Below are 72,089 nucleotides of genomic sequence, written 5' to 3' on the forward strand. Positions count from 1 at the left end.
TGTACAGGTTTTCGAAGTCTCTGTATCCAATTTGGAATTTAAAATGTCTTCAATGTTTATATCATTCAAAACATCTTTTGTGTATAGTACTTTGTTTTGCAGTGCACCTTTGCGCAATCATACCCAAATGGATTGGATTACTTGATTAATGAGGACCTTAATTGATTTGAAAAATAGGTAGGGTATATTTTGTGAAAAGTTGAGGGATTTATGTGTTAATTCCCATTTTGCAATGTCTTGATATGTTAGTCGAGGATTTCAAATATGTCTTTCTGAGACAAAGAAAAGCATAGGGAAATTTAATTCTTCACTATATTTGTCTTGAAATAGTCCCAATGGTCTATTGTTCTCGCAAGGGGCTACATAGTTGTCAGTTTTGTAATCTATGACCTGTTCAGCTATAACGATGTTGTGTATCAGACTATCTATATAAGTGTCATCAGTGTCATCTGGATAGGATTGTTGGCCGTTCTCTTCTTCTTCTATATTTTATTGTGAACACAGGATTTCTTCCAAATGTTGTGTCCATTGTTGGTTGATTTGTACATTGTTAGATTTGTAAAGTGGTTTTTGAATAAGTGTATGTAACGCTCGCATAAGAATAGTTGGCCTAACTTTTCCAACCAAGAATGTGCTTTTATATTGTAGTTTTTTTATAATTCCAAGTATTATCGATGATTTGTTGTTAATAAATCTTGGTAAGATATGTTGTATTTTACTTGTCTCAACCATGACATTTACAATGCTACCATGCATTTCGTACTAGCCACCGTGTGTTAATTCTCTTATTTGAGTGAATTCTATTCTTGGAGCAACTAATCATTCTTCAATGTCATTAAGGATTACCACGTTTAGCAACTCTGTGTTTCACTGTATTTGATGAGGGACAAAGTACTTTGGGATGCTATTTAGTTTTATGGCTACCTTGCATTCTCTGCAAATACGTCGTTTCTTTTGTTCGAAAGGGATATTATGTTGTCTTTTGGTCATTATCTAGGCATGTGTGATTTCCTTCGCATATGTTGTTTATTTTTTAAACAGCAGACGCTCACAGGATAAGCATTTGTATTTTGAAGTATCTTGAATTGTGGTAATATATTTTTCTACAAACTTTGAAGGAGTTCCAAATGCTTTTGAGTATTTTCGTAATGTTATACATTCATCTATTATGCATGCACATTTTTGTTTATGTGTTGTCATTGTTAGTTATTGTGAGGGATGGTAGCCTGGTTGACTGAGGCACTATTTCACCACCATCATCCACCTCATCATCTACGCCACCTCTCTCTGAGTATTTCTATTACAAAATGAAAAGCTTGTAATCTTTATGCAATCTCCTACATTCAATGTTTGACAAAGTCAGCATAGTAAACCTTGCCTATTGTGAGAGTATTACAATTGCCCCCCTCTCTATTAGTTAAATCTAATTTCAAAGGTTTGGGATAATTGACATTTTGTAAGGCCCAGGTTCCATATTTATTCGATACTCTTCCTTCGAATATCCCAGTCTTAATAGATTAATCTACTTCGAGAATGAGTAAAGGCCTCTCACTAGGAGAGTACTCACTTTCGATGCTCAATTCATCTGAACACTCTATGGTCCAAGTGTGGTAAGGCCTATCTTCTTGTGGAGATTCTAACTTCACTCGTTTGTCTTCTTTAGAATCTACTTCATCATCCAATCTTTTCATAGAGCTCTTGTCGACAGTCACAACAGCAAAACTTGATGATTCCCCATCAGATTCCATAGGGACTATTGCATCGTCCTTGGTGTAGTACCTACTTGAATATGAAATATTCACATTTATTGTAATTTCAGTATCTTACGCTAATTCGAAAGTTGCACATAGTGATATTAATGTAGTTGCTATATTAAATACTATGTAGATTATGAATTCAAAATATGTAATCAAAACTTTATATTTTTAAATCCCATTTAGTATCCATAAACGTAGGAAATTATTAATTTATTTGATTATATAACTTTCAAACTATATATTCATATCATAAAGTGTAGATGTAACATATAATTTGACAAAATACAAAAGTATTTGTTAGTACAAATTATGAAATATACATTCAGATCATATTCTTTTTAACATCTATGTAACAATGAGACTTGTCTATGTACATACGCTACTCTTATGTGTGTGCTTATAAACTCAGAAAACCCTAAAGCTCTAGCATTCTCATAATACCAAGGTTTGATTACAATCTTCTCTCCTCTTTTTCTGCACTTTAGCTTCTTCTTCTTTCTAACTGGAATCAACTTCAACTTTGAAGGTTCATTAGTAGCAATGATTTTGTGCGGAATTTCTGCACGCCATGTTAAAATCCTATTAAGCAAGCCAAAGTTGTAATGAAAGTTTTTTTTCTCTAAATTCTTTCTACAGTAGACAAATACAAACATAGTCCACGAAATCTTATAATTGAATTCAAATATGATATAATACTTTAAAAAATCCACAACAGAAACTTCTACAATTGAATGTTATACAAAAATTACACGTAATTCATACTTATGTATATACAAAGAATGCAAAATTACAAATCTCCTATTAGCTAATACTACTACTACTTCAATAGAAATCAATTCTAGTATAAGCCCTCATGATTCTTTCTTACAAAGTACAAAATAATAATGCATTTATTGAAATACCTAAGGCTATATAGTTTGGTTTATAAATTGACAATCTGAAATATTTTTCAATTGTTAATTTCACATATTTATACTAGCATACTAGGGTTTGCTTTTTCATTAGAATTTCATATCTTATTGGAGAACACTAATAATAAATGAGCTTGTAATAAATTACATTCACCATGCCGAGCAGCAACAGCTGTAGGCGAAAACAGAGGGTACAGACATGTACAACGTCTACTTGCTGTCAATACGAAAGAAAACTTTGTTTGTACCCTCTGTTTTTGCCTACATGTGTTCCATTATAGTTTGTATACTTTGTATTAAAAAACTTTGTATACTTTGTATTAAAAAAATTTGTATCCTTTGTATTAAAAAACTTTGTATACTTTGTATTAAAAAAATTTGCTTGTATATTAAAAAACTTTGTATACTGATCGACCTTGAGCATCAAAAAGATTCGGCAATTTGAACGCGACAGATGCAACGTTGCGATACTTTCGAATTTCACTTTGAAGGTTCCGTATGAAGGATTTGTGTGTGTCCGTGTGAGCACGCATGTATGCCGTGAGTAAACTTCTAGAGTCGTTCAAAAGGATGCATTCATGATTCCAATGTTTCATTTCGACAGTAGAAGGGGCAAATAGGAGACTAGGTGTTAAAAGAAAGCACTAAATACCGTATGTTGAATTCAGCCACGGGGTCCTTTTGGTTTTCAAGCTGAGCAGGCAGAAAATTAGATCAAACCATTCCACTATGATGGAGATTAGTGACACTTTTGACCAGCTTTTTGGGATGATCATAGACATAAATACGACCATTAGCCATTATGGAAAGTAATTGAGCCAACGAGCTGAGAACAAATAGGATGTGCAAGCCAAAACAGAACCAAATGCTTTGACAGACACGGGATCGCGGCTTTATTCCAAATCAGAAGCTAAATAAAGCTCATAGGTCACTAGGATATTAAACGGAGAAGGGATATGACTATTAATGTGAGTAGCCGAATGATTAGCATGCTACAAGCCACGCTACCCACCGTCGTTGCGACCTGCGCGATCATTCTAAGCACCCTATATCAAATTTTTGCAGTTACCCGATGATTGCATCCAGCGACTATAAACCAAAATCCATATACAACAAGATACTCCGTAGAAATCAGAATCTTCAAAGCATCATGGAGACAATTAACACAGTAAACAACGAATCACCTTCCACACATTCAGCCATGTCCATTTCACAAGCACTTCCCATCAACTTGAGATCCCTCAAATCCTCAGGCACGAGAGTACAACACTGCAGACACTTCAAAACTTCAGGCACAGAAGCACAACACTGAAGGTACTGGATATCGCCACACAAATACCGTGCACCCTTTTATAGACGAGCTCCCATGACCAAAAACCACAAATAACATCTACTTTAACAGTCCAAACTTCTACCAAGTTTTGCAACCGACTTCACTCACTCGTATTCATGCAACCGACTCCACTCACTCCTCACACATCACATGACGTCACAACTAACTGGAAGGCCCTTTTAATTTGCCCTTGGGAATCGACAAGCAACAATAGTATGTTGCATGTCCTATTCCCTCAAACCCGTTCGAATAGCTGCTTCGACTGTTTCAACCCATATGTGTAGTCGGACGACTTGCACAACCATAAAATCTCCAAAATCCCACTCTCACAAAACGGGTGGAAGGACAATTAGGGCGAAGTAGTGCCACCCCTTCATTAGAGGCAAAGCTGGTTTCACAAAAAGGGAGAGATGAAGCTAAGAATGGGAGAGTGACGAGATCTGCAACGTGGAAGCTTGAAGAAAGACAAAATGGAGGAGTCACCACGACCAAAGGAGTCGAACAAAAGGCTAAAGCCTTAACCAACTAATATCAATCGTAAATCTAAAACTCAACCCTGACCATGCTACTAACCCTAACCTAACCCTAGTGTTTCCACTAACCGCATGACTAACCACAACCTAACCCCAGTGGTTCCACTAACTTGGTCAAATTGACCAACAACAAAGAAAAACGCCCTTTTCCCAACCCAAGGCTCAAAAAATCACTCTTCCCTAAGACCCTTGTAGGTCCAAAAAGAAGAAAACAATTACATCTTTAGCAATTTAGCTAAAGTAGCAAACTCAATGTACCTTGGACAATTCAGATATCATGCGGGATTGACATATCATGCGGGATTGACTTCCAGTGAAAAATCAAGATGTTGCGATACCTCCACACTTGTTGAATGACCACTAACCCTACCCCCATGTTTGTCGAGGCGGCATGAATGGAGGATCCAATGACTTTTGAGAAAGCTAAAGGTCCTTCACTTTGAAAGTGCCACGTGAGCGATTGCACAATCCTTCGGAATCTCGCGAATCATGAAAGAATCATTCATTTTGAATATTCAGTTGGATTTGAATATACAGGTGAATCTTCGTCAGATTCTTCATCCTCGTTTAGATCCCGCTAGCAATCTTCGTCCTCTTCATCATCAATCAAAACTGTGAATTCGTTCCATCTCGCATATCTCTGGAGTCAGGCAATCGATTTGTAGCACCGGCTGTGAATTCGATTGCAGCGATTTGCATATCGCTTGAATCACCCAATCGATTGGTAGCCGCAATCTTATTGCACATCGCTGCAAATCCATCCATCGCTGATTCAATTTTCACGTAATCGCGGCATCATCTTCTTCATCTTGCCTCTGCTATCGTGCGAATTCGTCAATCCAAATCCGTGCTTCTCCCAGCATCAGAGCATCGGCGAGACCATGATGGCCGCATTGCCACCAGCGGAGCAAGAAACTGCGGAAGGAAGACAAGCGCACGTAGCCCTAAAGAAATCCCCACACCCTTCAGAAGAGTCCCCTTCCACTGCCCGAGCCTCCGGAAACTCCTTAGAATCGTCTTCCTTCTCGTCCAATCGAAGCAATGCCTCCCCAAGAAAGCCTGCATTGGACGGAGATTCCCTCCCCAGAAAGCGGGGAAACAAAATAGCCTTTTTCAATCCTCCTTCTGCATTCCATCCGGACATCCATGCCCCCTCTCTCATCCGCGTGCAACGCGCACTCCTTTGTCACAAGAGAGAAACGCAACTGAATCGACCCGAGCGTGTTGGCGCTTGTAGATCCAATTTCCGCGATCAGCAGGGAAGGTTTATTTTGGAGGGGAGCTCGGGAGGACACTATGCTGGGGATCTACTGGGGGGGTTACCTCATGGCCGCGGGCAGCACCATATACCGTTCCCTAGTCCGGACAAAATGCATATGTTGTATGATGGGGAGTGGAAGTATGGCGACAAATCTGGCGTAGGCTCTATTTTCTACACAAACGGCGAGGTACGACGGTTGACATTTCGCTCTCAGCCAAAGTCAGAAAACACTCGATAGAAGAGGAATCTTATCCCACGACATGCCAATTGTGCTCTTTTGTTAAGCGTACCCATGAAACTGCACAATCGCGGACTGCAGAATGAAAGAAAGTACAATTTATGAATGCTTGATCATGAGTTATCCGTATGTACCTATTCACGTTACAGCTTGTCTAGAAGGACGAAGATATTAGCTGCAATCGTGGAATTTGCTTTAATTTAAGTCGTTTTTTTGCACAACAGGAATATAGAGGTGAGCTCAGACAGAATCAGCGATGGGGCTGTGGCTGGATGAGATACAAGGATGGTTCATTCTATGCTGGAGATTGGCTGAGAGGCCGTCGACATGGACTTGGGATACGTGTGAGTTCTTCTCTCAGTTTGCCATCTGTCAGTGACATCATCTCCATGAGAACCCTTCGTCCGTACACATAGCGAAATGGAAAATGGTAGAGACTTGAAACATATTGAAATAGAGCGGCTGCATGACTAGAACAACGCTGGTGGTTTTACTAGAATACAAAAAGCTGAGCCCTAATAACTTCACCCATTGCGTTGCATACAAGGCATGGTGAGATACGCTTTATCAGTAGTTTCGGTGTCTTAAGCATACATTCTTAGGAGACCGATGAAGCCTGAATTCTAATGGAGTTGGTGTTTGGCCGATGATTCGGGGTGCAATTGTCTTAGCTATCTGGATCACATGGAGCCAAGAATGATTTGCCATCATAGCGAGGGAACATACCGGATTCTGGCAAGAGCCAAGATGCTCATTCACGCTTCAAGAAAACATTGTTGTTGAGGGACTGCGTTCCCTCTCTATTTTACCTTTCCCTCATTTTGTTTAGAGGTCCCTTCAATATAAGCCGGCATCTATTAAAAAAGAAAAAAGAAAAAAGGCATGGTGTTAGTCTTGAAATGGCTAGTGGAGAGAGAGACCGAAAGAAAAAACTGTGTGTATTAAGTTTTGTAGAAGGCCCAAATTACCTCTGAGACCAAGACTGGAACATATCATGAGATCATCACCCCTCAATGGGAACTAGAGAGGTACTACTGCACCCCTAAGGTCTAAAAAGATCGTATCATTTAACACTCACATGGTATGGCAAGACAACATACTAGAACCATACATAGCTCTAGACGGATTGTCTTTAGGTGAAATAAGTTGAACTTTAAACCCTCTGACGATTGCTCTTCCATCTCTATAGACAGCCCATTTCCCTGCTTGTCTAGTTTCTTTGACTCTTTCCAGCTCCATTGGTTTACACTTCAGTTGGATCATTGATAACCAGATCTTTGTACCTCTCAATTCCTTGGCCTATTTAAGGAACTCAATCTTCCCCTTCCGAGAGAGAGAGAGAGAGAGAGAGAGAGAGAGACTAATACACCGCTGCACTTACACTTCAACTCCTTACTTTTTCAAGAAGTTATCTTGCTGCTAGAAATTTTCAGGGGATTGAAGACCTGGTAATGCTATGAAGATGTACTTTAACAAATGTTCATGCTTACATCCGTATGATGGGATTTCCAGATGATGGGATTTTAAGCTAACATGGAAGCTGGAGCTAGATGGGAGAAGGACAGTTTGGGAAATATTCAAGGAGTTGCCCTTGCCAGCGTGTCACACTATCTCTCTGTTTAATGAGGGATAGTTATAGTTGTATTGTTTGAGCTCTTGGTGCTTGCCAAGGCCACGAGTAATAGCATAACCCCCGTCTTCTGCTATGCATTAGTTATGCACATGTGGCAGGCCCACTTTCTCCATGAATATCCCTTCTGGTTTTTCTTATTTATTACGTGTGCCCATGCTTATTGTTACAAATGTAAGTTTTTTCGTGGTTATTTACACACACTGGGAGGTGATCTTCAGCAATTCCAATGCATTGGTCTTCTTTAATTTTTTAATGATCACTCTCCATGTTTTTCACCATGTGTATACGCCATCTTTGCTATGGTGGTGGCACTATTTGTTGATCAAGGCAGCGGCCTGCCTGGGAATTTTTTGTATGGTGTTATTATGCTGTTGATTTCGGGCAAGCACCAATGCTGGGGATAAATCCTTTTTGGATTTTATTTTTGGGCTGTGAAGTCCTATGTTTAGGCCCAGCCCCACTAGCTGGGAACGGACCCAGCTGTAGGGCCTTTTATAGGGCAGAGTCTGGTGGGCCAGGAGTAGACCGGTCGGCTCTTTTTGGTTGGCTGCCCATTGGTGGAGACGCATCAGAAGAGTATGCTTATATGACTTCCCAAGCTTCACCCAGATTCTTCTATCTTCACAGCTTGCCTTGTGGGTAAGCAACATCAGGAGCCCTTTTCACAAATCCATAAGAGGCGCATAGCACCCTCAGAGCTGGTTCACTCCAACTTGTGTGGGAGCATGTCCACAAGATCCGTTGATGGTTGGCTGTCTTTTCTCACATTAATAGATGAATATAGTCGAAAGATGTGGGTATAATTTCTAAATGAGGAATCAGAATTTTCGGGAAGTTCAAAGACTGTTTAGTAGATGTGGGGTGAGAGAGCACACAACGATTGAAGACTCTTTGCACTAATAGAGGTGGAGAGTATGCTTGTAAGGAGTTTGTAGCATTCTCTGCAAGCAAAGGGGGTTCAAGAGGCAGATGACATTTGCTCAGTTGCTCTCACTCCTTAATAAACTGGAGTAGCAAGAGCAGAGTCCTTATGGAGATGGCAATAAGCATAGAATGAAGAGAGAGCACTTGATAGAGTTACACAAAAGGAGGCATATTCAGGTCAAAATCCTTCTTTGAGCATTTTCATGTTTTTGGTTCTAAAGCCCATGTCAGATCACAGATCAGAAAAGAAAGAAGCTAGATTCAAGTCCAAAGTATCCCCAGTTTTCTATTGTGTACTTGTATTTCATTGTTATCTTCCGTTGCATATCATCTTCTTTCAGAGAGTATATATAATATAAAAACTATTCCAAAACTTTCCAGTGTTTCTAAAAGCCCACGTTTAAAACGTGCTTCAGAGTTTCTAGGAATACCAGGCCTCTCCACATTGATGTCTAAGTCTTCCCAGGATAAAGTTTGTTAATTCTTGTAGCAGCCACTTGACTGGCATCCTGCTTTTGCAAATAACCTCACAAGCATCCTAAAGCCTGGATAAGCTCCTTTGGGAGTCAACAGACTCCTATGAAAAGGTGGACTTGTTGATAAGAAATTTTATAGCAATAAGGAAGGAAATCAGGTGCCTTAGGATGCCATCAGTAGATCTACCTAACATGCCACAGCTATCTTTGGGCTCTGAAATAGGGCCAGTAAAGTCTTGGCCAGTTCTGGTCATAAAGGATCCCTCCTATACCATCTGGCCAGTTCTCGGCCAGTTCAGTTCTTGGCCAAAAGTATCCCTCCTCTACCTTCTGTGTTAAGAAAACAGTTGTTGTAATCCACTTGAAGAACATAATTGGAGTTTCTCAATGACTCACATGTTATTTTCATTGTCTTATGACCCAAGGACTGATGATTGATAAAATATGTTTTGCAGTTAACTTGACATCATTATCTTATTATTAAACTCGTTTAAGTATCAATCGTTGCTTCTCAGGACTGATGATGGGTTTTAATAAATTTGGTAGTTTACCATTGACTTTTTGGTCTGATGAACACCATCTTGTTTGAGATGTGTCATAAGGAACTTTCATATCTGTAAGCCTATAATTTTGGTCACAATGTAGATGATATTTTTTTTCATATTGAGGCAAGTTTCTTCTCCCTGCCTACTGATTTTTGTTATGTTTACAACAGTATTATAGTAATGGGAACTGGTACTATGGATCATTTTGTAAGGATTCACAGGATGGATGGGGGATCTTTTATTGGCCGTTTATGGGGCGCAAGTTTGAAGGAGAATGGGTGGTGAACCAGCCTTACAGTGGTTACTATTCACAAATTGATACAGAGGATTCCAAGATGCTTGGGATGAGACTTATTGAATACTGTCCTGAATCTATTGCATACCTTTTGCTCAAAAATTTTCCAAGGGAAGAAAAACAGGTCAGTATATCGTGATAAAGGCCTACCAGTTCCTGAGCTAATACGAAGCCTAATAAATGCATCTATGGAGGGATAAATGATTAAATATACCACCGAATTACAGATCGTAAGTTACTGTAGGCTGTACAAGAAATCCTTTTGTGTGTTATGCCAACAAGCTAACTGTAATACAAGAATATTTTAATGGGTTCTGGATAAAACATTATTGGGGGGGGAAATCCCAAGCATTTTAGGTTACCCTACATAACCATGAGCACCTAATAAGATCTTGGCAGCTTGTGTTTCAAATAATTGTCAACCAAGTGGATTGATACTGGAGACCTGTACTGAAATAGAAGGCTATCCAAAAAGCTAAACTCCAAGAGGTAAGGCAGGAGGATGTGAGGAAGAGGAAGGGGAAATAAATGGAGGTGATGCAATCGAAAAGTACAGCTAATGGTGGGATGTTTTATTCCTCTAGCAAAAGCAATATTAAATACAAGGAGCGGACCTTGGGGTTGCCAAACCATAACCTATACATGTGCAATGTGGGATAAATCCCCAATTGCCAATGAGATCAATAAAGCCATCTATGATACAATCCCGCACATAATGATAGTGATTTTCTGTGTGTTTCATGCGAGCATGAAATACGGATTGTTTCCAATAGCAATGCGGATGACCATAACCTTTGTCTTATCTATATTCACCTGCATCTCCAAGTGTTTGCAAAAATCTCTTAGTGCATCCAAATGTGCTTGCAGACTCTCCTTATTCTCTCATCCACTCTTCTAACTCATCAATAAAAAGACCAAAGAGTGTCGGTGAGAGGGGGCAGCATTGTTTAACTCCTATGTCACTCCTTATTACAGCTTTTCCCTTGGAGCATGACCCATCCACTGTGAATCCATGGAAGAAGCAATGAGGCACAAATGTAAATCTTTATTCCAAGAGTGGTTACATATATAGGCAACTGCCTCCATGTAGGTAGATCACAGATCCACAATCATCTCCCTGATTATCTCAATCAATCACCTCCTATGGTCACTCACTCATCACACCGACCTAACACACCTAACTAGAACCTTGTAGCACACCTACACTCACACACTTATTGCATAGGACTCCAAGCCCATAGGCACACACACACACACATCAATTTTGCCCCTTCATTCCCCCCCACAAATTGATGACCTCATCCCTCAGCAGTAGTACATGGGATGCTCCATGGCTTGCCCACCATCATGTGGCAACACTCATGGCCCCAACCTATGACTCACTCTTTAGGATTCTTGGTTTACAACTAGGAGATGGACATTGACTATGTATGTAAAGCCCAATGAGTCCAACAGGAAAAATCTCAAAAGACTAACAATCTTTTAAGGATGGACTATTCATGGCAGAGAACCATTATTGACCTCACACACACATAACTTAGAAAACATATGGATCCTTACCCTTGTCAGATTTGACCTGGGTGTTGTAAGCAGTGAGAGCTTTGATATTCTCTGGTTCTTCTTCTTCTTCAGTTTCTGCTTCCTCAACAAGATTGGTTGAGCATCTCTTCTTGGCATAACATTCCTTTTCAAAGTGTCTAGGTTTGCCACAAAAGTTACATTTCATTTTGCTATTTCCCTTGAAGTTGCTTAAGTTGCTTCTAGCCAAATATGCCCCTTCTTTGTAATCACTTCTTTGTTTGATCTTTCTCTCCTCCTCCAAGAGCGATGCTTCAATTTCTACCAGACTTATCTCTGGAATATTGGTGAGTGTGGTTACAATAGTGCCATATTCTTCAGTGAGACTTCTAAGTAAGATGGCAATTACAATTTCTTCATCAAGATTAAACTTGATGCCAGATAACTGTGTCAAAATGCTCTTCATTGAATTTAGATGTGAAGAGATGGACTCCCCTCTATCCAATTTGAAGTCAAAGAACTTGATAAGCAAGCTAAACTTAGAGCATCTTCCCTGTGCTTTAAACACATGCTCAAAATGAGTCCATGTAGCATGAGCTGTAAAGGAATCACTCAAACCAAGAGCAATTATAGCAAGTCCTTTAATATTCCCTTTTTCATGAGAATAAATTTTGTTTGCCAAGTGTGGGACCCCTCTCCTTGAAACTTATCTATTTTCAATTTGGAAGCCATTTTGGGAAGGTCTTACCAAATTACTGGTAGTGTCTAATCCCTTTACAAAAGGTCAATCTTTTTGAAAAAAAATTCACCTTCACCATAGAGACGCAAATTGCAAGATAAGAATTCTGAAAATCCTAATTGTTTGGCATATTCATCACCAATTGTTCCTTCCCACAAATAGCAACCCCTTCACTTAAGGCCATCCTTAAGACATCTTGGAGAAAGGTCGACCAGCTCTTCTTTACCTTGTACTTTGTCTTTGTAGTCTTCTTGGAACTTGAAAAAGAAGATTGAGGAGAGTTTGGCATTTTATCAAGAAATCAACATCAACTGAACTTCAAAGAGCATTCTCTAATCTGAAAAAGAAATCTCTAAATCTCTGATTTGAATTCTAACTCCTCAAGCATCAACTTAGCATTTAGTGTAGCATATATTTTCAAAAAAATAGTCAAGAAATGCTTGCAGAAACAGAGTAACCTTGGAGGATTGCTACCTCACACCACAAGGCTTCAACCAGAGGGCATTTACTGTGCAATTAATGATCCTTGGGAGTAGAACACTCAATGCAAGTCTTAGACCAAAAGAGCTTCACACCTCCATGGGCAGCAACATCTTCTCCACCTCCAAAAACATGTCTCCTTGAAAAACCCGACTGGCTTTTCTGTAGTTTCTCCTCATTCCTTCGTCCATTTTATCTCAAAATTTACCAACCAGCAGGTAGCCCATAAGGTCGCCTAAGTGCACCTCAAACCACTTTTGAAATGGTGGCTCCAGTAGGATGTATCATCAGAAATGGCGCAGGATAGGGCGAGTGTAAGCACGGGATGTAGAGGCCATAATATTTCAATTCCTCTCAGGTGGAAGGGAGCCCTAACTAGGGGAATCTACACCTGAAAGGGTTGGAGTAATGGTGGCTTGTAGGAGGAGAATGAGCTTAAGGAAATTCATAGAAGGAAGGAAGAAGTTTTTTTTCACATGATACCAAAGCTTGCTGAAGATTCTAGTGCCTTTGACATCCAAAGAAGAAGAGAGAATCTTGAGGGGATGATCTTCAAAGGCACTAGAATCTTCAACAAGCTATGATACCACATGTGAATCCATGGAAGAAGCAATGAGACACAAATGTAAATCTTCATTCCAAGAGTGGTTACATATATAGGCAACTGCCTCCATGTATGTAGATCCCAGATTTACAATCATCTCCCTGATTATCTCAATCAATCACCTCCTATGACCACTCACTCATCACACCAACTTGACACACCTAACTAGAACCTTCTAGCACACCTACACTCACACACTTCTTGCATAGGACTCCAAGCCCATAGGTACACATGTACACATCAATTTACCCCCCTTCATCTACTAGCAGTTGTGCTAACTCAGCTACTAGTACCTTCTCATAGAGTTAGTATGTGGCTTCTCTGAGTTCTTGAGGAACTTTGAGCGTTTCGAGTATTTCCCATAGCCACTTATGTGGTACTATGTCAAAGGCTTTCTTGAAATCTATACTATACACAGCCTCTTTCTTACCTTTGACTCCTTCAGTTGCAGCCCTTATGGCAACCACATGGATCTAGCGTGCTTGGGATGAAACCTTGCTTGGGATGGCGCCCTCGCTCCTTGTTCCTCTACCCATTTGCTTATTTTTTTCTCAAGGATAGTTCCTTATAACTTTGCCATTAGGCTGCTCACCATGATTGTCCGATACTTCTTTGCCATCTTGCTATCTCCCCCATTATGGATTGGTGCAATCGTGCTTATCTACCAATCTAATGGAAAACTTTCCTCCAGAGCCATATTAATAAGGCTTATAAGCAAGTTCTTTGTTTTCTCACCTCCCCATGTTAATATTCCTGCTACTAGCTCTTGTGTGTCTGGAACTTTCCCATTGGCTAGCTTTTTTAGGCCATTTTGCATGTCTTCCTCTCTTATGACTGCATTTGTTGCGTTGATAGTATAGCTGTGGTTGATCTTTTCTTCCCCATCTCTTTCATAGAGGCTTTTGACAAATTGTATCATATCTTCCCATTGTGCATTCCTCTCTTAGGGTTTGTTGCCGTGTAATTTTTTGAAAAACTTTATGGGATTTTGTTTTAGCTCGTCATAGCTCTCAAGCTATTTGCTCTTGAGATTTTATTTTTTTTTGTGACTTACTACATGTTTATATGTTTGAGATCTATCCTCCTTCTTTGTTGGGATTTGTTGTTTTCTAGGCTCTACTTGCAGCTTTGCAATCCTAGTGTTTACATGGCATCCCCATACTTCTCCCCTTGATTTTAATGAAACATTTTTCTAGCTATTGATGACAGTAGCATATTTATTATGTGTTTGCTCATTTCTTGACATGTTGAAGGCATTTGACCTTTAGCTCGAGATGTGCAGTAATTCTTTTTTTGCTTACAGAATTGCTTGTTCCCATTATGCCTAGAGAGAGAGAGAGAGAGAGAAAGAAAGTTTAGTAAAATCTGCTAAAGACTGATGGGTCTATGAGACTGAAGAAAAGGGTTGAGCTACAAGCGAGCATCCTAACCCATGCTAGAAAACTGTTTGTAGACATAGTCAATGATATCATAGTACATGTCCACCATAAACCTATGCAACCATCTTGGCATCATCATCCTCATGTGGAGACACAGTCTGATCCAATACAGTACAATAGGCATATAGAACATCAAGATACACCCAACAGTGGACTAGGTAGTGCAGGCAAGAAGCCCGTAATGGATCATTGTCTGCTATCCAGATGAGTAACCTGTTGTGCCCTCCTGGTGGCCACTACCCGACACTTGTAACCCTGATCGGCTGCACCCCAGGCTGCACCCTAGGCTTGAAGAGAGATGAGATGTCAATGAGTGTGATCTGTGCGTCTGTCCTCTACCTGGTGTGTTGTATCTTGGTCTAAGGGTCTCTGCCTCTCCTGCTAACTGTGACTAAGTGGCAACCTGCTCTACTTGGAAGAACTTTGTGATTGTACTCTGCGATGGGCCGAGCATGGTCCCCTAGTCCTATCTCCTTGATCTGATGAGACAATCTCTATATCGGACCGCCTCGTGACTAAAAGCTACCAAGCATCTTTGATGGTCTGGGTATAGGAGTCCCTCGAATCCATCTCTGAAACGACAATGGTATCGTCCACAAATATCATAGTAGACTGGGCAACGGAAAAGAAAGTGCTTCTCTGACTCCACCTCATGGCACCCACACAATGTGCAGATACGACTCTCCCTGGGTATTGTTATGCTCAAGTTGAGGCAACATGACCTCGGAAGGGTCAGTCGACATTTTCCTTTAAAGGATCAATGTTTGTATTATATTTGTTTGGGCTTTACGTAAATGACAAAAAAGGAATCAAGGTCAAGGTCCTTGGTGAGCGTGACATGGCACAAGACTAGGTGGATCTAAGGCTAATGGGTCTAAATGCATTAAATGTGCCTAGGGACAAATGATTTCAATGATATCCCAAGAGAGGGGTAAATGATGCATTGAGGAGATGTCCTCAAATGTAGACATGTGGCATACTAGATCCATCTAGGGAATTGTGGGCTTTGGTATTCAACATGCAGGTACTTCTCACGTGTTAGATTTTGGGACGAGCTTGCTGAACCAAAGAAATGGTTGGGCGGTTATTCATCATGCCATCCCCTGTTATTTTGTATTCGTCGAATCGTGGTCTTGGCTGAGCTTGGAGTTTGGTCGTGATAGGTATCACCTCTACATGCCCGCTCTCGATATAGAGTCAATGCGATGACACACGTAACTTTCCAAGGCCAATCATGAGTGAATGTGGTAAATGGATCTAGGTGTACCCTAGAGGTATGATGAAACCCTCTGCCAAAATGTGCAAGTAGTGGTCCTGATAGAAATTGTGCTTCACAAGGAGCTCTGCTTGTGCTAGCTGGGTTCTGAATGTGTGTAGCTGTAGAAGATCCTCTTGGATGATTGGGTTGAATTTGGTGCCCCAGAATGGGACAAATGGAGTGTCAATGTTGTATTGGAAGGTTGGTAGCCTATCTATATGAAAATCCATCAAACAACCCGCATGTTCATGCGTACCGACATCTCTGATCACCCTGAGCTGCTAATGTCATAGAAGATGCTAGTGCCAACCAAGGTAGCCTACGTCACCCTGTGATACATGAGCCGTATGCGCATAATCAGTAGAGATAAGTGATAGTCTAGAATGCTACATTTAACTACAGAGGAGGTGCCCCTAACTCAGCCTGGATGATCTGATGAGGGATAGATGGCCTGTTGAGTATCACCTGTGAGAGTAGGAGAACCTGTAATCTCTCCACTCGAGTCCACTCTGTGTCGGAGAGGTCTGGTCTCCAACAAGGGCTACCATACATGCCTGCAAGTCAACCAAGGAGTCAAAAAGGAGAACCTTGGTCCGCAGGTCCCGAAAGTGCAAGTGGAAGCACTGTCTCTTCAATCGGGCCAGGGAAGCATAACCTCTACTCAAGCGGGCCTACATCGCCGGTCTCATCATGAAGATAGGCCCTGAAAAAAAAACTCCCAAGTATATGTATGATGAAACGATCTCAAGTGGTGCCCCGTCAAAAGTAAACTGCTCTCTATGTGCGGCTGCTCTAGAGGTGTTGAAGATCATAACCTTGATTTTATTAAGGTTGACTCTCAAGTCATGTGCATCTAGATGTCTCTGGAGCTCCTCAGTGGATGAGGATAATAGCACCACATCATCAGCATACAAAAGGATCTGGAGCAAGTAACTGGTGAGAGAACAACCAGCACCTTCTAGTGTCCTCATAAAAGACTCAAGCTTGTCTATGTAGAGGCCAAACAAGGTCGGTGAGAGTGGACAACCTTGTTTGACCCCAATGGTGCTCAAGATCTCATCTCTCCATCCGCCCCTCGTCCGAGCCCTGCCAGAAACCCTCTCATAAAGTGCCATAATAGCCCAAACTATCTATATCCCATAACCCAGCTCTTGTAACCTCTTGATGAGGCATGCTCCTCTGTATCAAAGGTTTTGCGAAAATCCACAAAGCAGAAATATACGCTCTGTCTCCATGTCCCGGCCTCCTCTATGACATCCTAAGTGTTAGGATATGATCCATGGTCTCGTGGTCATGTCGAAAGCCTGCTTGCCCATCTACTCTGAGTCCCTGCATCTCTGAATTGTGACTGACCTCCGTATCTAGCATCGAAGCATACCTTGGACATGCCTGCCCGATCATAATGGTCCTGTAGTTACTTGGATCCATGGGATCCCTTGGCTTATGGATAGGTGGGATAGTGTTGAGCGTCCAAGTGTGTGGGAAGCCGCCGAGACAAACTATTTCATTAAATAGCTTTGCTAGGATAGGGGCTAGGAGAGAGAGAGAGAGAGAGAGAGAGAGAGAGAGAGAGAGAGAGAGAGAGAGAGAGAGAGAGAGAGAGAGAGAGAGAGGCCTGATGTGATGTGATATAATTTTATTAATGTCCACTGGAGACCCAACAAGATCAATGGGATATATCTAGTAATCTATCATGAAATATTGCTAATAATATCTTTAAGAATAGCTGTTAGATGTATATATGTACATTTTGAAAGAACATTGTAGAGTTGCTATGTGACTGGTACTTGTCTAGCTAGCCTATGTGCCATATCCAAAATTCTATTCTAGTGCCTTGATACCTCCTTTAAACATGATCCTAGCTGTTTGGTTGGCCAACCGAAAAGGCCTTGTAGGTCATTTGGTGATATGGCATTAATATTGTGTTTCTCCTTGATGTGCACGTAAGCTCAACAATAGAGAAGTCACTTTATGCTTCCTCTACTAGGCATATCTGCAAGTTCTTTCTCTTGTTGGAGCTTTGGCTTTTTCCACTTCTAGTTCATGTGAGGTGGTCCTCATTTTGCATATCATGTGTCCCTTGAAGACTAAGATATCCTCTTAAAGGTAGTCTTGTCTTCCATATCTTTCTTTTTTTCATGAGAGACTTCTATTAAGTATGAAAAAAACCCATGAGAGTAAGCTCAAAGTGGAAATACAACATGCACAGCATGAAAGAAAATGAAAAAAAAACTCCCCTTCAAAATGAGATTTTAAAAACCCAAGGATGAGGTTAAAAATGCCTCCACACCCCTGTAGAGGACTCGAGAAAAAAGGGGAGCCTCTCCATTCCCTAAGGAACATAGCTCTCCTAGCGGAGGCTGCTCTAGAAGATCCATGCATGCTCATCCAAGTGGCCATCAATGTATGTATAGTATCTGTCCAAATGTTGGCCGAAGTATGGGAGGAGTGGAACTGGGAATGATCTAGGGCTTGTGTGTATCTAGCTCTCCATATATGCCATGCTGATATACTAGCAGAAATCTCCCAGGAGGAATCCACCAAAGCATGTACTACTTTGAAAGGTAGGGTTGGTACATCATCCAAAGGCCATCACTCTACTAAGTGTTGTTGAACTGAAAAATCCGAAGAAGAGTCATGCCTCTCGTAAAATACATGCAGGCTTGAAAGGGAAGGCCAAGGAACTGAACCCCAAGTCATGAAGAAGGGGTAATGGGAGAAGGTGCTGAAAATCCTAGCAATCTCCTTCAAAACAATCCTCGACTGTTTGCAGTCCCATAAGCAATTATGAACCGATTCCACTATAGAGCGGCAATGAGGACACATAGAGTCTGCCCCAAACCTGGATTTCCATAGGCTAATTACAATCCCACCATGAATAGAAAGCCAAAATAATAGAGTGTTCTTTCTATTCCTATGGGATTTCCAGAGTCTCCTTCAAACAACTCTACAAATCAGTAGAAATCTGAAAATTCTCCCAATGAGGAGCTCTAAAAGGTATCCAATTGCTACAACTAATCTAAAACCATCTAGCAAGTGTAACAAAAGCAGGGTAGGCTCTTCTCTCGATGCCCTTCATCAAGCCGTTCCTACTCTCTTGGGTCCCATTGCAAATACTTCATTAGGGTCACACCGTAGAGCCACAATCTCCATGAACCCAAGACGAAGAGAAGTGGGGGTCAGGGTCTAGGTACCACTGAGAATATGCACCATGCTCTACAAAGCCAATGACCCTGATAGGATGGAAAGCAATTTCCCAAAGAACATCATCTGAAAATCTAGAGAGCCTGCCTCCCATCTAGACGGAAAAAACCAAGGCATCCTCGTGTGGTCATGGCAAAGCAATGACCTGAAGAGGAGTGCCCAATCCTCAGAATGCTCCCATCCAAGTGGAGCAAGAAATAGGCACATTATCCATCTCGATCCAATCCACTAGAATGGCTGCATCAATTTGATAAATCCTTCTTGCACATTCCTCTGAGATGACTTACTACTTGCAATTTGCGGTCCTCTGGAAGCTTTCTAGGGTCTTGCAAAGGAGATAGGGCCTCTCTCTCATCTTGACCATTGCATATAATGTGACTGGCCTAGCAGTCTGCCGTGCTCATCAAGTATGCTATCATTCCACATGACCGGATGCTTATCAATCTCTTCCAGAGAAACTAGGGGGATTCTTCGAAGAGTGTTTTTGAAGCTACTCCAAGCTTTCAAAATGGCTGCCATAACAAGAGAGGAAGGAGATCTGAAGGGGGCTGAAGTAAAAATACATTTGGTGCTACCCATCCAATCTCCACTTGAAGGAGGAGTACATGCTCAAATGCTTCGAATAAGAAATCCTTCCAAGACTCTTGCCCACGCAAAAGTTCCCTTACCACAAACTTGCAAAGTAATGCCCTACATTGCAAGTTTGGGTCTATAATATTGAGACCTCCTTTTCTCGGAAAGATAAATGTCTCCCAAGCCACCCTAGCCAAATATTTGTAGTGCCATCTAGTCCATTCCACAAGAAATTCCTTGTAGGTCTCTTGAGCTACACCAACTAGAGCAAACATACCATGCCGTGGCGAGCAAAACTTGGTTAACAACCACCACCTTGGAAGCCAGGTCTAATTTGGCTGAACTCCAAAAGAGGAGTTTTCTCCTGATGCTCTCCAACACTAGAGCAAAAGAAGAGATACCCATACCGACATGGCATCCTAGATATCTGCTTGAAACCCCCCTCTGAAGCCAAGTAAAACCAAAACTAACCCTCAATTAGGAGTGTCCTCATCACTGATCCAAAAGCCATTGGATTTGTTCCAATTAATGTGTGTACCACCTACAGTACAAAACAAGTCCAAGCCTTCACTCAAAGAAGTGAGCGTCTGCTAAGTGGCATCCAAAAACACAATAGTGTCATCCACCAACTCATAGTCTATCAATTTCTCATTATGTCTCAAGGGAAGATTCAGTCCAAGAATTTCTGCTTGTGATATGAGAAAAATGCTCATAGCTTCAGCCATAAGGAGAAAAAGAAAAGAGGCAAGAGGGCATTGCTGATAGCGGACTGATCTAGATATCTGAAATCTCCCTCCCTTGAATCCTTTGATAAGTACCTGGATGTGGATTGATATGTACAAAGAGGAGACCTCTCTAATCCATGCATTTGATAATCTATCTTATTTCACCAATAATGAATGTGCTACCATATCTGCACCCTGGCATCATCTTCGACCGGTGTGTCAGCATCTGCTACAACAAGTGAGGCATACAAATCGGTGGCTATGCACATGATGGCATCTGGATCAGTTTGCAAAACCCCATTTGAGTCAATAAGCTGAGTGACACTCTCTCTCTCCTATGTATCGGGCCATCAGCAGAGAAAAAGTGCTTATTGACTCTACCACCCATCTAAGTCCAAAAGGACTCTCATGCATGAAAGGCATACTCCACTCTCTTATCTAGTAATGTCTACTGAAGAGCCCTTACTGTTGCAAGGCGCTCCTAAATCCAAGCATCAGTAGGCTGATTCTGCTCTTCCCTCTAAAAGGCTACTAAATGATGGGGCGAAGACCAAGTTCTTATCTTAAGAATATCTTGCTTTTTGGCATTAGCGATTGGATGATAGAAGTCGCTAATGTTAGATAGGGTTGCTGCCACATGTGAAAGGGATGACATTACACCCTTCATATGAGAAACCCAAATCTATAAAACTGCATCAGTGAGGTTCTCCTTTGCATACAAGGCATCCGGAATCCTGAGACTGGCAGAGCGTCCTCTCGTATGAGGCTTGGAAATCATCAACACCACAGAAAAGTAGTCTGAATTAGAAACCACGAGAGCAATGCATGTCAAACCACATCTATCCAAAGCCCAATTGTTAGCATAAAATCTACCAATGCATGCATGAATGGGCATCTAAGATCTCTTGTTTAACCATGAAAACTAGAGAGATTGTGACGGAGAGTGAAAAGCATCATTCAACCAAACATGTTTGCCAATGAATTGAAATAAGAAGGCATCCAAGCTGCTCTTTCCAAGGAATGGATACCTCCTTCTTTGCCTCCTTTTTATTAGAAGACAACTCCACCATGTTGAAGGCACCCCCTATGACCCAAGAATCTGTAATGGGGGTCCAAGAGAGAAGTTCATTTCATAGGACACGGTCCCCTCGGGTGTTAGGGGCTTAAAGGTTGCGAAAACCAACCTTATGTCCCCCAATTAAAAGAATGATCCACTAAGCTCTAGAGGGGATAATGGTACCATGACCAACCACTAGGAGGAGAACGGAATTTGAAATTGAAATTCATGTCCCTCTCCTAGTACCAAAGGAAGGTGACCAAAACATGTGATCTGAATGCAATTTGCGTGACTTAGAACAATCATTGGTTTCCAGCTTGTGCTCCTAAAGGAAAAGAATGTCAATGGAGCCCTTGTAACACCTAGATGGAGCTAAGTATGGATAAGCAATCTATGGTGGCAATGGGGTATACCACCAAGGCCTTGTATGATTCAACTAACAATCCTCATCGATGGGAGGAACTAGCATGGAATGCCTTAATCTACTGGTGGAAACAAATCCCTCAATGGGGGAAGACCTTCTGCTCAAGGAGCAAGGGAGAGAAGCAACTAGAGAAAAGTCCACGAATGAAAGTATCCGTCCACCTAAAGAGGGAATCAACCTGAGATCAAAGGAATGCCAACCACTGCATCACCCAAGGTGGAGGGTACAAAATCAAAATCCTCATCTGGAAGGTCTGCTAACTATGTTAAAGCCAAAAAGGAATTCCTGAAGTTCAGGCCTGGTGACATAAAGCTACATAAGATATTTGCAGTCAAGACTGTAGAGATTGTAGCTGCCACCCCCCCCCCTTTATTCGAGAGGGAAGACGTGGATGAAGAATAAGCCCCTCATAAGAACCACAAAGATCTGCAATAGGGACAAGTGAGGGAGCTGTACTTCTTGAGATAAGCAGGGGGAAGCCTTAGGTACCATTGTGGGGACTAGAGTCTTGGCAACCTCATGAGCGATAGGCAATGGAATTGCTGAAGAAGTAGCAAAGGTCCCAACATGAGCAGGAGCCTCAATGGGACCATCCACTAGGATAGGAATATCCATTGTCTCCAAGGGAGTGGCCTCCAAAACATCGATCATCTGATTTGTCGATGGTGATCGGTGGAACCCATTGAAGGACCAACCATGTTGCAAGTGCTAGCCATGTAGAGTGTGAAGTCGAAGCTAGAGGAGCACTTTGTCGAGTTGTACCAACACCATGTCGTGGTGCAACTGTATTAGTACTCTATGGAGGTCAAGGAGGAATTGTACCAGAAGGTTTTTTAGGCCTCTTCTTCTTTTTAGGACAAGATTTTGCACGGATCCTGTCTGCTTGCAATTTTGCTCTCTGTCAAAAAAGGGAACCATCCGAGCACTGAAGCACAATATGGTCATCAGATATGTTGGGGTTGTCAACGATGACCCTAACACTAGATACTCCATCTGATTTGATTGTCTCTACTACAGTCGAAGGCAATCCAGGGTTGTGGGACAATGACCATCCTGAACCGCTCACCAATAAGGCCAAGAAGGCGATGATAAACCTAAGCAAGTCTGGGGAATCTGATGAAAAGGAGGTGCCAAGCCTATCCACTTCTACAGTGTCAAAGCCCAGTATGAAAATCTTTATGTAGCCTAGCTACAAATATCCGCTTTCAAGCAACGTGCTCACAACCTCTTCATCATTGAAGGCTACCTGGAAATAACTTCTTCCCAACAAACGAACATCTTTCAGTCAAGGGGCGAGGTTTGAAGGTAAAGCCGCAAGCATCCAATCTCTGGCCTATAACCTGGAGAAGTCAGATCCATAGATGCATGCAAAGAGCGTGGTAGAGCTCTCAAGCTCTACGTATTTCTTGAGCTGCTGCAACTTGTCTTTTGAGAAGGTGACGGTTCTCGTGGCTGACGAAAGCGATTGAAGATTGGCTGAATGGGAGTCCATTTGTCAATCAAAGATGAGAAGTCTGAATAAAGCACTGAGAAGCTCCATCCAACTAAACCCTATTGCTACGGGAAGACTAAAGGAGAAGAGGTTTTTTTTTTCTTGAAGGATTAGGAGGGCAAGTAAGAGGCGGGGAAGAAGAGGTTTTTGTTTTTGAAGGATAAGGAGAGGAAGAGGGAAGAAGCGGGGGAGGAGAGGAGGAGAGAAGGAGGAGAGGGGAGGATAGGAGGGAGGGGGGGGGGATTGGGGGAGGAGGAGGAGGAGGAGGAGGAGGAGGAGGGGGAAGGAAGATCGGGGAGGAGAGGAGGTGGAGGGAGAGCCCATGGGGGGGAAATGGCACCCACGAGGGGAAGAAGAGGCTTCTATGGGGGAGAGGAGCAACCGAGAGAGGGAGGAGTAGCCACGGGGGATGCAGGTGGCTAGGCATCTATAGAGAACCATTGTCCAAACCAGCATTGTATAAAAGAACTTCCACATCTCCCAATTCCACAAGCTGCATTTACTTTGAATGTGGTAGAGGGTCTTCAAGCCTCCCATTACTCTTTTTTCCATGCATGTCTTCATTTCTACAGCCAAATATTTATATGATGAGACTACTTCCAAGCCTTCCCTTCAAAAGTGAACAACATGTGCTTGTCTTGTATCCTTGTGTCATGATCTTTGTCTTCGCAAAATGTACAACTACATTCTTGAGCGCTTACAAAATTGACTCACTGCATCCTGTTATGATCAAGTTGCATTGAAACCCGTTCACCCTCACTTACGGTCATCTTGTTCTCTATCCATGAGCTGTTCATAACCCAAATCGTCATACAGTGATCTCCTTTCCATGAGCTGTTCACAGCCTCGTATGGATGGAAATTGACATTTGGAGCTCTTCTCAGCCTTGGAAAACACCTGCGGCGTGCAATGCGATGCCATAGGTGGCTCATGGAAGCCTCTTGGCTTCATGCACTTAAGACCAATGTTTTTGGAAGGCTCCAGTTGGCCATTCCACGTTTCATTTTCCCCATGCCCCTCTATGGGGCACTCTTTGGACTAGACGGACCCTTTTCTCCCTTTTTGGATCAAACCATTAATTTACCCCCAAGGCATTAATCCCTATGGGGCCCTTGCACACCCACAACCCATGGCCTTGCCTACATGCAGGATAAAGGTATTCACTAGTAAATTTTGCAATAAAAAATTCATGCCCTCATGATAGAATGTCCATCTAAGCATAAGGTATCGACTTCTACCTCCTTTTGTACATTTTGTGAAATTCATGGACATGGTGCCTCTGAATCTAGGTATCTTAAAGGGTTACATAATCTTACCAAAGTATCCTATTGGGGAACCCCTAGTTGCTGCAGTTAATAGAAGCCATAGTGACCACTTTTGGCCCAGTACCCGTACCTCTTGTGAAGGCATATGAGCCACTTACCCCTCCTACTATACCACCACCACTACTCCCTAATCCCCCTTAACTTGAAGCTCCTGTACCCAATCAAGTTAGGGCCCCATATTTCTATCCTTAGCCCTACTATGCATGGTACCAACCACTTACTCTAGGAGGTGGATATGTGCCATACTACAAATGCGATCAACAGGGTGTTTCTGAGCGAGATCGGGGAGGAGCAGGTAGAGGGACCAATCTTTGAAGACCCATCATGGAGAGTACAACCACTACCAAAATGACTGTACAGAGCCATTAGAGGGACCCTCTTGTACCTAATGCCACACAAATAACCACTACAGCAGAGACTACCCCAAGCATAGGGTGGAACCAACATCTCGTCAATATGGTTGATGTAGTGGTGGCGGGGGAGGAAGACTACCCCCATCTGATTGGGGCATTGTTGGGAGCTCTAACAAGGTCACAAATAAAAGGTGATAATAGTGTTGACAACTCAGTGTAGTAGCTACAACAGAGAGCTCGTCAAACAATGACCAATACCACCTCCATCACTAGAGGTGCATTCCCACTGACATCGAAGGATCAGGTTACAAAAGTCCACCAACCAACCCTAATCCTTGATGGAAGATCTAATGAAATTTAGGATGCAACAACTTTGTCTGTTATCTCCATATATGAAGCACCATATTATTGCATTCATGAACTGCATGCTAGCAGGCCGACACAAGGGATGTCTTCTCGGTCAGGATGGGGACTGACACCAAATTATTGCTGACTGTACGCTGCCCTCACATGTGAACAAAGTCTCAAGCTCACTGTTGATATAAATGGGGAAAACTAAAGGACATCTTCCTTATGGTGGGGCAGCCGTGAACATCATGCCCAAAGATATACTTCAACAACTTGGTTTGAAGTTGACAAGTGATGTCCATTTCCAAGTCCGAATGGCAGAATGAAGCTTGTGGGAGCGCAAAGGTGTCAACATGAAGATTTGCTATAACATTTCTATCCAAATTTGTATGAGAACAAAGATGAATAAACATATCTCCTACTCCTTGGTAGACCATGGCTATGGTTGACAAAGGCTATTCAAGGTTGGTCCACTAATGAGGTTCGTTTTCCCTTAGGGTCCACGCCCTTAAAAATAGATATGATTAGTGGAAGAGCTCATCCAAGACGATAGAATTGGAGGAAGAGGATTTTGAATAGAAGGTTGGCATGGAGGAGGGTTGGGCTCTTGGGGATTGGCCTATTTTGGGAGAACATCCCTAAACAATCAGTTTACGTTGAAGACTCACCCTTTCAAGATGAAACCTTTGATGTAGCAGGCCGAGAGGATGGTGAGAGCTTGATGTACTTTTTGGATCAAGCTAGACCAAAAGAGGATGAAATTGTCATCTTGGATTGGATGGGAGCATTGGCTTCTTATCACAGTCAACATGGTGGAGTTATGCCCTGCAGAGGATTCTATAGCTCATCTTCGTAACCCAAGGACAATGCCAAAAGTAAACCAGGAATCCCTTGGTTTAGGAAAATAGTTTATGAAAGGATGCCTCTCACGTCTCTGTGCAATAATCCTCACATGTATCAGAGAATGGTGACTACAAGTATCAGACAAGATGGTGGTGAGGTCAACCGGGTGACTCAGGGAGATGACCATGGTGAGGCAACGAAAACACACAACATGGATAGATAAGACCGACGAACTCAAGGCCATGCGGCAATAAAAGAGGAAGAGGTGGCATATGACATGTTGAGAGTTGTGGTGCCATAAGCACATGTAGAGCAAAGGTATGAGCAAAGGGTAAGCTGCCACATGGCATGGAGGAGATATCCCACATGTGAGCAAGCAAAATGGATGTAAGTACCCTCACCTATAAAAGGGAGGTTCATTTGAAGTAATATCAATCAAGCACTTTGCACTATCTCAAGATTCTCTTTATGAGTCCAAGTTAATCTATCTTGGAACCTAATTGACTTGAGATACATGTCATGAGCACTCTCTTCATCATGCTTGCACTTAGGTTGCATCCTCCGTAGATTAGTGTTGTATTAGGATGTTGTCTTAGTGACTAGGAGAGTAGGATCCTCACTTTGTCATGGTATCAGAGCTTAGGTCTAGTCTCCTAGATTAGTTGTAGGCATATCTTAGGAGCTCATGTTTTTCTCTTAGGTTAGTTTTTTGTTCTAGATTGAGGGAGAGTTCCGTCCATCTGAGATTGAAAGGTTTCCGTTCATCTTATTCAATTCATTGTTTCTTTGAGAGACATTGTGTGTGTAAGAGAGAGAGTATCTTCTTCTTCATTTTGACTTGAGAGATGTGAGAATAAGATTTTTCAAAGTTTTGAGAGGTGTATTGTGAGGAGTATTGCTTCTCTGTCTTTCAAACTACAACTAAGGTGGCCTATCTACAGCGTCTAAGCTCCTATCTACAAAGGAGAAGTGTCTAGCAGTATGACAATGCAGGCAACAACAAGTACAAATCCACTCCAGCTGCCCTTGTCGATTGCATAGCACGGTGGCAGCCTTTCTTCAGCTTGACGTCACGGGAACGGAGCTTGGGAGCGACAGGAGGAGATGGCTACAAGCTTATCCCATAGTTGAGCTTCTCCAACTCTGCTGAGCCATCACTCCCTATAGTCTACGCTCTCCAGCAGCCAAAGCCGTGCCTCTCCAAAACGGTAGCCCGTTCACAATAGAAGTGCCAGAGCATTTTTAGCTCCTGGCTCTCCATAGCTTCAGACCTGCAGACAGCCTTCTCCTTCAATGCTCAGCCGACGGAATCAGCTCATCGACGCTCCTCTGCAATGACCCGACCGCGAGCTGCTACAACTCCAAACTCTACAGAGCTTAAGGCTCCCACCACCTCCGTCTAACTCCAACGGCTGTTGAAGGCCTTCTCCTGCAAGGCGCACCCGCATCTCTGTCACGAAGCATTTCCATCGTCGTCACAAATTCGCCGCATCTCCGTCGACGCACTGAGATGAGAGAACAGATTGAATAAGTTTCTACAAAGTCTCCTAAGGTTTCATTGATTGACACGTGTCAAGATAGGACTTAACTGTGGTTACCTTAATGATCACCATGGTTAGGTTTAGTTGCGTGGACCATGGTTAAGTTAATCTAGACTTGGGTTAACTAACTTGGGTTAGAAGGTTGCCACATGGCACAGGGCCACCTAAGCACACAGCCCCTGCCAAGCACAGTCCTGCAAGCAGCATGTGAATAGCCCAGCCACATCATCAAAGGCCCCTCTTCTTTACAAAACCTTCAAGAAGCCATAACTTGCAATCCAGGAAGAATTTGCCCACGCTCCAAAAAGGAAAAGTGATCGTCTTTTCAAGCTCTACGCACCTGTCAACTCAGATTTTCTGTATGCAATTAGACACTGCCAGATTTGAAAGTATTATCAAACTGGTAAGACCTTTGCAATGGCAATCCGCACTCCAACTGTTGAGAAGTTCACCGGGGATGGATTTCACACATGGTCTACACAAATGAGATATCTTCTGATGCACCAAAAGCTTTGGAAGATTGTAAAAGAAGATATACCCACTACACAAAATGATGCTTGGAAGGAAAAAGATGAAGCAGCACTATCACTCATTGGATTGCACTTAGGTCCAAACATAATTCATCATATAGACTCTAAGGATCATGCCAAGGATGCATGGGATGAGTTGAACACAGTGTTTGGTGCAAAAGCCAAAAACCAAGAGATCCATCTTAAGATTGAATTCTATGGTATGCACATGGGCTTCAATGAATCCATGGCACAATTTGTCAACAAAATCAAAAGCATTATGACTCAACTAGAGGGCATAAATGCAAAAGTAGGAGAGAAAGATGCACTTGCAATTCTCCTTAAAAGCATGCCTGCAGAGTATAGTGCATTGACAACCACTTTGAAGAATTTGCCAGATCCAAAGTTTGAAGAATGTGTATCCTCTCTTCTCGAAAAAGAAAGAGAGTTGAAGGCATCGACATCAACATCGACATCAACACACCACAGCTATAATGAAGAACAAGCACTATTCAGTAAAACATCAGTGAAATGCTACCATTGCGGAAGGATGGGTCACTATCAAAGTGACTGCAGATTGAAGAACAAACCAAAGTGTCACCATTGCAAGAAGCTCGGACACAAGGAAGAAGATTGCAGATTGAAGAATCAACAAGTCAACTACGTGGAGTCATCATCAAGCCATGAGCCAAAAGGTGACATCAATGGAATGTATTGAAAAGCAAAAACCTTGCCAACCTTGCCTATGTTTTTGTAATCAAACCTGACCACCTGAGAGTAGCTATGAAAGCACCCAGGGGAGGTATTGACATGTAAAAACCACACTTGACCACCTTAAGTAGCAATGTATGCACTAAGGGGAGGTGATGGATTTGTAACTCACATCTGACCACCTTGCAGTAGCCAAAGGATTATGGCACCAAGGGGAGGTGTTGAGAGTTGTGGTGCCATAAGCACATGTAGAGCAAAGGTATGAGCAAAGGGTAAGCTGCCACATGGCATGGAGGAGATATCCCACATGTGAGCAAGCAAAATGGATGTAAGTACCCTCACCTATAAAAGGGAGGTTCATTTGAAGTAATATCAATCAAGCACTTTGCACTATCTCAAGATTCTCTTTATGAGTCCAAGTTAATCTATCTTGGAACCTAATTGACTTGAGATACATGTCATGAGCACTCTCTTCATCATGCTTGCACTTAGGTTGCATCCTCCGTAGATTAGTGTTGTATTAGGATGTTGTCTTAGTGACTAGGAGAGTAGGATCCTCACTTTGTCATGACATTGATGGTACTATAGATGGCACTGATGGTAGTGCAGAAGACGTTGTGGTACTGCAGAAGACAATGATGGTATTGCAGAGGTAGACCCTTATAACCCCTATCATACCGAGGAGGAAGATGACCATCAGGTGCTTAATGTCACTCAGGGATAAGTGGTGCACTAGATGACTATTGGAAGGACACCTGACACCATAGTGCATCATGATGGTCATCGTGGGAACCAAGAGTAGGATGGACAACTAGGAGGAGTTGTACATATCCGAACTGGAGTGAGGGACCCTCCATGCAATGGAACATACCACACTCCACATGAAGAGGAGGGTGTCACTAACTTTGCCTTTCTTGACCTTTATTTATTAGAGGCAGATTTCCCCACGACTGAGAATCTTGTAGGAACTACTTATGAGGTGGAAGGCTTGCCGTACTACTAAGGAATGCTCAAGCAAGCACATAAGGGCAAAAAGAAAATGAGTACTAGTGCTACCTCTACATCTCAACCACTCTAGGAGACACACTCATATCTTTTCTGCAGTCCTATGGTTACGGGAAGTGGAGGGCAACTTTCCCCTCGAGGATAGTCCCGCACAGAAGGATTGGAAGCAGGGGGGACAAGTAACTCCATATCCACAAGCATGCCCTAAGTTGATCATGCACAAAACTGGCAGTACCTCAACATCAAGACTCGGACCAACCTCAGCAAGTGAAGGAAGCAGTTTGGGAGCATGATTATCTTCTTAATGCATTAACTGATTGTTGTTTCCAAGAATATGTGGATGTCTTTTCCTGGTCATACAAAGATCTAAAGGGGGTTCCAGCTGAGTTCATGGAGCACTGCATCGCCTTATACCCAGATGCAAACCCATTGATAGAGGACATACCGCATGAATCCCAACTGTTGGTAAGGTAGTTCAAGTTTATATTCTGAAAATGGAAGGGTTGATCTACCCAGTTGACTACTATGATTGGGTCATTGGAATTGTAATTGTACCCAAAAGAGAGAGAGGCAAGCTCCAAGTGTGTGTTGACATCATAATTGAATGTTGCCACAAGACGAGATCAATTCCCCCTTCTCTTCACGGATAGGATGTTGGAGGTAGTGGTTGGTCGTGCTCTATACTCCTTCATGGATGGGTACAATAGGTACAACCAAGTAACAGTCAGAGAGAAGGATCAGTCAAAGATCACCTTTGTCACCCAATGGGGGATATATGCCTACAGAATGATGCCCTTTGGTATACGTAATGCACCAGCAATATTTCAACATCTTGTCACCAAACTTTTCTAGGAGAATGTTGGGAAGTTTCTTGAGGTATTTCTAGGTGATTTCTCTACTTTGAATGGTAAGAATGCCTCCCACCTTGACCCTTCAGTACAAATTGATCATTTACATAAGTTGAGATGGGTTTTTGATAAGTACAAAGAAGACCACTTGTGCTTGAATCCTAAGGAGTGCTTCCCTCTAGCACTACACTAGTCGTCCTTGGCCACATTGTTTCGGATGAAGGAATGGCTACAAATCCAGCTAAGGTGGAGGTGATACTCACATTGTTGATTCCACGCACACTCATAGAAGTGAGGTTACTACAGAAGTTTCATCACGGTGGCACTGACAAAACGACTCTACCAGGAACAGTCCTTTGTTTGGTCTGCACCTCAACAACTAGCATTTGAGAATTTCAACGACCGTCTAGTGAAGGCATTCATTCTACAACAACCCAATTGGGATGTCATTTTTCATGTTAATGTGGATGCAAGTGGATTGGCTAGTGGTACAATATTGGTCGAGCCTAACAAGGACCACAAACTAGACTTACATGTGTACTTTGCTAGCAACAGACAACTGAATGGAGTCAAATGAAATTATAGCCCCACTGAATGGGAGGGTCTAGGCATGGTCTATGCCATGACAAAGTACTGACATCACCTCTTGGGCAATAAGTTTATTATCATTACTGATCATCAAGCTCTTGAATATTTATTGAATCAACCCACCCTTAGGGGTAGATTGATGACGTATATGACTGCCTACATTAGGCTAGGCTACTTGCAAGGTGGGTGCTGGAAGGAATGTGTAATTGGGACTTTGCATGTGCCACCACTTCCCCCCTCATCCCAATAAGGTGCCATTCAAGGAGGTGCCAGTATCGGGATTGTCTGATCATAGCAAAATCCAATGGTGGATTATGTGATCATAGTAGTAATAGACACCTAGAGTCGCACAAATGGACCTAAGGAACAAAGGGGAAAAGAGTCGAAGGGAGGTAAGCCCTCCAAACCTAGCTAGATAAAGGCCTTAAGGGGAGATAAATAATTTTCCACACCTAGGAAAAGACCTCTCCTACCCCCTTCCATTCTCTCAAAGCCCCATTCCACCCCTGTGATGAATCTTATGCTACAACCCCGACGCCCCTTTTGCATTATGCTGCCCAAGTCATGGGATCCATTGTTTGCCTTGGCTCTCCATCCTGCAACACTCCACCAGCCATAGCCATGACCAAGGGAGTCGTAGGTTTGGAGGGGTCAGTAAGCAATATGTAAGATAGCATGTGCAATCAAAAGAAGGGCTTTTATATTTTTATTGTAATACAAAACAATGCACATCTTTCTTTTGTATCAAGATAGATTTTGTCATTGGTTGTTTGAATTGATTCAGAAAGTGAAAATTTTCATACATAAGGGATACTCTTATCATCTCAAAGCTTACAGAAGGGGTGTATATAGGTTATAAAAATCATAGGTAGGGGTTTTTTCTAATACCCCTTGATCACACATGCTATATGGGACTTTTACATAGAGGCCCCTCCGGGGTTGCAGGATGGGGAGCCAAGGGAAACAGGTCTTAATGAGGGGCTTCCAGAAAAGGCTGGACTAAACATATTGGTGGTTTGTTAGAAGACCACCATGAAGGGGTGGAGACCCAACCTATAGTGGTAGAGAACTTGCTCCTAGCAAAGCACACAAGGCACCAGGCGCCCTTCTTCTGATTCTCATGTGGACCCGTCATCCCTACCATTCCAAAGGGGAATGGTTGAGCCTGGAATTTCCATATCCCTCATCACCCAAAAGGTGAGGGAATTATTAAAAGATGTTGGGCGTCTCCCATATTGATGTGGCTTCACTTTGAGATGATTGATCAAGGTTTTTTCACTTTGGGTAGATTTCATGAAGTTGTTGAAATGAATGAGACAAGGCTTTTCCATTTCCCTCACTTTCTAAGACACTTTGGCTGAAGAATTTTAGACAAAGTGTCCCAGAATGTTATGGAAATGGGAAACATACATTCCATTGTCAGTTGCTCATTTTACATTTAGTCGAGAAAGTCTCACCACACTATGGTGGTGTTGAGTTGACAATGCTAAAAGTTCTAAAAGAACTACCACAAAGACCTAACAAGTGCTAAAAAGTTCCTCTTTGGATGTAATCTCTTTTGTTTAACTTCTCTGAATGTAGTCTCTTTTGTTTAACTTCTCTGAATGTTGTGTGACGCCAAAAAATTGATATTTTTTATTTGGCATTGGTATTGTTTTTCTCTATGTTTGATAAGAGTTTGAGCATCAAGGGATAGCCTAGTGGCTCTCTTATTTCTATTTTCTAAGATATTGTATGGGATTGAGAGGATGAGTGGAATGGATTATTGTAAATACCATGTGTATGAATGATAAATACCTTGGTATGGGGTGAGAGTTAGTGTATGGGATATTATGGGGTTTTTAGAAAATAGGAAGAGTGAGTCATATAAAGAGGTGGGCTCATGTCCATGTGTTCCAATAATATAAGAGAGGCCACATGCCAAGCATGTGGAAGGCATGTGGAGGAGTGTGGAGTCAAGAGGAATCCTTCTAGAATTCCTATGTGGAATAAGGAGGACGTGGACATATGGAAAAGAGAGGGTCCCTATGGACTCCATGTGGGGAGACTCTTGACTTTCTCAATATTTTAAGAGTCTTGAGAATCTTTTGATGGGACACATGGCAAGAGTAGCCAAAAAGGACATGGATGGTGACATACGGACTTATGTGATTGATGGGGAAAAGAATCTACAGGCAGCAATTGTAAATGGGTGAAGGAAGGTGACAAAATCTCTATAAAAGGAGCCCTCCTCTCCCTTGTTCATCATCTCTTCCACCATTAGGCCTCATGTTGCTATAGCTCTAGTCTCCTCAAGCCTCTTCCATCAGCCTTCTCTCCCTCTTGTAGATATTCTCTTATGTAGACTCTTGAGTCCATCTCTCTCTAGTTTATTCTCTCTCTATGAGTAGTCTTGGAGCTTCTGCTCCCTCTTGGATATATGAAACCTCTTCTTCTCCCTTGTATTTATAGTATTTTGAGTTGTATTGGAGTGGAGCATCACTCTATTGGTAATGAAGGTCACTTTAGGTTCTCTCTCTTGAGTGTCTCTTCCCTTTTTTTTTCATTGCTTTCTCTTCCAAAGTGCTCAAAAGTGTTGTCTATTCGGCCGCTCATTGCGCATACATGGTTTATCTATTTCCCAAGCCACAAAGGGAGCTCTTCCTTCCCTCCTAGGCAGATCTCTATGGGACTTGGATCGTTGATGAAGTCTAAGCATGGAGGTAGTATCCTCCCAAGTCGGCACCAATAGAAGGAGTAGGTGTTTTTCATCACAGTTTGACCCCCTGTCAGTATTTTGCTCATAACTTTTTGCTCGGTGGTTCGATTTGGGTGAAACTTATATCAACACGAAGCTCTCTTTAAGAGCATCATCCTATATCTTCAGTCATTGTATTAGATTTCAAACCAAAAATCTATGACTCTCTGTGTGTGACTATTTCTTTTTTAGACAGTTTTTACTCCCGTCCCAGTAAACTGCCCATATCTTTCCGACTGCTTCTTTGTTTCTTATGAAATTTATATCAAAGCGAAGCCCATTTCAAGGCACATCTAGATATGTGTTCCAATATTTTATATCATGTCTTTACTGAAAGTTATGGGTCTCTGTGTCTTATGACAGTTCGGAGAGTGTTTTGAGCTAAGTGTAAAGGTGTTTATGAAGGAGGTGCAATGTTTCCTTGGAACCTACTCATCCGACCCAATCAGCCCCTTCAAACTCCTTGATATATATCAGTTCATGTCATGTTAAGCCACAAGATCTTCTTTCAACAACGTATCACTCGTCTCTTTGGTGCAGACCGGCTTGCTGAGATTATGGCCTTCGCTGATCCTTTCCTTCTCCCTATGCTTGGGTACAACATCACTTGGGATGTTACCATCTTCATTCTAATATAAGGGAGGATAGTATGGTGTGGTCTCTTGGTATAAAAGCTTATTTTTAATGTCCCTTTCCCAGTGATTAATATCTCTATTACTCAGTTCGAAAGCAATAGGAAGTGAAGAGGTGCGTGAAGTTTATTACCCCCAACTTCATGTCACAGTAGTCTCTTTTGTTTCAGCTTCAATATAATACTATTATCACAAAAAATATTGTTGCTATTACTTTGGTAGTGAAAGTGGTTCTAAAGAAGCACAAATGGCATATTTTTGCTGTTGTTTATAGTTTACTACAACCAGAGGTCATTGCAAAGAAATTATTACAAAAAATATTTCTACTGTTGTTACTTCAATTGTGAAAATGGTTCTAAAGAAGCACAAATGACATACTTTTTCCCTCGTTTAAGATTTACTACAAGCTTGTGCGGTCGTTGCACAAGCAATTATTGCAAAAGGAAAGAAATTCTCCTTGCTTAGGATTAACTACAAGTAGCACGAAAAATAGAACTAACACGTTGGTTGCAAGGACATACATTCAAAAAAATACAATCAAATTACAACCAGAGTGATCGTTGCACAAGCAATAGTAAAATTGTTATTACTGGTACTTCGGTAGTGAAAATGGTTCTAAATAAATAGAAATCGTATACTTTTGCCCTTATTCAGGATTTACTATAACCAATACAATCGTTGCACAAGACATTGTGGCACAAAAACTAAAATAGCTCTAAAATAGGACTACGTTTTCCTTGGTTTAGAACTAAAATAGCTCTAAGAACCAGCATGGTGGTTGCAAGGAAATAAATCTAGAAAAAAGAAATAAAGTATCAATAAATATAATTGCTGATATGGCCCTTAAAGGGTCCCCTTTAGAGACAAGGACCATGCCACTAGACAAATTTGGCATGACAATATGACCCTTGTCCCTAAAGGGGATCCCTCAAGTGCCATATCGACATGAAAGGGCCCCATTATTGGAAAGAAAATACATTTCCCTTGGCTTCAAATTAACTACAACCAGCACTAAATAACTCCAAGAACTAGTGTGGTGGTCGCTCACTCCAAGCCAACGTCACCACCTTGTCAGCGCGGTGCTCTAGGTGGTTGTACAAGGAAATACTTAATCCTAACTAAAATAACTCCATAATTCCAAGAATTAGCACAATAGTCACTCGAAGCCAATGTTATTTCTTGAACCAGCACGGTGGTCAGCACAGCAAAAGATTGAACTATGAGTGATCTGTGCGATGACAGATGGCAAAGCTGCGCAATGCCAGGTGGCAAAGATGTGTGATGTAGTCAAACTAAAGACTGCACTACACGAAGGAGGACCGGATTCCAGACTTTGTGCTCATGGAGTAAATACTTGTAGTCACATGTGTTAAGCTTTGCAATGTTCAGATTGACAGGTTGTGTCTTGTTATTATGCCAGTGCCACAATCTTTACGATGGGAAAGAATCTGGCAACGAGTCTGCAGCCCCAAATTTAAAATCTCACACACAAGTGCATTGTGTCGTGGTCCCAAAGTTTCCCCTAAAATAGTTTCGCAATTAGCTACACCCAATCGTGCATCAACCCCCCTAAGACTTCTTCGAAGCCCATCCACCAAATTTGAAATGCTTAATTTTGCAAGATGATGGAAATGCACATGCTCTAGGCTGCTAGGCATGTGTGCTAAAGGTGAGCATCATTTGTAGGGGAAATCCTGTAATGAGACTAATACATTTTGGATACAACCTTGATTCATTGTATTAATGAGGAATGTTGAAGGAGATTGAAGGTGTCGAATGGTTAAGAGGCTATAAGCTCCTTTACATAAAGTGCCTTCTTGGATTATCTTCCTAATCAAATTAGGAGAGTCAAATGCAATTTTTCAAGAATTTTTTACTTTGACATTGTGGGTGAGGGCTGGCCAATTGCATCAACCCGCAGAGCATTTGCCATGAATATCTCCGTGAGAAGTAGCATTGGGGTTGAGGATGAATTGCTAGATTTGGGCCTTTTTGTCATCATAGTACTGAAGGATGAATGCTTGTTTACAATGGATTGCCTTCCACGTTTATTTGTTGTACACGAGTGAATTTCCTAAAGGGTTGACCCAACAGAGGAGAGGAAATGGATCATTCAACCAGCCCCTTTCAAAATGATTGCAAGGCAATCGTACAAGTTGGGAAAAGAATGCGGTGTGTGCTCCCACATGAAACTCCATCCCTTCTTGAAGAAGCTCACGCTAGCATGGTTGGTGGTCATGTTGCGCCAGAAGCCAATGCTAGGAAGATAATATGCCTTGATTTCTGATGGCCAAATTTGTTCCAAGATTGCTACACTCATGTGCACCAATGTGACTCATGCCAAGGAGTCGGCTATTAGATGTGAATATCTTCCCCTTAAACCATTCAGCCCTATGCCACCCTTCTATAGATGGGGTTTGGATTTTGTAGGACCCATCTCTCCTACCACAAGGCGAGGAAAAAAGTATGCTTTGGTTGCCATAGAGTATGGTACCAAGTGGGTTGAGGCCAAGGTAGTTAGGACATGCACATACCAAGTGGTGGCCACCTTCTTATATGATCAAATAATCTCAAGGTTTGGGTGTCCAATGAATTGATGAGTGACCAAGGCTCCCATTTCTTAAATGACATCATTGCCAAGTTAGTCGTACAAATACAAATTGCTCATAAAACATCGACTTCCTATTACCCTCATGGCAATGGCTTGGCAGGGAATAGTGACAAAGCCTTTGGTGGTATCATCACACAAGTTTGTCTCAATTGCTTGAAAGATTGGAATGTGTTACTCCTTCTTTATTCATATACTAGACCACCTACAAGGGTATTCACCATTTGATTTGGTGTACATCCTGGAGGTAGTCATGCCCTATGAGTTCCACATGGAGGCCACCCAGTTGATGGTAGAGATGGATAATGATGCTTGCACCCTTGAAAGACTATGGGATCTCGAAGCCTTGGAGGAGCACTAGTAGGATGCCATCTTTTCTCTAAAAGTATGGCAGAATAGACAAAGGGCATGGCATGATTGGAACCTCAGACATACATGAATAGTGGTAGGGTTTACTTGGCTACTTTGGAGGGCAAAATGTTACTTGCACCAATGAATGGCTCATGGGTAAAGAAGTATCATATCCAATGAGAATACGTCTCTCTGTGACAATGTATATACTTTTTTTAGAAAAAAAAGAAGAGAGTGCATTTTTCTTCATGTATTACACCTTGTATATTTTTTAACTTGCTGGGAGATCAATACAGAGTTTTAGTGGGTTTTTTTGACAAACATGAAAGTGGACAATGACATGTGGTGGTTTTGACTTTACATGACACATGATGGCTAAGTGTCACGTGGTTAATGGACAAGGTGGTTTGGTCTCACATATGACAAGGGACTTTGTGTCACCCTTAGGTTCCAAGTATGGATAAGGTGGCTTGGAGTCACCCTCGGTTCAGCAGAAGACTAGGGGGATCTTGCACACCTCTTCTCTCTCTAGCCCCTCTGTCACGTCCTTGTCACCCCTTTGTCCACCTTATTTCACCCCTTGTCCACCCTGTGTCAAAGCTTGTTCACCCTTTGTCGCCCCCTTGTCACATCTTTGTCCACCCTCTATCGCCCCCTATGTCAAACCTTGTTCACCCCTTGTCACACCTTTGTCCACTCTCTGTCACCCATTGTTCACCCTTTGTCTCGTTTGTCCATCCTCTGTCACCCCATTGTCACCCCCTGTCTTACCCTATGTCACCCCTTGTTCACCCCTTGTCACCCCCTCGTCCACTCTATGTCAAACCCTGTTCACCCCTTGCCACACTTTGTTCACCCTCTAGCACCCCCTTGTCACCCCTTTGTCCATCCTCTGTCACCCCCTTTCTCACGCTATGTCACCCCTTGTTCACCCCTCGTCCACTCTATGTCAAACCTTGTTCACCCTTTGTCGCCCCCTTGTCACCCTTTTGTCCACTCTCTATACCCCCTCTGTCACCCCCTAGTCCTTCCTATGTCAAACCTTGTTCATCCTTTGTCATCCCCTTGTCACCCCTTTATCCACTCTCTATCACCCTCTTGTCGGCCCTATGCCAACCCTTGTCCACCCCAAACTTTACAGATATGGACGAAATACATTGTTCATCTTCTAAAAAGTTACTAGCACATTAGTGAGTCCAAATGGAAGCACCAAGAACTCATAATGGCCAAATTGCATACAAAACACGTTCTTATAGACATCTTTCTCAAATATCCTTATATGAGGATAGGCCGTTCCATTGTCAAGTATTTTTAAAATACTTGGCAACGTAGAGTTGATCAATGAGTTGTCCATCCTCATTAAATCGTGAATCTATGTAGACTGTTATAGTCTGTGCAAAGGTGCATAGACATGTCTTTCTTCTTAACCAAAATCTCTGGTGCATCCCAAAGTGACTTACTAGGCTACACTTGACCCATTCGAAGGTATTTCTGAAGTTCCCGTGCAATTTCATCTTGCTTAGTCGAACTACCCCATAAGTTTACTCAAACACAAGCATTGCACTAGGCATGAGTTCAATCCTATGGTCGATGTTCCTCTTCAGAGGGAGACCATATGGAAATTCCTTTGGAAGCATGCCAAATAATCTCTCGAATGAGTTGATCCTCAAGTGAATCATCAGTCCAAAATCAACCTAGTCACCACAATGACTTGAGACATGAGTAGTCTATCCGCACATGGCTGATCCAACATTGAAGTATGAATATTAGAGAAATTCACATCAAAAGCCTTAACTCCATTGCTATTTTTCTAGACAGCAAAATCACTTTTATCATTATTGCATGAGAGAATCGCTCACACTCCAAGCATCACATTTACCTGTTTTAAATAGACGAAACATTTCAAAAGGTGAAAAGTGTTGCTCAGTCCTTTCATTGGTATTAGAGTGAAAATGGTAAAAATGACGTCTCAATATTGATGTGAGTTCTTATTATGGTAGCATAGCTAACCTAAGGGTTCTATGTAATCTTCTATCTACAAGCTACCTACAATTGGCTCTGTTCTTTCTGTATAGTGAAGGAGGGGCTAGGGCTTCACTGTCTACAAGAAGCATATCATGCTAGGCCTGGGCGAGCTGGATGCTCTAGAAACCCTCAAGAAAGAGAATTACAAGAGGAGAAGCCACAACTATCAAGACACTTGAATTTGAGCTACAAGAGATCCAACAAGCGATTGCCTAGGTTGTTAGACTTCAAGACCGCTATGCCTTGGACTCCTTAAAGAATGAAAATATTGATGTCAATAGATGCGTTAGGGCCATGCTTTGTGTCTCTGTTCCTCACATTCTTCTTGATTACGAGGATCAATGCACTTTGTAATCGTGCCCATGCACGATGATGTCTCTTTGGTATGGGCCTCCATCTTGGCATCTAATTTGGCTTCCATTTCAATGTGACATCAATTCCACTCCTTGTCTTTCCATCCCATTTGTAGGGTTGGATCCACTCCATTATTGATTGGTTATTAGATTAACATATGTCCATCTTCGGCTCCATTTCTCTACAGACCATGTTCACCTTTTCTAGGTTATGGAGATAATAAAGGAAGCAATTTGAGCTTTCTCCACTTTGTTGTTTGTTTGTTTTTTAACTCATATCTCTATGAGCATGTGCATGTGTGTACACTTGTGTCATGTGCATGTGGATTTGCATGTGTTCATGTTTATATACATGCATACATACATGCATACATACATTCCTTGGCTGATTGAAATTTGTTATGCTGCTTTTGAAACATGCCATAAGGAGATGCTTGATACAATTTACTTTTTGCTAATTGTACATAGTCAAGGATGGTAAATGTGTGCTTTTCTTTGGTTCCATTTTATTATCATGAGCACATATATATTCTTATATTTTGAAGATCGTCATCAGCGGAATGCTTCTAGTGGCACTCATAGTAAATATTTGTTGTTTACAGATTAAGGGTTTACAGCTACAAAACCCTATTTGGACAATATTCAACATCATATGTGTCCTGAGGTTGCTTAGAGCTAGTGACAAGGAAACGAAAAATTTATTTAGAACTGTAAGACAATCCTTATCTTGCTATTTCAATGTCTATATCTATCGTGGATTGAAATTGCAGTTGCAGCCACATTAATGAATATATATATATATGCATGCATCTCATTGTAAATGAAGGCTTGTTTAATTCTTTGGCAAACACAAAGCTGATATCTCAGCATTTAGTCAATGATATGCATGTTTATGGTTTCTTTATTTTGCAAAAGGACCCTTCTTAAGTGTTGAAAGTATGTACATCAAAATGTCAAAATGTGGTAAAGCTTTCTGAGTAGATCATTGTGAAGTAAAGATTCCATATCTTATACTTAATTTTATGATTATAAAAGCACTGGTCCCCCTACATGCATGTGCGTGTGCGTGTGTGTGCATATGTGCACGTGCATGCATGATGGGGCCATATTGTTCTAGTCCGGTCTCAATGATGCACATATTCATCTATTCTTGCAACCAAATACAAATTACGAATTCCAACATTTGTATATGTATGACCTATAGGCGCTAAGTATTTGACCTACTTATTCTGCAATTCAGCAAGTTGGAAGAAAGGAGAATCTCTCTGCTATCCAGTTGCAAGTATTAAAGAAAACATTTGAAGTAATAGTTCCCATGACTGATAAAAAGGCTCAACTCCATGTGGTACACCTTCGTAGATTGCTTGTTCTTGCTCAGATAAATCCTGACATTGACCAGGTGATCCTATTGTCTTCTTGTTTCCTTATATCAATGCATGTTCTTGTGCAAAATCTAAAAAAGTGTCAAAGAAAACTTATCTCATTTGACTAATCGTCAGAATTTGCTTGTATATGTATGCATATATTCCTGAACCAGTGCATTGACTTTTGAATTCCTGAGAGAGAATGCTCAAAGGAATTGGTTCAATAAATACTTGAAATAACAATCACATGATTTATGGAAGCATTGCCTGAGATTTTGAAAAGAGTCTGATAAGTTTCAGTAGGCAAAATGAGCTTTAAGCTTTCATGAAAAGTGAGTTAGTTGTGAAAGATAAAGTGCTTGTAAAAAGCAAATCCATAGATAGCGTAGAATTGATAAAATAGAAAAATCTAGGAATTTGTTTGAGATGGGGGCACGTTCCCTTATGGCAGTATTATCGGTGGCCTACCCGCCACTGGTGTCAACTACTTGCCTACTGTGGGTGTCACATGATTTACGGAAGCAATGCCTGAGATTTTGAAAAGAGTCTGACAAGTTTCAGCAGGCAAAATGAGCTTTAAGCTTTCATGAAAAGTGAGTTAGTTGTGAAAGATAAAGTGCTTGTAAAAGCAAATCCATAGATAGCGTAGAATTGATAAAATAGAAAAATCTAGGAATTTGTTTGAGATGGGGGCACGTTCCCTTATGGCAGTATTACTGGTGGCCTACCCACTACTGGTGTCAACTACTTGCCTACTTGGCTGTTTTCAGCTCCGTGATACAAGCAAACTTGCCACAAGCAATCATCGGAGTGAAAGTGAGGGTATCTTTCAAGCACTGTGCATTGCATTGGTCTCCAAGCACAGGGTACACAGGTTAAGGGAGGAGTGAGGGAAAACATCTATCAACATTCAGTCGGTCCTCCACCTCGGTAGCTTTTTGTTGACCGGCCCTTATTTGCACCACCAAGTGACCACAAACAGAATAGCAAGGGATTCATCAACAATTTTTTAAAAAATATTTGGTACCCCTCAAATGCTTTGGGCAGATCATTAATAGCATGCTCAAGGATCTCGCCAACCAGGCTGCATTGACGCAATTGTGCACGCAGAGCATGATGCTCTTAAGGTGGCTTTTACATCTTTGACAGAAAGCCATGAGAAATTACAATTGGAGGATGATGTGCAAGTCCTCTAGTTGTAAGAGAATAAGGTCGCGTTGGATGCTGTTGATGGTGTGTATGCAAAAATGCACAAGCAAAGCAAGGATTAGAAGAAGCAAAGGATTAGGGGAACTTGAAGCCATCCTTGCTGCTCCCCACGTCCAGGATTCATCGAAGAGGTTGCTTGGTTGGAGGATGAAGTCAAAGGGCTTCAGAAGGAGATGCCGAGTACAAGGATCAACTGCAGACGAACAGATAGAGAAATTAGTGTGGCCGATTTGACACCCGACGAGCACCGGAGCAAACGACCACGCAAACGGGGTCGAGATGACAAGGATGAGCCTACCGGTCCAGGTGATACCAAGTCGACTTCCTGCCCCCCTCAACGGTGCATGTCTCGGCAACATCTACTAAGATGAATGATTCTAAGACCGTGACACGGCGTGACACGGAACACCGGTGACTAGTGCACATTAGGCAGGCACTCAATAAACTGTGCGTATTCCGATGACGGATCCACTGCTCGAGCACTTTTACTTCTTGATGCTGAGCCTCGCCTCTCGAATAGTTGCCCAGCCCCATCCAATCTCCAAAAGTGTCCTCGTCAGCTAGCAAGTCTAATCCTCCTCTTCCACTTGTAGGAATTCTTCCTGGGATAGAACAACATTAGGAATTCTTCCTGGGATAGAACAACATACAGAAGTGTTTATTAAAAGTCTTCGGAAGACCAAAGGGTCTACGAGACTAAAGAAGCCTGATACAATGAGCTGAGGGGTGAAGCCACTAAGCGGGCATCAACACTTATCATGAATACAAAGTAAAAAAATCATAATCATGATCATAATGCCATAAATACGTAGAGATAAAACTCTCTTTTCGGGCGGGGAGAGAGAGAAAGTTCCACTAGAGACCTTCAAGATCTATGGCATTGGATACCACTATTAAATAAATAATGGCTTTTACATCAAAATCCTATGGGAAGAAGTAATTCATACAGTATTCTGTTAAACTGCAGGCACGCTCCTAGCCAATCAGTGTGCTAGGTAGAAAACTTTGCTACGCTGCCCTAATACTTCCTTTTTTTCGGCTCCCAACTTCTCAGCTAGGTATTCCAGAAGTTTTTTAATACTGACCTCATTGTTGCTGTATTTTTCCTTGATATGCATGTATGCTTGGCAATGGAGGAGGGGGTGTTCTTCATTTATATCTCCCCTATTGGGCAGATTTTGGAAGTTCTCGCATCCCTTGGAATTCTAGAGCTCATTCACTTGCCCCTTTCCACCTCTAGATTATGAGAGCTGGTCCTTGTTCTACGAATTTGTGCCATTTGAATGGTGATATGTCCTCTCAATGTACTCTTGCATTCCATATTTTTGTATTGGATTGATTTTCCACTTATAGAACTCCATTTTAGAACTCGTACTGTTGGGGATATTTTTTGCATGTGTTCCCTACTACTCCTTCCATTGACCCCTTCTCTGTACAATCCCATGGTTTTTGTAGAGGTAAATCATGCACTGGCACATCCCTTCTCCTTCAAAAGGTATCATCCCTGTCTCTGCTAGTAGAATAGGATAAGGGGTTTGTACTTTGGTTCTCAACTCCTAATGAGAAATCATTTTTTGATTGTCTTTATCCTTTTTCAATATGCCCTGGAGTGTCCGGGTGCCCATGCGGGGCATCCATAGAGAACGATTGTTTGTGCCAACATACTATATGCAGGCCATCTATTCTTTACCAATATGCCTTGGAGTGTCCGGGTGCCCATGCATTTGTACCAGCATACTGTATAAGAATTTTGCCATTTCCCAGCTCCACACGTGTTTTCCTGCATTTGTTTTGAAATTTGTATTATGCTTTCAGCCCTCCCTCTACTCTTCGTTCCATGCACGCATTCCACTTGTAGTTATCCTTGAATACAAGCCCTATGTGTTTGTCCCCTTCAAGTTATCCTTGAATTCAAGCCCTAGGTATTTGTATGAAGTAACTACTGCTAGAGGTTGCCCTTCGAGTATGAAGGACGTTTGCATGTTTCGTGTCCTGATTAGCATGACTTTTGTCATGGCAATGTTAATTTTCATGCCCGAGTGTTTACATGATGCATTCAAATGTGCTCGCATGTCCTTTCTTTCTTTTGCAAAGAGAACCATGTCATCTGCATAGATGAGTAGGAGTAAGGCATAACCTACAATTTGGACTGCCTCTCTAGTGTGTGCTCTCATCCATTCTCTTAATTCATCAATGAATAAACATAATGGAGTTGTTAAGAGGGCACAACTTATCTTGACTTTTATGTCTCTGCTTAGGATTATCTTTTCATTGGAGCTTGAATCATCTATAAGGCTATGTACTCTCTCATACAATCTGGGCATGGATTTCCTGATTGCTTGAGGGAATTGTGGCTTTTCTAGTCTTTCCCATAATTCGTTATCACGAGATACTGTGTCAAAGGCTTTCTTGCAGTCCAAAACAAAGTAGTAGATATCTTTCCTTCTATTCTTGGCCTCCTCTTTTGCCGCTCTATTGGTCACTAGATGGTTGACATGTTGCTCTTATTGCATGTTCGTCTGCCACAATTGATGATTCTTTGCTCAGGGAGGGTGCCATATACTTTGTCATCAAGCTACTTACCATGATTGTTCTGTAATTTTTTGCTACCTTATTGTCTCCTCCATTGTGGACTGGCAATCTTAATGAGTCGACAGTTGGTGGGGAATCCCTCTTGTAGAGCTTCATTTAAATGAGTCGACAGTTGGTGGGGAATCCCTCTTGTAGAGCTTCATTTATTATCATGGTCAGCATTTCTTTTGCTTTGCCCCCTCCCCATTTCAACATCTCTGCCACTAATCCTTGTGAGTCTAGAGCCTTCCCATTGCCTACTTCATGACCTCCTTCCACATCTTCTGTTATGATAAATTTGTAGCTTTGATGGAGATATTCTGGGTGCTCCTCTATTCTCCATCTCCTTTATAGAGTTCTTGACAAACTGTATCATGTGTTCCCATGATGCTTTCCCTATTGAGATGTAGCTTCTAGAAAATTCATGGGGTTTTTCTTGATCTCTTGGAATTGCTTGAGTTGTTTGTGTCTTAGGATGACTCTCTTTTTTCTCTACTATCTATATGTACCCCCTTGCCTTTGTGCCTTTTCTGTGTCTTACCTTTTTCCATGATTCCACGTGCTGTTTTGCAGCCCTGGTCATTCCATCTATTACAAGACATGCCTATGCTTATCCCCTCATGCACTTGTCCATCCCTTGCAGATTTGAGGCATCCGGCACTGTGCAATTGCATTTTCTAGTTTTTTCTCATAGATGTGTACCTTTTTATGATCCATTTTCTAATGAGGGAGTCATGTTTTCTTCTATTTTTCTGCAGCGAGTCTTATTCCAAAGATCCCGAGGGAGATTCTTATGTCATCAATTCTGAGACATCTCACCATGTGACTTGCATCTAGACTTATGATCATGTAGTCAGTTACGCTTGAACCCTAAGGGAGTCTGCATGTTTAGCCTCCTATTTCTCTAAAGTGGAGAGCACTGTTGCATATCTGTTGCCCAAAACATTCACATAATGTGAATAATTGCTTTCCCATGTGGGTGATCTCACCTACATCTTCTAACATCTCTTCAAGCCCCTCCTTTCCTCACTATCCTCATCCATTTCCTGCATCCATAGTGGGTTTTTCCCTTCTACTGTTATGATAGCCTGCCTTGAGCATGTTTGTGCACTAAAATCCCCTACCAGTATGATTTCATGATCTTTAGAGTATATGAAGAGAGAGAGAGAAAGAGAGAGAGAGAGAGGGATGATATGCTATGATATGATTGTATTAAATTCCTCTTGAGACCCTTTAGAACCTATTGGAATGGTGATCACTATCAACAAATATTCATCTTTTACATCCGGTGATAGAAAATTCTAGACTTGCTATGTAGTTAGTAGATTTTAAGCCAACTTGTGCTCTAGTTCAAGCACCTTGATGTGGTGTTCCATAACCTCTTTTAGATTTTTATTTTTTTTGGGCAGAAAAAAGTTTGTAATATATTATTTCATCAAAGATATGATCAATACATAGTCTTTAGAGTGGAAAAGCCAGCCCCCATGGGGAGAAGTTTCTTTTAGATATATTACTAGCTTTGTAGCTAGCTAGTCTAATCAAATTTTCAGGTTTCCTCTGTCATCATCTTATCTACCTCTGATGTGTGCATAGGCCCAACATCTTAGGGGTACATGCTGCTCATTTTCCACCTCCTTTGTGGGGCAAAATTTGCATATTCTTTCTTCAATTGGGACCCTAGGTCTTGCCCACCTTCCCTTCTCCACCTCTAGATCATGTAAGCCAGTTCTCATTTTGCATAGTAGATGCCTATCTTCCCCAAGGTACATTTGCATCCCATAACTTTCCATTGTAGAACTGCATTTTTTCCCTTGGGTCTTGCCATAATTTTGTAGCATCTTCTATGTCACTACTCCCTGATCTCACATGCATCTGCTGGTATATCAACAGCTGTTATACCCATAATTCCATCCATTTCATCCCCTCTCGGTGTTCTCGAATGATTTCTGTAGCTTCCAATGCCTTGTGAGGTATCCTACTGGCATCCATCTTCTCAACTTTGTTGAGATAAGCCATGAATAGGCATAATGTCTCCCTTTCCAGTGGTATCATACCCGTCTCAGCTAGTAGGATGGGATATAACCCCCAATTTCCCTATGAGAAATCTTTTATGTAAAGTTTCTTTTCTTTTGCAGTAGGTCCTAGAGAGCCCGGGAGCCCGTGATATGCACTCGTAAAGGATCGTTGTTTGTATAAGCATAGTGTATTAAAACTTTGTCATTTCCCAATTCCATTGGTGTGCCTTCCTACACTTATTTTGGAAGCTGACAAAGCTTTCAAACCCCCTAGGATTCTTCTTTCTACACACTTGTAGTTATCCGGCAAATTCCAACCATATATATATATATATATATATATATATATATATGAGTTGACTGTTTCCAAAGGTTTCCCTTGAAAGTGACATCCATCTATTTATTCCAACTCATGCCTTATGTCTTGGCTATGTTAACATGCACTCTTGAGTGTCTGCAAAAGTCTCACAATGCATCCAAATGAGCTTGCATTTATGCTTGCTCTTTGTGATTAAGACTACATGATGTGCGCAAATAAGCAATAGTAGAGCATATCGTGCAATTTGGGCACCTTCTCTACTGTGTTTTCTCATCCAATCTTCCATATCATCGACAAAAAGACCAGATAGAGTTGGCGATCAGCAGTGATTGGCACATTTGTAAGTGCATTCATGCTTTCGAGCATGACCTAGAAGTGGTACCGCATATGCTTATAGCCATTCGTCAATTTGATTCACAATCTTCAAAATATTAGCCATTGTTCTCATGAGGTTTCCATGGGGATCAAGGTACAAATTTTATTTCTTTGAGAAATTCTTTTTTCCTGAGATAACCTTGACTAGCTTGGTCAATGCTTTTGCAACCATGTCAAGACTCATGCAACGAGAATGGGAATTTTTTCTATTCACCAGATAATTTTGAATTCTGACCATGAAAGTCTAGCTTTATCTTGTTTGCAAGTAGCTCATTGTCTTATCATTTGAATAAATGCTTTGATCATTAAGACTTAATCAAGGGGTTGGAAGAATAAAATTGTTAACCTTCCTTTTATGCTAATTAATAATCTATTTTGTTCATTGAACCTAAAATCAAGGATTAGAAAAGGAATGAACTTTTGTACAGTCTGATTATCTACTATGTTTGCATAAATGTCTTACTCTTTCAGATTGTCTCTCATGTTAGGGTAAGCAGCTACTTATACACTTACAAAAATTGATCGAGGGGAGAGAAACAATTGGATTAGATGAGTTCCTGTTGAACATCCTTCAATTTCATCATCCATAAACAACTCTTTTGAGGGAGGCTAGCCATTGTCAGCCTGTTGCAATTGAGTTTATAACACTCCACTATGTGACTTTTCTTTTGTTAAGTTATCCTTTCAAAAGTCACTTGTGTATCTCATATTATTATCTTTAAATTCCAGGCAACAATGTTTCTCAATAATAAGATAAAATACTACAAGTTAATATCATACAATGCCCTTGGGCTCTACTAGCATATGTGAGTTAACAAAATTAAAAATCCACCAATATTTAGAAAGACATCTCAAAATGTTCTATTTCCATGCACTTCTGGTTACACCATAACTATAGATTAGTCTATACTTTTTTGGATTATCATAAAAAAGTTTTGATTGTATCCAATTTGGAATGTTTTAGGGCTTTCACTATTTTTGAAGAGGCTCAACTTTTCCGGAGGAGTGTAGATAATCCTTCATTTAAAGTGACACAAGATGCTATAGATGCAAATATTGCCTAATGCTTGGATAGTTGCAATAATCCCTTCTATTAGATTTGTTGAAAAACAAGTACTATGCTAACCTAGCAAGTGAATGGCTAAGTTTTCACTACTATCCTTTACACCCTTACTTTTACAAACCTCTCCGATCCCCAATACTATTAACAAATTAATAAACTTTCACATTTTTCAAACTAGGTGGACATAAATGGTTGGAATGGAAAGTTCAAGGTGCAATTAAGTCTTGCAAGTAAAGGTGGTGTCTTATATCACCTGTAGCCTTTCAAAAAAAGTGGTTTAATTTATTACAATTTGGAGTGCTTCAAGGCCTAGGGATTTGACATTTTGTAAAGAGTCTCATTTTTCCCTAGCGAGTGGATTAGCCACTATCCAAGAAGCCCTGGACAGGGATCTTACAATTGTCTAATGCTTGGACATTTACAATAAGCCCTTATTCCTAGATGCTCAAGATGAGGTAACGTGACCTTGGAAGGGTCAAATGGTATTTTCCCTTTAGAGGGTCGACAATTGTAATAATTTGTATTGTGCTTTACATATATGGTCAAAGGGATTTGATGTCAAGTTCATTGATGAGGGTGATATGTATACTAGGTGGGCCAAAATACCAACGGCCTCGATGCTCCTACTTATGAATTGTGCCTAGGGGCAAGTGGTATCCCAAGCAGCTGTAAAGGGGATATCTAAGGAAGGATTTGGAAAAAGGGACATGTGGCATTCTAGGCCCATCTAGGGAGATTGGGGGGCAAAGTAATCACATGAATTGGAAGGTGAAAGTTTATTGGAATCTTGAAAAATTAGTCACATGAATTGGAAGATGAAAATTTTATTCGAATCATGAGAAAGCGCTACAGAGCAAGGTTGGGAGGAGAATATTGCAAGTCACCCGTGATGTATATGCTCTTTATTGCAAAAATTGATTTTATCTTTGTCATTTGATTGTTGAGATGAGAACTATTACAACTTATCTAGGAAATAAATAGTCCATTTTTTGAATGCATATTAGTAATACACATTTTAAAAAAATTGCAACGGCGCAAGCTAACCCTCTATGCTCAACATCATGTGATTACATGTGCATAGCACTAACACATATAGAGTGCTATAAAGGAAAGGGTTAGATGCCCTAATCCTAACCCTAACCCTAAATGGATTTGTATATATTCTACATTTTAAACTAAATCTAGTGTACAGTTAGTCATTTGTGGTGTGCTCTTTAGGTGTGTCCTCTCTCCTCATCTCCACTCTTCTCTCCCCTCTTCATATTTTTTCATAGTATTAGAGCATCCTTGCCTTCCGCTGAGGCGTTGCGATCCGTATGAGAGAGAGTGATTGAGAGATTGAAAGCAATTGAGAGTTATTATATTCGTAATGAAAGATAATTTTTGTCGATTCTTTTGAGAGAAATTTTTGTCCATTTTCCTTTAGAGATTTTCGTTCATCTCTTTGTGAGAGAGAGTTCTTTGATTGAAAGCAAGAGCGAGAGTGATCTTCTTCAAGAGTTTTGAGAAGGATAGGAAGAGTTCTTCATTGAGAGAAATTTATTGAGTGAGAGGTTGAATTTCTGCTCCTTTTTTAGGGATTTAGTGAGTTTGGAGTTTGAGCGTTTTGGTGGCTTTGTGTTCTAGTTTGAGTCCTCAACGACAGCCAAGGTGGCTTTGGCACCACCAAACAAATGTCCAGCTACTCTGCTTCTATCTACATCAAGCTCCTAACAAAAGTAATGTCCAACAACTGTCTACGAGCTAGCCTACAACGAGCCTTCCGAAGGCTTTACAAGTGGCATGCATCTACCTGAAGCTACATAGCCAAGAGAAGCATCAACGCAAGCAGCTCCAAGTCATTCAAGTCAACGGCTTCTTCAACTAAGGCTTCCAGTCTAGTGTTCACGAGCCAAGGCGCCTCCTCAGCAATGACTGCTTTTGCAGATGCTCACAGTGCTCTAATGGCTACTTGGCCATTTCCACGACTCTAGCGCTCGCTCCATGCACATGAGTTGCAACGACCTCCATCTCTTATGAAAGGTGTTGTCAACCAGCCCCCTCCAACGCGTAGCTCCAGAAGACCCAACAGCTTCCGCAAGGCACTCCTGCAATAGATTTGTGCGCCCATTCAACGTAGCTCCAGCACTCTAGCCCCACCAATGAGCGGAGAACTCTGGCACCTCCAAAGCTTGTCTCAGCATGACTGACGACCAACTACCGCCATCCTTTAACGAGGATTCCGCCACAAAGCACAGTAGCACCTCTTTCAACGATCTAGTACCAAGAGCGACCTCAACTCTCACAGCAAGCTCCACAGTGCTAGCCTCTCAATCTCGACTCTCATAGCCATAGCCTCTTAGCTCCAGCCTAAGTGGCTCTGCAACCAGCACTCCCGATTGCAGACCCGCAGCTTTATCTCCAAGCAAGCCCTAAGCAAGCTAAGCCCCAATCACCACTCACGGCCAGCGACTTCATCATGGGCTGCAACACCTCACAATGCAATTCAATGGGGCTCCACCAACTCTTTGCAGCGCTTCTCAGAATACCTCGATTGTGGAAGACGGTAGAATCTTCAAAAGATTTTGGTAGCGCGTAGCACGACACATGGCTCTCCACAAACCACAATGGATAGGGTTGGTTAAGCCAACCCCTGGTTAGGTTAACCCACGATTGGGTTACACAAAGAACCGTGGTCAATATTTTGGCAGGTGGCATCTTATCCTTATCTGCCATGTCAGCATCCCCAGGACCTAGGCCACATCATCAGTGACATCAGCATCTACCACATCATCACTCTAGCATGGCTACCATGTCATCAATGCTACATCATCCTGCCACATCACCCATGCCACATCATGAACTGACTCATCACAACCACATCATCTATTGACCAGTCAAAGTGCCACATCATCCTTTGACCAATCAACCTACCAACTCATCATTGCCATGTGGCAGTCTCCTGCGAGCACACAGTCACTTTGTAAGCACACTATGCACTTCATGTGCACCCGATTGCCACATCATCAGTGCTCCACTGGCACCCTTGCATGTGACCCTCAGTGCCACATCATCATTAAGCACTTTGCACTCTTTTTTCCCCTCCACCTAGATCAAGCCGTATGTCTTGATCCAGGAAGAATTTGAGGGCGCTCCAAAAAGAAAAAGCGCTTGATTTTTCATGCTCTACACGCTCGTCACATCATGCGCTTATGTTGGCACAAGTATCATTCACTTTTGAGTCTCGTTGACAAATCCACTTCTTACACGCACATTAGCCTCTACCTCGATGCATTTGACCCAGCACATAAAAAGAACCAAAGAAAATAAATTATTTACTATTCTTTCATTGATCGATGGTTGGTATAGATCTAGATCAGAGTGGACTTGATCGCCATACAGGAGACGCTTTGAATTTCTCTAAGTTGCCAATCTGAGCCATGCCCAAAATTCCTGACTAGTTCTTACTCTGAGTCGGTCCCTACGCTTACATATGATTTCACATCATCACATTACCTGAAACCTGACGTTCATTAGTTCAGTGAGCAGACTTCAGAGTGTTCAGAGGCATTACCGATAGATCACTGGGCAGATAGCACATGATTTGATTTCACACACACATGCCATCATTGTAAAGCCTATTTGGCTATTTCATGGCATTGTGCACATCATTTCAGCCTTGTAAGGCCTCTTGGCTATTTTCCGCATCATTTGCCACAAGCTATGTAATTCATATCAGATTATATATTGTAGTTCTACCTTCACCGACAATTTAGATTTCACTTGCCATAGTCAGTGTTTTGCAATTGATTTAGAGAGTGATTTTCACGATACTTTGAGTACATTTCTTGCACCATGTCTACGTCTATAGCAACCTCAATCTAGAGGCATTTGCTAAACTAGACAACTCCAATTACGGCACATGGAAATACCGAATGGAGACCATTCTTGTACTTCAGGACAAATGGGATTATGTCGATGGATCTACACCTAGACCATTGGACGTCCAGCTAGCAGTAGCTCTACTCCACCTGTTGTCACAACACTAGCAGCAGCAGGATCTATAGCGGGATCTCTAGCTACACTAGCAGTTTCCACACCAGTAGTAGTAGATCCTGCCATTGCCCGAGCAGAATGGGATAACAAATATAAGTATGCATATCATCTGATCAAGCAAAATTTTTCTTTCTTAAAAGGATAGATGCACCCCAAGGTGATTTACTCGGGCGTATGCAGCCCATCTTCAGAGATGCAAGATGTCATGCTAGGACAGCTCAACACATTCAGACATCAAAAGAAGCATGGGATAAATTCGCAACTCTCTATGAGTCCAAGAGCACTTCCAGCATTCTCACACTGAGAAACTAAAACAACTAGAGTTTCCGCAACAGTATAGTGAAACTGGTCATGCTTACGTACTCATCAAGATCAAAGACTACAATAATCAACTTGCAGCAGCAGGAGAGACCATGAATCTAACAAAAATGGTTCAAGTCAACATGAATGGACTGGGAGAGGGATACAAGAATCTAGTCCAGAGTGTTACCATTCAACGACAAATTTCGACATTGGAAGAACTTCAGTCAGTCTTACTTGGTGAAGAACTTAGGACTCAAGCCATTCATGCACGCAAAGGTCATTCTAATGATTAGGCATACAACTTCAGACAAAAGCAGAGATAGAGATAGAGGCAGAGGTAGTAGATCATTCCAGCGAAGTGGTCATCATTAGCAACAAAGTCATAAGCAAAGTCGGAACCAGCATGAGCATCATCCTCAACAACATCAAGATCAGCAAGGAAATCATTTCAAACAAGGAAGATTCCAAGGACGAGGGAATGCATCCACCAACGTGTCAAACATTTAGTGCAACTACTGTCATAAGTTTGGACAGCAAAGAGGAAATCATTCCAAACAAGGAAGATTCCAAGGATGAGGGAATGCATCTACCAATGTGTGGACACTTGAAAGAGATTGCCGCAAGAAGCAGTATGACCACGGCGGTCAATCCAACAACACTCGAGAGAATTTTCATGGAAGAGAAAATCATCATGGTGGACATCCTAGTCACAGTCATTATGCAAATGAACATGGGAATATGTTCCTTGCAAAGGAGGAAATGCAGAATACTGATACAGTGTATCTAAACATTGATTGCAATTCAAAAGAGGATAACAACTATCAAGTTGACCGTACCAGAACGTACCACAAATTGATTCTATTTCAAATAAGGCTACATCCATTAAATCATTAGGAATGCCTTCCGTTAGGATCTCATCACTCTCGACTACTACATTTGGAGCACCTATTGTGTTGCTCTTACACGTAACGTCTATTCCCTCTTACACACATTTCATTAATTTAAGACTCCAATGTCTACATTTGGATTAATCCTAAAAATCCTTTCCAATTTAAAAGTTTACTTTACGAAAATATCATTCAAGAATCAAAAGTTTACTTTCTGGCACTGTCATTTCCACATAAAACATTTCACAATGTTGCACTAATAATGCAAAAACTATTATTAAATCCTAGTTTTATATTTTATATTTTTAAGAATCCTATTTAGTATATTAAAAAAATTTATTGAATTATTAATTTAAATCCATGAAATAGCACTTAAATTTAAGAATTATTCATTAATCCATGAAAATGCACTTAAAATTCAATGTAGAAAACAATGGCACTCATAATATTCAAAAAATCAAAATGTTTAAATAGAGAAGAGACATCAAGACTCTTTTGTACTCCAAAAAATAGCAATAGCTATGCTTGCAATTTTACATTATCATATGTTTACAAGAAAAATTGCTCTGAATGAGTCTTTGTACAAAGGAGTCTGTTACGGCCTTTTCAATAATTCACTTCTTCCTTTACAATGATTTGAGTACAAATGGATGATTTTGACATTCTCTTGTTTGAAGGTCTGATTCGTTATCACTTGTTGCTTGGGTGCCATCTTCATTCACTTCTGCCCTCCATTTCAAGGCAGTGGCATTGAAATGCCCATTGAGATGCCATCTAATGGTATCCCATGGTGCATTGGGCATGGATGCAACATTCTTGAGATAAAATAATGTTGGACCTAGAATCTTTATACCATCATGTATTGCCCTTAAACCTATACCATTGAATTTAAATTGTAAATCCTATTAGCTAAATGCTAAACCTAATTTCTTTATTGGAAATCCATACTTAATAAGATCCTCATAAATGTATATCACCATGAAACTTAAAATAAAAGAAAGTAATTTAATAAAAAGTAAAATAAAAGAATTGCTTGCAAAGGAGATGGCTACAGAATTTGGTCTTAGGATGGAGGTGATCTTACGTTGCAAAAGAAAAGTAGTTGCATTTGCTACAATCCATGATAGTGATCCAAATTCTCTCTGTCATTGTAAAAGACTTGGCGAAGATAAGGTGGCAGTTATTGTATCAAATATTCTTAGTGTACATGTTGAGCCAAAGCATAAGTGTGGAGATATGGAAATACTTGGAGATGCTATGTCTCATAATATTTTCAATAAATCATTTATTGCATGGGACAGAGATGAAACTTATCCAACACATGTCATCAGGAATACAAAGTGCATCTCTTTGGATTTGAAAGTAGGAGATATTTTACAAATGCTATCATTTGCAAAAATAAGAACATAGCGTAAGGTCAAGTGTTAGAGTTTGATCATGTGAATCAGTAGTCATTTGCATAGATGAGGATTTTGAGAATTAGTGATGATGGTATGGATGATAATGCAGCCTCATTGGATGGTCCCTATTATGAGGAAGGAAAGGATTTGAGATGGAGCATGCAATTTAGAGACATGTGGTTTTCAATGATAAAGATAAGGTATATTACAATTTCAAAGGACTTAAAGAATATGCAAACAATGAGCCAGGATTTGTTCCTTCATACTTGGATGATTTTAATGTACTCAACTATAGAATTGACATTTTGTTAGGAGTGGATGTCTCTCACCAAAGTAAAATCGATCAGCAGCTCCTGCGAGCTCCCTCCCTCCTTCGTTCCCCGTCTACCCCCCCCTCGCATGCTGCGCGGCCCTCCCTCTCCCTCCGCCAGTTGCGGCCGCGCAACCAGCCGCTCGCCTCTCCGCCATGCTCCTCCTCTCCGCCATGCTCCCCCTCTCCGCCACGCTCATCCTCCGCCCGTCGCTCCTCCTCTCCCCCTCCGCCACGGTCCACTCTCCTCACCCCACCTCGCTCCGCTCCGCTCCACTCCGCTCACCTCACCTCACCTCACCCCGCCTGACCCGCTCCGCTCCACTCCACCCGCTCCGCTCACCTCACCCCCTCTCCACTCACCTCACCCGCCACACTCCACTCACCTCACCCCGCCTCGCTCCGCTCCGCTCACCTCACCTCACCCGCCTCGCTCCGCTCACCTCACCTCACCCCGCCTTGCTCCACTCCGCTCACCTCACCCCCCCCCCTCTCTTTCTCCTCCCCTTCCCCTGCCACCCCTTTAGTCCCCACGTTCTTCCCCCCGTTTCCCCATACCTCTCCCCTTGGTTTTCTTTCCCTTCCCCCGCCTCAGGAGTTCGCAGTTAGTCAAGCGATATGGCGGCTACGTGCCCGGAACCGGTGGCCCAGATGGACCCCCCCTCCATCAGCCTATCATGTTACATTGACAGAGCACCAGGTCTCCTTGGTGAAGCAGGCCGCCACGGATTTCTCCCAGACATCAGTTTATGGGAGGGTCATTGGCTACTGCCCTTCACGAGCAGACATCAGGGACTGGTTGCAGTCCACCCTCTACCTCGAGGACAGTCACATTGAGGAGCTTGCACTCATGAGACGTGGCATCTTTTGGCTTAAGCTCTCCTCAGCACAGGCTACGAGCGACATGGTCAGGCGATCCCCTACTTCTGTGGGTGGGAAGATCATCCTCATGGTCCCATGGTACAGGGGTTTTAGTGTAGCGGACTTCGATGCCCACTTTCGCATTCCTCACCATCCAGTTACCCTTATCTTCCCAGGTCTCGCAACAGAGCTTCGCCCGATCATCAAAGACCTGGGGGTGCACTTTGGTTGGCCTATGCAGGACACCTACGTTGATGTGGCGGCAGCCCAAGGGGTGCCACGTGTCAAAGTGGTAGTCCTTGATCCACAGAGCATCGCCTTGGAGTTCGAGATAGAGACAGACACATGTGTGGTGACGCAGTGTGCAGGCAGATTGGGACTCCTTCCTCTTCGCAGTGGGAGGTAGGGACAGCTGGAGGGAGCCTTCCTTTCGCAGATGGCCTGGGAGTCTGGACTTCTCTTGGGTTATAGGAGGGAGGGAGGCAGACTTCTGGAGTGGCTGGACCGTTTCTATGTCAGTGATTGGGCGCTTGGCAGAGGAGGAGATTCAAGAGTGGTTCCAGGGACGACACTTTCAGACCATGCCCCAATCATCCTAGTCCTAGACTCAGCCTCTCAGTCCTCACCTCCACGTTCATGCCGAATCCCAGACTCCATCTACTCCAGAGCAATGGTTCACAGCAGGATATGTGGGGGTTAAAGGTCACTGTGCCTTAACCCCAGTTATGTACAATACTCAAACACATATATAAATGAATGAAAAAGAAGATTAGGGTGGTTCTGCACCCACCAAACTTGTGTGGCTCTCTGTCTCTCTCTCTCTCCTTCTTCCATTCTTGCTTCCGTTGAGAGCACTCTCAACTGGTATCAGAGCCCGGGTGATCTAGCTGAGCGTGCGTGAATGCTTGAAGCTCAGCAGCTTTGTGGGAGGAAGGAGAAGCTCTGTGGGAAGCTTTGTGGATGACTTTACTTGCATCCGAGTGTGCAGAGACCTTGGAGAAACCTTTGGAAAAGTCATTTTGGCTTTACGAAGTGGTTTTGAGAGCCTGTTAAGAGCTTTCAAAGAAAAAGTCGTTTTTTGAGCTTTTCCCTGTTCCGTTCGATGACAGAGACTCCGTATTGACTTGTAGAGGCAACTATTGCTTGCTTTTGGTGTCCACATTACTTCAGGAGCCTGGAAACACCTTCATTCTTGAATCTGGGATCATTTCATTGGAATTCTGAGTCACTGTGTCAGTTTCTGCGTTTTTTGCCCGGGTGTTGGAACTCAAGTTTGGAGTAACCATTTGCAGATCTGTCAGTTCCGGTGGACTCAGGAGGTCCTAAAACTTCTATGTTGCTCATCATTCGCACTCCGGTGGAGTTTACAGATAGCTCTGTTTCCAAAAACGTTTTTCAGTCCGTGTGTTGGACCCAGTGATTGAGACCACGGTTTCCAAAACCGTCTGTCCCATTGCGTTCCGGACGCCCCAAAACCCCTACCTATCAGTTCTTGCGTGATTCGGTGGAGGATTTTCAGAGTTATAAATCTCTGTGTATTCGATTTCGTCTCTCTGTTATGCATTTTTCATGCTAAGGTTTTGAAACCTTAGATTTATGCCACATGGCAGTGGATAAGTGTTGACTCCCATTTCTCATTCATCGATTGGGATTTTGGAGTTCTGGCAGAAGAGAGATATTTGCAGATTTTCTTGCTGAGTCCGATTATGCAATGGCGCCCATGTTTTGAAGCATCTCAGGTTCTATTTTTAGTAGCGCTCATTACCGTGGGACTATGATTTCTTGAGCATACCTTATGCAGATCACTCTGGTTGCAGTTTAAGCAGTGTGCGCTCATTCGTGGTATGCATTGGGTTGCAGTGGATGATTTATAGGCCATTTGGATGCATTGCGGTCCTTGTTGGATGCGCTGATAGGCCCAAATTGCCTTGTGGGATGCTATTTTTATGGACGCTTTGCACATGGATGCTATTTTATGCTGAGGGACAGCTTTGACACATTGCAGGTGATGCACTGATAGTGCTATGCTCTCTTGGATGAGACATTATTGATGCATATGCCAGTGGACAGTGTTTATGCTTGAGTCATTTGGCACTTATTGGCATTTTCTTTTGGGCCAGATTTGCTCATATGGATGCATAGTATATGCACATGAGTCAGATGCTTTGAGTTTTCAGTTTTGGTGATATTTCACTCTATTGTGGCATACACATTTGGGTGCACCTGGTATTTGGTGTGATTCTCTCTTGCAGGCACTAGCATTTGGGATTTTGCTTTATTTGCATCATGGCATCCTCTTCCATGCCTGAAAAGGAGTTTTTCAGCATTAAAAAGTTTGATGGGACAAACTTTTCTTTGTGGAAAGAACAGATAAGGGATGTGCTTATTCAAAAGAAGCAGATTAAACCCTTGGCAGGGATTGAAGCTAAGCCTGCAAATATGTCTGAGGATGATTGGAATGAGTTGGATGCATTAGCAAAGTCTACTATTAGACTCCATCTTGCAGAGTCAGTTTATTTCACAGTAGTAAATGAGCAGACTACGGAAGATTTGTGGAAGAAATTGTGTGCCACTTATGAAAAGGAAACTGCCTCTAATAAAGTTTACCTCATGAAGAGGTTGTTTGAGCTGCAGATGAAGGAAGGGGTCTCCATTGCTTCTCACTTGAATGAATTCAATATTATTTTCAGCCAGCTTCAGGCTCAGAAAATGAATTTTGATGCGGAGACTAAGGCAATATTTCTCTTATGTTCATTGCCATCCTCATGGGATACCTTCCGTACAGCTGTCAGTAACTCTGCACCTGGTGGAGTACTGAAATTTGATGATGTTGTGGGTAGCTTGTTGGCCGAGGAGATTAGACGGAAGTCTATGGATGGCAACAAGCAGGATGCAGCCTTAAATGTGCAAAGGGGCAGATCACAATTCAGGGGGAAGTCCCAAGAAAGAGGGAAGTCTCGTAGCAAATCTAAGGCACGGAACATTGAGTGTTACCATCATAGGGAGCATCGCAGGCTGGCATATCTGGACTTCCAGATGCGCGCAGATTGTAGGAGCTCAGACTACTTCTACTACCCAGACCCTAGCAGATATCTGGAGCACGATCATTCACATGCTCAAGGGTCAGTGGGATCAGATTCAGGGAGAGTCTCGGGCAAGGAACGAAAAGAGACGACGTTTCCTTCGCGATTGGGACCACCGGGAGTTGTTCTTCCAGCACTCCACTCAGAGTCTTCAGTGGCATTACGCCCCTCCAGCGTGGCTGTTTGTCCACTCTCTGATGATTATGCCCTAAGAGGCTTGTATTTAGCATTTGACTCCTCGGGCTGAATCCGTTTTGTGATTACAGCCCGCTAGCCTTTAGGCCTTCTTGTACTCTCGCTTTCAAGTAATATAACTAGCACTACTTTTTGCGAAAAAAAATTGTTAGGAGTGGATGAGCTCATTGGTACCAAGAAAGCAAAAGATTTTAGAATCGATGCCTTATCTAGATTGGATGAATTCATGCATATTGAGAAGGCCAAAGATATCAAAAGTGTTGTCCCTTCAAGCATGGATGATTTCAATGCAGTCATCTATAAAGGTGGCATCTTATGAGGAGTGGATGAGTTCATTCATACCAAGAAGGAAAAATATTTCAAAAGGGATGTCTTATCTAGAGTGGATGAATTCATGCACATCAAGAAGGGCAAAGATATCAACAATTTTATCCCCTGAGACCTGGATGATTTCAATAGACTCAACTATAGAAGTGATATCTTATCAGGAATGGATGAGTTCATTGGTACCGAGAAAGAAAAAGGTTTCAAAAGTGGTGTTTATCTGGAGTGGATGAATTCACACACATTGAGAAGTGCAAAGATTTCAAAAGTGTTGGCTTATCAAACATGGATATTGATTCGAATGGCCCTACGATTGTATCAAACTCAAGGATGAGATCAACAAAGGATTATTCAATATTTAACTTTGAGTGTGAAAGGGTCAAGGATGCAACATTGCATGACTGGAAGAAATGCACAAATACAAAAAATGATGTACACAAGAAACAAAAATGGAGTCCACAGATGGATGAACAGAAAGCGAGTCTAGATAGATCCAGAAAGACAACCAAAGAGAATAAGAGTAATGAATGAAGATGCTATGCTAAAAGCAATGCGACTTACATGTTGTAAGCGTAGATGTATGTGCTCCATTAACTTACATGACATCAAGGTGTGTAGAGAACAGGTAGAGGGAGCAAAAGAAATGAATACCCACTCATGATACTCTCTTGCTTTCTTCTAAATGACACAAAAGGCCAAGTTCAGGACAAAAGATAAAACCTCTTATAAATGGAAAAATTATTTGCAATATTGCATATCACATTATTACAAGATTATCACATGGCACATATTGGAATTTGGTCAATAAAGTAAAGGATGTAGTAAAATTTAGCATCCATGGTAACATAGGAAGGCCCAAAACAAGAGCCTCATCTATTGTGGCAAAAGCAATTTTGAAAGAATTCATTCATGAAAATGCTTTACCTCAACCCCATCTATCTGAAGTGTATCTTCCGATAGGCTTGACCAAAAAACAAAGTATTTGACTTTATTAGATAAACACAAAGGCAAAGAGGGCAACTTGCGACATCTTTTCATACTTTCTATACTCTTTGGAAACAGAGCTTTGGACATTTTAAAATTCCAGAAAGGAAAAAAATGTCAAAGTGCAGTGAGGCTGTGATGATCTAAAGTGAGCACTTCAGAGTACATCTCCAAAATGAAGAGAATCATACAAAAGTAAGAAAAATTTTCATCATGGACGTGTTCAACATTCTAGACTAAAATATGCATTTTGGAAGGAGCAAGCTATTTCTCATCCCAATGAGTACATGTTTGTTATTATTACATGGTATGGATTAGAATACAACAACATTATCTCGACTTGTTAACACTCCAGTTAAGCTACAAGAAAAAGACTTTTTGAAGACACATTTATGTGGAGCGTTAGTGCATTGATTTAAGTTTTTTGTAGATATATGGATTGATTCATTGCAACTACAGAATAGCAATCAAGTTGATGCATGGATTGATCCATTGCATTTACATAATAGCAATCAAGTTGTAACATCCATTATGAAGGAAATTCACAGTGTACATACAGAAAGAGGTCACCTACCAAGCAAGTTTGAGAATAGATGTAGATAATTGTGGATAAGAGAATAAGAATGTCCTCTTGTTTGCATTTTTCTCAATGCTAATCGCTCCTCAAATCTTCATCTCACTGAGATTGAAGTTGGATTTTTGTTGGTTGGGCATACACATGAGGATATCGACGATCAAGTTTTTTGCACAGTCTTAAGAGAGCTAAAACACAAGGACATGGAGACGATGTGGATGATTTGATAAGAAGATGTGGGAAGCAAGTTGGTGGCCATAATGGAGATACCATATGCTCCAAAATCGAAAGAACATATGATTGAAAGAGCTTTATTCTACCTTTCATATAAAAAGGTGGTGATGCCCTGACAAGTAATAGGAATCAACACGACTTCTGCTTTTTCTTAAAGGATGGAAAAATAGTGATGCAGTGGCAACAATATTCTCATGATATAACATGGGAGCCTAAAGAACCTTACAGTCTCTTAACTTCAATTCTGAGGAAGGAATTGTATCCAAAATGGGCTCCTATAGAAGAATTCATCGAGCAATCCAAGTGTGAAATAGAAGGCTTAAAATCTTTTATTACATACAAAGAGAAAATTCTTTCGAGATTTTCTAATTAGAAGGCCTCTTGGAAGCAACACACTGCTACCGTAATTAACAAGACCTACCAATCGATAAAGTACCTTGAGGAAATATGAGAAGATGATGTTAGAATGCCCTTGATTTTGGCCAAATATTGGTAATGACTTGTGCCCATAGCTTTTGGACTCTTTAAAAATGAATTCGAATTGATACTCCGACATCCATATTGTGGACCGAAGAAGAGAGAGTTTATGCCACAAGTAGATATAGAAGTCCATTGTTTTGTTGCAGTTCAACCATCAGATGCTGAACATGAGAATGTGAAGTTCTGGGTTGCAAAAGTCGTGGACGTGAGCATGGATGACCAGGGGAGAGCTACAACATTTAGGCAACATTTACAGTAGTATGATATGAGCCAAAGCACAGGAAGGAGAACCAGGATAACAATACATTGTATACTAATTGTATAAAAAAGGAATGGGTCTCAAATCATGAACCAGTTTCAGAGCTTTCCACAGAGACAGTCATAGTATCCTGGAAATCAAGGACAAAGAAAACAAAGAAGCACATGGGGTATGATGTAGAAGAAAAAATAAAAATGCCGCAACCAATTAGGTCACACATAAATGAGTTTTTAAAGATGCTTGCTAAGGAGGAAGTAGAAGGAGATAGTGCAAATGAAGAATGCCCATGATAACACCATTCAAGAATCAATAAAGACAAGAGATGACATGAGCATAAGGAGCCACAACTATGCACATAGCCGATGGACCCACATAAAAGAAAGCCTAGATGAAGCTCAGGTGGATGAGCTAAGGAGAGCTTAGGTGGCTGGGAGTTCATTTGTAAATTTCCTGCGACCACTTGATATATATACATATATATATATATATATATATATATATATATATATAGAGAGAGAGAGAGAGAGAGAGAGAGAGAGGGGTTGGGGGGGAGAGATAGAGAGAGAGAGAGACATATTTTAGGGTAGAAAATAGAAAGTGAAAGTTGGTGAATGGGCTTGCTCGAAATAGAAAGAAGAGAAAAATAGGGAGGAAATAGTGGAGATCACATGGTCCCAACCAATCACAAAAAAAGCAATGAAAATTTAAGGAAAGGAGGGACATGCATTCCAAATTTCTTTGGATTCGGAACGAATGTATGGCCAATCAAGACCTGTTTGTTGCAGTATGCTACTTTCCTCTTGAGACATCCCACTTTGCTTGAGATGTCAGTGAGGAGGCCGAGGTGTCACCATACGCAGCACTTCATCCAGACATTATAGAGCTCTCAAGCCGTACGAGAAATCCTTCTCATTGGGGACTTCAATGCAAGGACATGCGTACGTCAGGTACCACTTCTTGACTTCCGAGACGATGCTATTTTGCTGCCGGATATCGACCTAGATGATGCAATTATAAAACGAGTCTTTGCTCATAGGTGGGCCCCAATCACATCATATGAACATGCATTGTTGGATATGGATAGAATGCATGATCTCATTATTTACAATTATCTCTATCAGTGGCCCTCTTTAGGTGGTTTCACTTGTTTCCCACATGGGGGGGGCTCTAGCATAGTTGATAGAGAGAGAGAGAGAGAGAGAGAGAGAGAGAGAGAGAGAGAGAGAGAGAGAGAGAGAGAGAGAGAGAGAGAGAGTGAGAGAGCGGGGGGGACAAGAACAAGTTGAACGATGTCCAAGTGGCTTGCCTTGAAATAGAAAGAAGAAAAAAAGGAGGAGGAAAAGGTGGAAATCACATGCCCACAACCAATCACAAAAAATTTGCCTTCCTTGAAATAGAAAGAAAGAAAACAAGTTGAATGATGAGAATCATTCATAAGGCTTGCCCAAGATCAAAAAAGAAAACGAATTGGATGCATAGCATGGAAAAGAGGGTTGAAAGCATGGAGAGAGAGAGAGAGAGAGAGAGAGTTGTTGGTTGTAAGAAGTTATATTCTATAAGTGTTGATTCCAGACTTCTAAAATACAAGTGATATTGCTTAGTTTGGACTCGTCAGTTGAGTCGTAGCACTCCACAGGGGTACTTTGAGCATTGTATCCTTCAAAATTTTGCATTGTGGCTTCCAACCCTTGTTGTTTTTCCTTTGTTTTTTCTTGTTCTCTTTTTATTAAGTATCATATTGACGTGTTTGAGTCAAGCAACCCGTTTTGATTCTGTACCACTTAATGCCTGACCCACTTGCTTCATTTCCCAACTCATAGCTATAGTTTAGATAAAACGTTGTATCGATACAACAAGTTAACATGGTAGGAAAACCCCCATTAACATCCAAAACCTCCTATGATGGCACAACTAGCCTTGCCACCCCTTCTACCAGCCTCAGCACCCCTTCCACCACTCCATCCATTGCTACATCTCCTCCTTCTTTCGCCACTCCATCTTCCTCTATCAATCCCTCCATCTTTGGGTCAAGAGGTTTATTACATGATTTTTATTTCTTTAAAATTGATTAAATCAATTTAAATCACCATTTCAAATCATACATTTTAAATCCCTTGAAAATACTTGCTAGCCAACAAAATTCCACCTTCTCAAAAGGGATCTCACTAGATCTTTGGGTGAACATATGATGCAAAAACCACCATAATGCTTCACAATTGCAAAACGCAATTCAGAACATTTCATCCCATGCTCTAAAGTTGTCACTTGGCCTTGATGGATCTTTTATAGATACAGAAAATAGAAATCCTAGTCTCATTTAACAAAGACAATTGAAACTTTGGAGTGACGGGGCAAAACAATCCTCTTTAAGTTATACAACAAACTCATTGTGATAAAAGCGTACTCATTCAATCCATGACATTGACTTTCAGATAGTCATCGTTCAATCCAACATACACAATGTAATTGCATGTTTTATAGTAATTATTGCATGAAAACTCAACACTAAGTTGCCTTTTTTCTTCTGCTAAATGTGAGCCTCCAAGAACAAGGTATAGATAATCATTTACATTACAACGATCAAATTTTTGCTTGCTAGAATAATGTGCCGAATCTATGAATACGATACAACTTGTGCATGGGAATTATCCTCCATTGTTGTCTTCAAATTCTCAATATGAATTTGATGTATGACACGTACCTCTAATGGACGCAAGTCTATGGTAGGATCAATAGGAGGTCTGACAAACTAATTGATGTGCAAGGAGAATTTCTAACGATCAACAAGGCTCTCCTTTTGTATCTTTGCATGGATTAAAGTTTGAAGTGTATTTGAAGTACCATCTCCAATATCCGCTCTCAGTAATTGAAGTTCTCCATGACCTCCTTTGTGCCTCCTTTCTCTTTTAGCACCTTTGATCTCTTTGAATCAAATTTCTTACTTTTTCTCACTCACACAATGGCTGGAGTCTCCACAACCACATCCTCATCAAACTCCTTTGAAGGAATCATACTAGCACCTAGAAGTCATTTTTGTGGGAGCAACGTGCTCAAACCATGCCCACTCGGAGCTGCACTTAGTCCATGAGATAGAGAAGGTGCTTTAAATCTATGTGAACCTGAGGAAGCTCTTAATCTGTGACCACTAGAGCCTCTTTTATTCCCTTTAATGTAGGAAGATGCCTTTCCCTTTGACTTTGAAGAATGAGGTTCTTTGATAGGTGATGTTGCCATATCTTCCTCAAATTGCTCCTCCAAATGTTCCTTACAACCACTCTTTGAAGATGATATGTCCATCTCTTCTATAAATTCCTTAACCTCCACAATTTGGTTGGATAAGTGGAAAATAAGATCCTATAAATACAACAAATGGTATTCAATCCCTCTTGGTTCTAAAAACAAAATTACATGTGTTGATAAAGTAAAAAATATACATGGGTAGTAACTAACATTACATTCCTCTTTTATTGTCATCCGTTGTTCAGCTACTACAGAAGGAGAAGTAACAGCTTTGTAAGAAAACAACTTTTCATTAACAACACAAATAAGAGCCTTCTTATTGTTGTTAACCCTAAACATTTCAACTTCTCCAAGGCTTCCTCTCACTTTTTGTGATATCTCTAATCTTTAAACATTGATCTTCCATTTGGAAGAACCTTTGTAAGCATTAATGACATCTCCTATTTTTCTTGATCAACTTTGATGGTCCATTTTGAATCTTCAATATGTTATACTTTTTCTTTTTCCCATAATTTTCTAAGTTGCAACAAAGCTTCATAAAAGAGAATAGGAACATCATGAACTTGCTGATGTTGTTGAACATTAGGATCAGGTTCCTTGCCATCTTTCTTTGATTCCATGCTAGCCTTCTTCTTCATCGATACTTTTTGGCTTTTCGAAAGAGAAACCTTCGTCATAGGCTTCCCAAATGAAAGCCTCTTTCCAAAAGTTTGCTTGTTTGACATGGCTACGAAAGAAATAATTAAATTTTAATTATTTAGCATCTAATGTACGGAATATCAATTGTTAAAAGAATGACAAGATAATCTCAATACTGTTAATGAATTGCAAAATATCAATACTTTTATTGCATAAAGACTTCTACTTAAAAAACATTGAATTATCATTAAAATCAAATGGAGTTCCACATCCAAAAAATAAAATGAAGCTAATCATGAAACAAGACTTAAGAATTTCTTTCCCAGAAAAAATTGAATGTTTAATCATAAAAATAGATTAGAAGCAAAAGATCTCGCAAAAAAGCACAAAAACATAAAAAACGATGATAGTTTAAAACTTGTTTTTTCAGAGCATTAGCATGACAATCTTAGTCAATTTTTGTTCCAACATAATATGTTTATTTCAATTGCAATGCAAATTTACTTTAAAATATTTTAAGTTAAAGAAATTATCTCCCAATATTTCTCTCCCTCTCCCTCTCCACCGCTCTCTCTCCCTCCCTCTCTCTTTCTCTCTCTCTCTCTCTATCTATCTATATATATATATATATATACATATATACATATATACATATACATATACATATATACATACTTTCATCTTCATGGTTGATGATATCATCAATTGGACTTACCACTTGGTTCATGATATCATCAACCGAGCATAAGCTTGGTCAACAATATCATCAATCGAGCAAACCACCTGGTTGATGATAGCATCAACTAAGAAACCATATGCATGCAATGGAGAGATCAAAAGAGGGAGAGGGAGAGGGAGAGGGAGAGGGAGAGGGAGAGAGGGAGAGGTGGATAGGGAGAGGTAGAGGGAGAGGGAGAAATTAGAGGGAGATGGGAGGGAGAGCAGCTCATACCTGTGTGCAAGCTTGTCCACGTGAGTTTAAAAGGAAAGTAGTTTGTAGTTATATGTTACCTAGGTTTGATAAAAGCATGTTTTTCAAAAGAGCATGTGCTTTCAATTTTGGAAGAGTACAATGTACTTTAACCACAAACAAAACAAAATGGATAGCAACCATCCAACTTGGTTGTTGAAGATATTACCCAATAAGGCCCTCAATTGTTTTGACACCAATTAATTAATTTGTGCAAGGCGAGAATAGTGGTATAAAAAATTCCTTAGCTGACACCAATCAATTGATTTGTCCCATCCAAAACCCAAAATATTCCTTTTCTTGGCAAATGCAGGGAGCATTTTAGAGAAGCTTCTAGTCTTATAAGCTTCTATAACCTAGTATAAATACCAAGGCAAACTCAAGGGAGGAGGGTAATTTTCAAAATGTAAAGTTTATTGTCAAAGGATTCTCCACCAAATATGATGCCATATACTTTAACCACAAACAAAACAAAATGGATAGCAACCATCCAACTTGGTTGTTGAAGATATTACCCAATAGGGCCCTCAATTGTTTTGAGGGCCAATTAATTAATTTGTGCAAGGGGAGAATAGTGGTATAAAAAATTACCTAAGCTGACACCAATCAATTGATTTGCCCCATCCAAAACCCAAAATATTCCTATTCATCGCAAATGGAGGGGAGCGTTGGAGAAGCTTCTAGTCCCACAAGCTTCTATAACCTGGTATAAATACCAAGGCAAGCTTAAGGGAGGAGGGTAGAAGAGAAGGGGGTTGTGAAAGCCTCTAAAGGACAAGGTGGGGGAGAAGGGAAGGAAGGAGAGGGGGGGTTGAGTGGAAGGTAGAAGCAAGGGAGAGGAGTGGGAGTAATGAGAGAGGCGGGGGGGGGGGGGGGGGGGGAGAGGGGGGAAGGGGAGGGAGAGGGGAGGGAGGGAGTGGAGAGGCACAAATGAAGGGAGAAGCAAGGCACAAACGAAGGGGCGATGATAGGAGAAGAGGGCGTATTGACAAATGAGAGGGAGCGAATTAACAAACAATGATAGTTTAATTGAGAGCAAAGGGGGGAAGAGGTGAGTAACAAATTAATCAATTTAGAATGAGGAGCGAGTGCCCATTAGGCGAATGGGCACACATAGCTACCCTTCATCAATGAATTATCTCTTACAGATTGGAGATGGGACAACTCTTAAATGGCAGTTGACAAGCTTACAAAACAAGATCATTTCATCCCCACCACAAACCACAAGACAAGATTCAACTCAAGTTGCCTTGCATTCATCGATGATGGTTTTAAGCATTATGTGTTTCTTTAAAAGATTACTAACTACAGACGTGAGATTGAAAAGTCATTTTTGTCAAGAATTGCAACGAAGGACTTTAGCTCTTCAATAGAAGCAATCCATCAACTACAAGTTTAGTCATAGAATGAGTTTTTTGAAATGCTTTTGAGACTCCTAAAGTCCAAAAGTTCCAAATTGAGAGTGCCAATGAAGCCATGATTACGTCTTAGGTGATTATGGAAGTAGTTAATGAAGAGTTTCATATTAAGATTCCTGGAGTGTATTGCTGAGGAGAGGACGGATCTTTGCCTTGGGGCCCAAATTTGCTCAAGAGGAAAGAGGAAAGCTGCACAGATGAGCATCGTATGAACCTAATTTCATCGAGCCTATTCTTATGATACAGTACTACGTCGTATCTGAGAAAGCGAACGTCTTCATAAATGTAAACAGCCATGGTATCTTCGCCAGATCAACTCGACGTCTATGTTGATAAAATATCACACCCACTCTGTAACTGATGTCAAAGGAGAACAGCTCAGATTGGCGACTTACACAAGTGCATGAATGTGGGCGCGTAACTGAGACATGTAGCCTGAAAATGAAATAAAACCTAAAGAAAGACGCCTCGGTAGAGCTTGCTCTGGAACACCTTGAAATGCACTTCAAAGCGATCTGAAGAAAAACGGGGCACCTGGCTTCCATTTGGTCGCTACGGTGGCAAATGTTACGAAGGAAATAAGCATCCAAATACAATTCAGACAAGCTTTAACGAGTGTGCTCCGTTCTTTCTTGTAACAGCAATAAATGCTTCTACGGAATAAGCATTCAAATACACTTCAGACAAGCTCGACAAGTTCCATTCACGAGCGTACTCTGTACAAAAGTAAAAGCTTCTTGTAGATCTAACGATCCATCCTGTTGCTCACCAATATATATTCTTTGGTGGAACACTGGAAGAGATCTTGCATCTTTGTTACCCTGAATTTCATACCCACTCTGCTACAACATTTCAAATCAGAGGGGCTCAGAGCAGGGATTAGAGTAGGATGATCATTGCAGAAAAATGGACCCAGATTGTGCATCCCTATAGCCCTGAAATCCAAGCCCACTCAGCTATGGACGATAAGGTCAGAGGAGCTGAGAGCAGGGATCCAAATTCTTATGCAAAGTGCAGAGGCCAAAAATGAAGAGGGAACGGCGTAGATGATAATCAAAACATGCAAAGCAAGATCAAATACTTACACTGTCTGATTCACAGATATAAAAGCTTAGCATCATTCAACCCGAGTAGCAGGGTCTTAGAGCATAGTTTCTAAGTTATGGAAGTCCACAAATAAGGAGGGACTAACGAGTTTATGGAAACTCCTTAGCTAGCCGAGACAATAACCCTAATATGAGGTCACCAGAACCCTAAAACCTGGTTCTAGGGTTTAAAATCTCTATCATGCAAATAATGTCATGACAAATAATGTGTACCTAACAATCGTTGAAAACTAAATTTGCGGCGGAAGGGAGTCTTTCCATCGTGGAGCAAGTAACTAACTGAATCGATTGTTTAAGGAAAAAAGAGAATGAGTAAAATAGTGGACATGAGATGCGACACAAGGTCCGTTAGAACCTGATCCTCCCTGCAAATGTCAGGGGTGGTGATTACGACAAACAGCCTAAGGAGATTTTTGGATTTTCTCATACCCCCTTGAGCCACGTTTCATGAATATAAGCCCTTGATCTCCCTTGATTTTGTTTAATGTAAAAGCTAAGCTTTTGACTAAAGCACTAAAAGCATATAGGTGCTTTTCACAATAAAAAGACTATATAAACGTTTCAAACCTATTCGATTTGAAGAGATGGTCTACTTGATTTGCAAGTTTGGGCTTATTGGCATGTGAAGCTTTGGAGAGCCTCGCGATGACCTTATGCTCTACTCTCACAAGCCTAAAAGCTCGACTTAATACAGTGATCGAATTCCCATTTTCCCGAGGAGCAAGAGGATACTGGTCTTCCACATCCAAATTTTAGAATGGCCTATTTAACTTCTACAGTGCATCAAAGTATTGACAACAATCTAGGTTGGAAATGGGGTACAAATAGTCTGTCAACAATTTGCAGACGACACAAGCCTTACTCCGAGCAATGACGTTAGGTTAGTTGAGAGCATTCTTAGATGTTTGGACACCTTCTGCACATCATCGGGTTCTAAAATCAATCGTGAAAAAATAGGGGTCTTCAAAACTAAGGCGGATCCCCCCCAAATCCTCATCGACAAAGGATGTAAGATCCTCAAGGAGGGTGAGGTTTTTCGTCTCCTCGAGATTCCAATGGGTTTCAAAATCTCAAATAAAGACAGATGAGATTGGGTAATTGACAAGATCAAGGACAAAATCAATAGGTGGCAAGGTTTGCAACTATCACTAGCTAGGAGAAAATTTGTTTTGAATCATTACATTTACCCGTCCATTTTGTACTTTATAGCATGTTGGTCCCCAGCAAGAAAACAGTTTGACCAACTCAACAGAATGTTCCGAACTTTCTTGTGGGGGGGCTCCTTAAAGCAGAACAGAGGTTCCAAGGTTAGATGGAACTTCTGTACCCTTTCAAAGATTGAAGGTTGGTCTAGGAGTGGTGGATATCGAAAAATCATCAGCAAATTTATGGCTCAGTGGATTCTAAAAGCCTATTAAGAACTTGAATCAGTTTGGACTACCCTTATTTTAAAAAATGTGAGGAAAGTCAAATTGGACAGCTGCAGGCACTAGAAAGAGATTCCTTTAGGCTCTCTTTATTTTGGGCAAGAAAGGTGAGTTACGAAAGGATCAGAGCTGTGGAAGGGCATGTGGAGAGCCTGGGAAAGTATGCGGCCTTTTTTAAAATGGAAGGGGTTCACTAGGAAAACAAGTACCTTCTTCAGTCAAGACTCAATATGGTTCTCGATTTTGTA

The 72,089-nt window shown here is 41.4% G+C and overlaps 1 protein-coding gene across 1 annotated transcript; it reads left to right on the plus strand.

The window, feature by feature from the left end:
• The first annotated feature begins 5,418 nt into the window (after positions 1-5,418).
• Positions 5,419-48,639, plus strand: LOC147893671 (uncharacterized). Its single transcript, XM_087386339.1, has 6 exons — positions 5,419-5,982; positions 6,258-6,377; positions 9,782-10,030; positions 40,799-40,906; positions 41,437-41,595; positions 48,538-48,639. The coding sequence occupies exons 1-6, from the start codon at positions 5,419-5,421 to the stop codon at positions 48,637-48,639; spliced, it is 1,302 nt and encodes a 433-aa protein (XP_087242465.1).
• The last annotated feature ends 23,450 nt before the right edge of the window (positions 48,640-72,089 follow it).

Source organism: Dipteris shenzhenensis, chromosome 15 (genome assembly GCF_047967505.1).
Source record: "Dipteris shenzhenensis isolate YYH24624 ecotype China chromosome 15, Dip_SZ_1.0, whole genome shotgun sequence".
In the NCBI taxonomy this organism is placed as follows: Eukaryota; Viridiplantae; Streptophyta; class Polypodiopsida; order Gleicheniales; family Dipteridaceae; genus Dipteris; species Dipteris shenzhenensis.

Coding starts and splice junctions, on each gene's coding strand:
- LOC147893671 (XM_087386339.1), top strand. CDS start 5,419: ATGGCCGCATTGCCACCAGCGGAGCAAGAAACTGCGGAAGGAAGACAA. Junction 5,983..6,257: donor TTTTCTACACAAACGGCGAG/GTACGACGGTTG, acceptor TTTGCACAACAG/GAATATAGAGGTGAGCTCAG. Junction 6,378..9,781: donor GACATGGACTTGGGATACGT/GTGAGTTCTTCT, acceptor TGTTTACAACAG/TATTATAGTAATGGGAACTG.